The following is a 72,089-nucleotide window of genomic DNA, read 5'->3' as shown; positions in this document are numbered from 1 at the left end:
GTTTCTCTAATTTTTCTCTTTCGTCCTTTCCCAGATTCTTAGTCATCATTTTTGTCTTTAGTTTATTCAGTTTGAAACCGGATAGTTTACCGTATTCTTCTAATATTTCCAGCGCCTTGCTAACACTTTTTTGCGGCTCTTCTACAGATAGCATCAAATCGTCTGCGTAAGCTTTTAATTTATATTCTTTCGTTCCTACTTTAATCCCTCGAATCTCTGGTGTTGCTCTTATTTTACTCGCGATGACCTCTAATACTATAATAAACAAAAGCGGGGAAAGAGGGCAACCCTGTCTTGTTCCTTTTTCTATTCTAAATGGATTTGTTAAGTTGTTATTTATAATCAATTTGGCAAACTGACTCGAATATACTGCCTTTATTCCTTTCATGAATTCGCCCTCTATCCCTGCTTTTTCCATACTTTTTAATAGGAACGACCATGAGACATTATCGAATGCCTTCTCCGCATCAATAAAAATCAGCGCCGCAGGTATCTCGTTCTTACACTCCAAATATTCAATAATGTTTATAGTATGCCTTACATTATCTTTAAGAAACCTGTTTGGGAGGAATCCTGCTTGATCTTTGTGAATTAGATTTACTAAACACTTTTTAAGTCTATTTGCCATTACCTCTGCAAAAATTTTGTAGTCATTATTTAGTAGTGATATAGGCCTATAATTTTTGATGTTTAATTTATCCGTGTCCGGTTTGGGGATCATCGTGATATGGGCCTCTTTCCATGACTCTGGTATCTTTCCTCCCGCTAATATTTTATTCATAGTATCACATAGCACTGGCGTTAGTTGGTCTTCTAATACTTTATAGTATTTTGCAGACAGTCCATCCGGGCCCGGGGCCTTCCCTAATTTCATTTTTCTTATTGCGTTCTGGATCTCTTCTATTTTTATAGGTTTGTTTAATTGTAATCTTTCTTCCTCTGTAATAGTTTTTCCGCTGCAGTCTTCTAGATATTTTTCTATTTGTTTTGAGTCTTCTTCTTCCTTTTTGTACAATTTCTCATAAAATTTGAGGAAATTTTCCTTTATTCCCTTTGGATCTTCTATCAATTGCTCCCCTATTTTTATCTTATTTATCACATTTTGTTTTTGCCTTCTTCGCAATTGCCAAGCTAGTAGTTTACCTGTTTTATTAGCTGATTCGAAATATTTTTGCTTCATTAACTTAATTTTCCATTCGATTTCTTGATTTGTCAGCATTGAGTATTGTGTTTGTAATATTTTTATTATTTGTATGTTTTGTTCATCTTTTGGATTTTTTGTTAGTTTTTTCTCACATTCTCTTAGTTGGTTGAGAATTTCTTCTTTCTTTTGTTCCCTTATTTTCCTCTTGTAACTATTTTGCTGGATAAAGAAACCTCTTAAGACTGCCTTGCTAGCATCCCAGACTATCTCTATACTTGATTCTGTATTAAGGTTCAAATCGAAATAGTCTTTTAAAGTGACTTTAGCCTTTTCAATAATTTCCTCACTCTCCAATAAATATTCATTCATTCTCCATCTGAACCCCCCCTGTGATACACCTTTTATTTCCAACATTATCGAATTATGATCAGAGAGGGTTCTCGGTTGGATTTCACATTTTGAGGTTCTTAAGGTGAGTTCTCTTGAGATCCAGATTTGATCAATTCTACCCCAGCTTTTGTACACTTCTGAAAAAAAGGTATATTGCTTCTCTATTGGATGTTTGTGTCTCCAAATGTCTATTAAGTCTAGATTTTCTTCTAAATTGTTAAATGATCTTGGCAGCTTCCCTTGATTACGCTTTTTCTTTTCTGTTTGTCTGTCAATTTCTGGTACCGGTACTCCGTTGAAGTCTCCCAATAATATCGTCTTGTTATCCTCTAACTCTAATAATACTTGCTCCAATTTCTTAAAGAATTCCAATTTATCCGAATTCGGTGCATATATGTTTATCACATTAAGTTTTTCACCCTGGAAATTAATTTGCACCCCTAATATCCTTCCTTCATCATCTTTGTAAATCAGTTTAGGTTCCCATTTTTCGTTAACATATGTTACTACTCCTCTTTTTTTTCTGTAATGGAGTTTATGAATTCAACTCCCAATTTTTTATTTATCAAGATATGTTTATGCTTTTTGGTCACATGTGTCTCCTGCATACAGATTAAATCAAGGTTCTTTCTTTTCAAAACATTCACTATTTTATTCCTCTTGGTTTTCTCGTTCACACCGTTCACATTCCATGACAGAATTTTCAGATTCATTGTTATGTTTACTTGCCGATATCCAAATACTTAATTTATATCCGAGTGGTTTTGTTTTCTATTCCCTCTTCCTCTTTTTCCACTTCCTCTTCCCCTACTCCTTCTTCCCCTTCCTCCTCCTCTTCTCCTCCTTCCCCTCCCCTTTCCTCCTGTTCTCCACCCTTCTCTCTTCTTCTACTTCTCTCTTGTAAATCACCCTTTCTCCCTCCAAATCTCTCCTCCACTTTCCCAAGGTCTTTTTCATATCTGCGTAGAAATTTACCCACTTCCTGACTTTCAGTAATCTTAAATCTTTTATCTTTATAGAAAAAGGAAATCCCTTCAGGGAATTCCCATCTGTGTTGTATCCCGTTCTTTTTTAGAACGCTTGTTAACTGTTTGTACCCCTCTCTTTTGCGTAGGAGTCTGGTTGGTATTTCTTTAAAGATAATAATTGGTCTGCCTTCGATTATTAGTTTCTTTTGGTAGCTTTCTCTTAGGATTAGATTTCTCATCTCTATCGAATTAAATATAACTAAACAGTCTCCCAGTGCTTTTTTAGATTTTATTTGTTTAGACCTTATTTTTATTCTGAAAGCATTTTCTATCGTATATGCAATCTCTTCTTCCTTCAATTCTAACCACTTCGCTAGTTCTTTAGTCAGTTTCTCTTTAATATTCTCATTAGATTCTTCTCCTACTCCTCTAAACTTTAAATTTAGCTGTTTTTGTTTCATTTCCATCATCGCTAAATTGTCCAGAACTTGATCTTGATTCCTGTTCAGTTCTCGAAGTTCCTCTTTTATCCTATCTGTCTCCTTCCTTTGTTCCTTTATCTCTTTCTGTGCTCTTTTATTCGATTCTTCTAAAATCTTTGATCGAACCGTTAAGTCTTTTACTTTACTTGACAGTTCCCCTACTGCACCTTCTATCTTCTTATCAATCAACTCATGTATCTCTCCTAGCTTTTTCTCCATGTGAGTTTCGTTCTGTTTAAATTCCTCCTTTATTTTTAACCATAGAATGTCTAAGTCTTTAATTTCTTCTTGTCGAGATGCTTTCCTGTCTGATGGGGTCCCTCCTATCTTTTTTCCATTTTTCCCCGACATTTTCTCCGTTTCCACTCTTTCTCCTTCCCCCCCCCTCTTCAAAATATATATATACTATAAATTTCTTGTAATATTTATTCTCTCCCCTAGAGGGCGCACAGTCTTAACAAGTTTTAGTTAGTATCAAAAAAAAAAAGTAATTGCAACGACGTTCCCTTAAACAATCTAATTCCAGTTTTTACCAATTGCAATCAGGCGAAGAGAAATGGAGTAGTTCTTTAAACTTAGCCAATCAAGTTATTCCCTGACCCTTTAATTTTCTCCTAATGCACCAGAATGTTATTTATAATTTATATTTCTGGATTTTCCAAATCAAGATCTGTAATTCCAAATATTCTCAAATCCTGTACCTACTCAATTCATTTGCCGTCCATATATTTCGTACCCTCTAAATGTGGATAAGTCCAAACTAAATTCCTAATCAAACAATTTTGTCTGGGACTTATCAACTATGTAAGGATAAGGGCCCTCTGATAAGGCCCTTAAAGAAATATCAACCTTAAAGGGGACCCTTATGATAGGTGTACAAAGACAGAAGAAACGAAAGTTTAACCTGTAGCCAACTTTTGTTTTAAATAGGAGCAGTTTGTTCTTTCCTTTGTTCGGTCTTCAGCCACTTGGTTGGCTTAATCCAGATCAAAGGAGGATAGGCAGTATTTGTGAAACTGTCTTCGTAGAATCCCGTGAAGGAAAGTGGGTTCTAAGTTCTAGGCTTTTCGTCCACTTGCTGGGTTATTCCAACATAAAACTGTGATTGGGAAAAGATCCAGGAGTCCAACATTAACTCCAGTCCATTAAGTAAAAAGGGGGTATATGCCTCTTAGCTCACCCCTCTTTAACTCAGTTCGCAAGTGATTCAAATCCAGGGGGGGGGGGAAAAGACATTCCAAGTCTTTAAATATTCGAAATATTCCAAAAATTAATCAGGAAAAAACAAAACAGGAAAAAGGAAAGAAGGTAAATGTCCTACTGGGGATATATATATATAAGACCCTATAAGCTCAGTTCGTATGGAATCCCCAACCATTCAACAAGAGGGGGTAAGGGGAAAATCCAAAAATCCAAAAATCCAAGTTCTTTTAAGAGGGGGGGAAGGTAAAGTCCAAAGTTAAAGGTTTGAGGAAAAAAAGAAGGGAACATTTACTTGCCCGGAATATAATATAAGCAATCCAAAATTTGAGGCAGACAAAGTAATAAGTGGAGCGCCTTAGTCTCTTTAAAGCCTTTGAGTTTATTCTGTCTTTTCCTCCTCTCCCTTCTCCTTTAAAGTTCCGCCTTAAAGTTTAAGTCTTCAACGTGTTCTTTTTCTTTATCACCACTCTGTTTAGTTCTTCCCTTTATTCTTTCGTACTTTCCCCAAAAGAAATACAAAGTCTCTAAGTATCTTTTCTTTCTGCTACTTTTATTTTATTTTGTTTCCTTTGCCTCGCTTAATTGCTGCTGAGGACTTTCACTTTTCTGGTTCTACAGCGGGTGCCTGGTCATTTCCTTTTTTCACTCTTATGACTTTATATCCTGCGCCATTTTGACTCCGAAAAAGCAGGTCGGGCTCCTCATTTAAATTCTTTTACATTCAGAGCTCACTTAGTGCATAGTCCAACTTTTTAGCTCAAGATTATTCCCAAAACACTAAGGGTTCCGCTCTTAAAGTTACGGAGGTTTGTCGCCTTTCCAGTGAGAGCTAGAGGCATTGCCACACGGGGTCCGCAGAGCTTACCATTTGCGTTTCTCAGTCCCGTCGTTCCCGAGTCTCTCAGAAAAAAAACCCGAAAAAACAACGGAGCTACTCCAACGCTGCTGGTTAGCTTTTCCCTCAGGGGTACCCCTCCTGAGATTTTTGGGGGTCGCAGTGCCTTTGCGTTGCCCCCAAGCCCCCGTATGGCTCGGAAAAGCCCTTCAGCGGCTTTTCCGCGCTCCCTGCTGCTTGCAGGGAAGGGGAATCTTGAGCCCTCCAGATGTTTTGGGGCTTTAACTTCCATCAGCCCTGACATTAGTTGGGCTAGCCGGGGTGGACAGAAAGAGTCTAAGTACCTCTAAGGCCACAAGTTCCCTATTCCTTGATTTTTGAAAAATACTAAATGGGAAATTGGGAGGGGGGAGTCTCTCTCTTGGCCTCCTTTTTGCTATATCTTCATGCCTGCAACAACTCAGTCGACATTTTGTAAAAAAAATAAAAAATACCGTATTTTTCGCCCTATAGGAAGCACTTTTTCCCCTCCACCGCGCACCGACCCCTCTCGCTCTCCAGGCTTCAGGAGAGCCGCAGCGCCAGCCCCACAAGGTCAGGGGACAGCGGGGAGGCGGAACGCCGCCATCCCGCTGTCTCCCGATGTGGTTTGGAGGCTGATGGCGGTTTGGAGGCTGAAGGCGCAGCGCATCTTCCCGCTGTCCCCAGACCTGGTCTGCAGGCGGACGGCAGGGAGAAGAGCGCTTCTCCCCGCTGCCTGCCCCGCAAGCTCCAGGGACAGCTGGGAGGCGCAGCGCGTCTTCCCGCTGTCCCTGGACCTGGTCTGCAGGTGGGTGGCAGGGAGAAGAGTGCTTCTCCCCGCTGCCTGCCCCGCAAGCTCCGGGGACAGCTGGGAGGCGCAGCGCGTCTTCCCGCTGTCCCCGGACCTGGTCTGCAGGCGGGCGGTAGGGAGAAGAGCGCTTCTCCCTGCTGCCTTCCCCGCAAGCGCCTGGGGGGGTGGGGAATAATTTTTTTTCTTTATTTCCCCCCCAAAAAACTTGGTGCGTCCTATGGGGCGAAAAATACGGTAGTTTTTCACATTTTTACACATATAATCTCTGAGATAGCTTTTATATCCAATTACAAGGTTCTTTGAACCTTCCGACTTCCTCCCACGGGTTCTTATTTTTTAAAAAAAAAAATTGCATCTTATACTTTTTCCAACTATTATGTAAAGTTAAAGGACCCCTGGACGGTTAAAAGGTAAAGGTACCCCTTGCCAGACTCTAGGGTTGTGCGCTCATCTCACTCTATAGGCCAGAAGCCAGTGCTGTCCACAGACACTTCCGGGTCACTTGGCCAGCGTGACAAGCTGCATCTGGCGAGCACACGGAATGCCGTTTACCTTCCCGCTGGTAAGCGGTCCCTATTTATCTACTTGCACCCGAGGGTGCTTTCGAACTGCTAGGTTGGCAGGCGCTGGGACCGAACAATGGGAGCGCACCCCGCCGCGGGGATTCGAACCACCGACCATGTGATCGGCAAGTCCTAGGCGCTGAGGTTTTACCCACAGCGCCACCCGCATCCCTTCCCTGGACGGTTAAGTCCAGTCAAAGGCGACTACGGGATTGCGGCACTCATCTCGCTTTCAGGCCAAGGGAGCCAGTGTTTGTCCACAGACAGCTTTCCAGGTCTTGTGGCCAGCACGACTAAACTGCTACTGGTGCACAGAGGACCATGACGAGTGCCAGCGTGCATGGAAACACCATTTACCTTCCAGCCACAGCAGTACCTATTTATCTACTTGCATTGGCATGCTTTCGAACTGCTAGGTTGGCAGGAGCTGGGACAGAGCAAAGGGAGCTCACCCCATCACGGGGATTTGAACCACTGACCTTCCGATCAGCAAGCCCAAGAGGCATTACAAATGTCATTACAACACTACCAATTGTTTTAACTGTTTGCAGTGGTTTTTAAAATAAACTACAAATTTACTCCAATATCTAACAAATACTTGGTCTTCTTGGTTTCTTATCTACTCCATCAGTTTCTCATTTCTGCATGGTCCATCAGTTTCATCTGCCATTAACTCAGTCAACATTTTGTTGAGGAGAGATTTTTTCACTTCTTCCAAAAGCTTTTGTGGTCATTATATTGCACCCGCTGTAATTTTTCACTTAGAAAAATTAGTATGTGGTAAGCATTCAAGCTCAACCCTTCATTTCACATTTCATCTGATGAGCATATTAGGAGCCCCATGGCATGCAAAATCTGAGGATCAAACCTACTGCCTGCAGTAGCAATTTTGTGGAAGATGCATTGAGTTGATGCACTATTTTTCCTCAATGCAAGAAAAAAGAGGAGACTGGGAGGAGATATGATAACCAAATATCACTAGGGCTGTCACATGGAAAAGGGAACAAGCTTGTTTTCTCCTGCTCTGGAGGGCAGGACTCGAACCAATGGCTTCAAGTTACAAAGCAGATTCCAACTAAACATCAGGAACAACTTTCTGACAATGAAAGCAGTTTGTGGTGGAATGGTCTCCTTCAGTAGGTTGTTGACTCTCCTTCCTTGGAGGTTTATAAGCAGAGGTTGGATGGCCATCTGTCACGAATGCCTTAGCTGAGATTCCTGCATTGCAGGGGGTTGGACTAGATGACCCCTGGGGTCCCTTCCAACACTACAACTCTATGTTTCTATTATTCCAGACTAAACATACCCATCTCCTTCAACCGTTCCTCATAAGGCTTGGTTTCCATACCCTGGATCATATTGGTTCCCCTCCTTTGCACATGGTTCCAGCTTGTCAATATCCTTCTGGAAATATTACTTCCCTGAAAGATAATATAAGAAACATAATTAATATAATCGAATATCTAACTGCCAGAAATGAAAAACAAGCGATGTTGATTTTTGTAGATGCGGAAAAGGCTTTTGATAATATAGCTTGGGAATTTATGTTGAAAAATTTAGAATTAATGAATATCGGACAACCCTTCCTAAAAGGAATTGAAGCAATATATTCAGAACAAAGAGCAAAATTGATTGTGAATAATATAGTAACAGAAAATATGGAGTTTAGGAAAGGTATAAGACAAGGGTGTCCATTATCACCGCTGTTATTCATATCGGTACTGGAGGTTTTTCTAAGGACAATAAGGAAAAATGAGATAATAAAGGGAATCTCAATTGGTCAGAATGAATATAAAGTAAAAGCGTTTGCCGATGACTTGGTACTGACAATAGAAAATCCAGTTATAAGTGCTAAAGAAATATTAGAAGAAATAGAACAGTTTGGGCAGGTAGCTGGTTTTAAATTAAACAAAAAGAAAACTAAGATGATTGTGAAAAATATGAAACAAGATCTGGTGGAAGTGTTACAGCAACAAAATGGTATAGAAGCAGTTTAAAAAGTTAAATATTAAATATTTAGGAATTTGGTTAACTTCTAAAAATATAGATCTTTTTCAAAACAACTATATTCCAGTTTGGAATGGAATTAAAAGAGATCTGGATATATGGGGAAGAATGAAATTGTCATTTTGGGGAAGGATTGCTGCTATTAAAATGAACGTGCTACCAAAGATGTTATTTTTGTTTCAGTCAATTCCAATAACCAAGGGGGCATCAATTTTTTAAAACTGGCAAAAAACAATTTCAAGATATATCTGGCAGGGGAAGAAGCCGAGAATACAGTATAAATTATTAACAGATGAGAAAGAAAGAGGAGGCTTCGCCCTGCCAGATTTGAAATTGTACTATGAAGCATCGTGTCTCTGTTGGTTAAAGGAATGGATGGTATTAGAAGATACAGAATTGTTAGACTTAGAAGGTTATGATAATAGATTTGGTTGGCACGCATATCTATGGTATAACAAAGCAAAAATTCATAAAGGATTTGGAAACCATATATTTTGAAGATCTCTAATAGAAGTATGGGATAGGTATAAAAACCTATTGGAAAGAAAAATATCACACTGGTTATGCCCATTAGAAGTGATCAGTGTGAAAAAGATCAATATGCAGAAGAACTGGGTAACTTATGAAAGGTTACTACAGAAAGAAGGAAGTAAATGGAAGTTGAAACCATTTGAGGAAGTCAAACAATATGTTAGAGATTGGTTACACTATCACCAGGTAAGTGAAATGTTTAAAAAGGATTATAAAGAAAAAGGATTTTATGAAAATAAGTCTAAGTTTGAAGTTGAGATATTAAGTAATAAATGTAAAATTTTGTCAAAAATGCATAAATTACTGCTGGAATGGCATTTAAAGGATGAAGAGGTAAAGTCAGTTATGATTAATTGGGCTAAAGACTTTGGGTACAATATACAACTGAATGATTGGGGGAAATTATGGAAAGAAGGTTTAAAATTTACGGCATGCAATGCCTTAAAAGAAAATGTGATGAAAATGTTTTATAGATGGTATATTACACCCGTTAAACTTGCAAAAATGTATACGGTAAGCAGTAAATGTTGGAAATGTAAAGAAAAAGAAGGAACATATGTGGTGGGAATGTAAAAAGGTTAAAAACTTCTGGGAAATGATATATAATGAAATGAAGAAAATGTTGAAATATACATTTATTAAAAAACCAGAAGCATTTTTATTAGGCATTGTAGGAACTGATATAAATAGAAGTGATTGTAAGTTGTTTTTGTATGCAATGACGGCAGCACAAACTTTATTGGCACAAAACTGGAAGCAAGAAGAATTACCAACGAAAGAAGAGTGGAGGATGAAATTGATGGACTATGCAGAACTGGACAAATTAACGGGAAGAATCCAAAACCGGCGGGACCAGAGATTCATAGAAGATTGGCGTAAATTTATGGACTATATGAAAAGTAATTGTAATGATTTGATTACATTTGTAGGTTTGAAGGAAGGTTTGTAAGGGGAATAATTCGAATTATTGCCTTATTGAATGAAAGGGATGATATCGGTTATGAGGTTAAAGGTAATATAAATTTAAGAAATGCAGGAGAAATCTTAAAGATGGGAGATCATCAGAGGAGCTGACGGAAGTCCAAAAGATTGTATAAGAGCTGGAAATTTGTAAAATGTATGACAATATAAATGTTTTTAAAACGAATAAAAAATTATATATATGAGAACTGAAAACAGCCATCCCTTGAAATGTGCATGCCTCTGAATTTTTAAATGTGGTTTTCCAGCCAATTAATGGATATTTAGGTGAAGTGTGCATTAAAAATTACTATATTAATGAAAATAACAAAAAGAAAAGGGGAAGATGCTTTCCAAAAATGTGTATATTGAGAGAAAAAGCACTAAAATAATGATCAATTTTCATGAGGACTTCCTATTTTTTTAAAAAAAAAACACCCCACAAATGATCCAGGGGTCTTAGCAGACCCCCGATTAACATGAGTCAACAGAGTGATGCAGCAGCAAAAAATGCTATCATCCTGATCAAGGGAAGGAATAGTCCCACTCTATTCTGCCTTGGTCTGACCACACCTGGTATACTGTGTCCTGTTCTGTGCACCGCAATTTAAGGAGGATGTTGACAAGTTGGAACATCTGCAGAGGAGGGTGACCAAGATGATGAAGGGTCTGAAAAGCAAGTCTTATGAGGAACAGTTGAGGTTTGTTTAGCCTGGATAATGGCAATCTTCAAATATCTAAAGGAAAGATGAAAGATGGAGCAAGCTTGTTTTCTCCTGCTCTGGAGGATTGAACCAATGGATTCAAGTTGCAAGAAAGGAGATTCCAACTATACATCAGGAAGAACTTTATGGTGGTAATAGGCATTTTATAGTGGAATGGACTCCCTTGGAATGCGGTGGACTCTCTCTCACTGGAGGTTGTTAAGCCAAGTTTGGATGGGCATCTCTCATGGATGCTATAGTTGAGATTTTCTGCATTGCAGGGCTTGGACTAGACAACCAGTTTCTGATTTTATTTAATATGATTAGTGTTACCATATTATGATTAACTAGTGTTGTTGTCCTTTTACAGGCTTAAGAATAAAAGGGTTGCTGTTTTTTTGTTTGTTCTTTTAAAGATTTGAGTTTAGGAGCTCCAGAATGGTGGGACCATCACAAAGAAGACTGACTTATTTTTCTTTGATGTTTTTTAAAGTAAATGGTAATTGCTTAACTGTTGGAACTGTGGTGATCTTAATTAGGCTGTTGGAACTTCTTGTAAACAGTTTTGAGCGAAGATATTTGGAAAATGTGGTATAGAAAAAATGGACTATATCTATGATGCCAAACATGGATTAGCCATCAGTGCTGGAATGGCTCAATGGCCACTCTAGTTGTGTGTGTGCGCACGCACACACACCAGTATAAATGCCTAGCAACATTTACAAGTGTTCTTTTTGTTTTCCAGCCTAATGTTCAGATCAAATAAAGAACGCTTGCTCAATTTTCTCTGTATCATTTAGCTGACAGTGAAACTCAATATTTCCCCTTCTTCTGAAATGCTTCAGGAAAGAAATCTTAGAAGCATTGCAGTTGGGCGACTATTACCACTGTTCAGCAAGCTACTCTCTGTATAGAACCGTAACTTCCAGTCAAATTGGATTACCTGCAGCTGCTGCTCTGGACAAGAACCACTTTCAGATAAGGACATAAGACAGATAGCTTCAGAGGACCTTGATCTCCCTTCATAGACAACCCTGACTCAAATTCTCTATCATCAAAATACTTTAAAGTGTGCTTACTTGAGAATAAAATGATTCCACTCTGAAGACAACATTCAGCCAGGGCTGCTGACAGCTACAAGTTTAAAAAGGTATTTGTGTGTCTGTCTGTCTAGAATTAATTTGGATTTTACTCTTTGGGTGCACTGTAGGATGGTCCTCGCAAAGATAGTTGCTTTGCTACTGAAGGACGACTTAATCGGTGACTTGAACTCATAAAGAAGATATGTTGCTTCTGGGCTTCTCTGATATATATAGACGTGTGTGTGTGCATTGGTGGTGTTACAAGTGTGTACCTGCAGCCAGCACTCATGTATGTTCATATACACACTGCTTTAAAAAATATATATACTTTATTTAGAGTTTGACAATAACAAAAAAAATGGCAATAACTACTACATCAGTTCATTACAACTATCTTTAACAATAATTGAAAAATTACAGAACATCACTTTAACTTACTCGAATTTTCATATTTAACTTTTTTTATCTCTTTCTTAGCAGATCAAAGAGAAAAGGACCAAAGAAAGAGGTACAAAGACAGAAAGAAAAAAGAGAGAGAGAAGGGAGGGGGGAATCAAAGAAAATCAAAGAAAAAAAGAAAAAAGAAAACAAAGAAAAAGAAAACGAAGCAAAACAAAATAAACACATTTGACTTCCTATTAGACTCATTGTGTTGTTATTTCTACTATTTTTTCACACACAGTTCAAAATTGTATTACTTTCTTTGTTTTCCTCAGATACCAAAAAACCCCTTATATTTCTTGTTTTTCAAGGATCATTCTATTTCTGCCAAGGGATGTTTATTATTATACTTTTCCAGATACCCTTTAAAGATTTTCCATTCTTTCTGTACTTTCTGTTTTGGATAACCTCTAATTCTCCCTGTCAACATGGCCATTTGCAGATATTCTATCATTTGGACCTGCCACTCATTTATCGTAGGTGTTTTGTCACTTTTCCAGTTTCTTGCAATTAAGATCCTGGCTGCTACTGTTGTATACATAAAAAGTGGTCTAATTTCATTTTTGATTTCTGGTGACATTATACCTATGAGGAAGGTTTCAGGTTTTTTCTTAAATGAGAACTTAAATAATTTTTTAAATTCATTATAGATGTTATTCCAAAATTCCTTAATGGTTGTGCATTCCCACCACATGTGCATATATGTCCCTATACCATCTTTACACCTCCAGCAAGTTGGTGATCTATTTTTATACATCTTTGTGAGTTTTGCTGGTGTGTGGTGCCATCTGTATTGCATTTTCATAATACTTTATCTCAGATTATAGCACGCCGTAAATTTAATGTTCTCCCTCCACAATTTCTCCCATTGATCCCTATAGATATTATACCCTAGGTCTTCCGCCCATTTCACCATTGATCCTTTCACCAATTCTTCTTTCACCTCCCATTCTAGGAGATGTCAAGTCGTCCTTTGGATACAAATTGATAGTTGGACAGAATTTGACAGGTTGATACTTTGGCAGAGTAGAAAGTAAAAAGACTTGGATAAAAGTGTTGTGGAAATACAAGTCCCAATCTTAAACCCTGGCACAAAGCCGAAGCTAAGCAGGGGAACTCTCCATCATACTGGGGGATAAATTTCCCAAGAAGGAAGGGTAATCTGGAATAGTTTTGGAATTAATATTTAGTGCTTACTGAAGACCAGGGGATTTATGCAATACTACCTGAAAGATTGGAGACTGTTCATTGACAGCAGCAAGTGATCACTGAAATGTGTTCTGCTACACAACGGCAACCAGTTTGCCTCTATACCCCTGGCTCACTCGACTACACTGAAGGAGAACTATGAAGCGGTGAAGTATGTGCTGGAGAAAATTGGTTATGATCAGCATAAGTGGTTTATTTGGGTTGACCTGAAGGTGGTGAACTTTTTGTTGGGACAACAGTCTGGCTTCACCAAGTACCCATGTTTTCTGTGCATGTGGGATAGTAGGAACCGTGCTCAGCATTACACAAAGAAGGACTGGCCTGTGCGGGAGGAATTGGTGCCTTGCAAAGAAAGGAACGTCATCAACGACCCTCTGGTGGACAGAGACAGAATACTCTTCCCACCGCTGCACATCAAGCTCGGCTTAATCAAGCAGTTCACCAAGGCTCTGGACAAGGATGGTGATTGCTTCACTTACTTGTGCCAGGCTTTTCCAGGATTGACCATGGAGAAGTTGAAAGCTGGCATCTTTGACAGTCCTCAGATCCGTCAGCTCATCAGAGATCCAGAGTTCGGAAACTCAATGAACGAAGTGGAACTGGAAGAGTGGAAGGCATTTGTTCTGGTAGTGAAGAACTTTCTTGGCAACAATAAGGCCAGAAACTACGCAGAACTTGTCAACAACATGCTGACTGCTTTCAGAAACCTGGGCTGCAACATGAGTGTCAAGATGCACTACCTATTTTCACATATGGACCGGTTTCCTGAGAACCTGGGTTCAATGAGTGACGAGCAGGGGGAGAGATTCCATCACGACATGAAAGAGATGGAGACCAGGTATCAGGGTCGCTGGGACGCAGTCATGCTGGCTGACTACTGTTGGACTCTGAAGAAAGACCTCCCTGCGGCTGAGCATTCCAGGAGTTCCAAGAAATGGAAGTTCAAGCCCTGAAGTTTGAAAAATGGTGAAGCAGACTTCCGGAGGCGGTGCCAACGGCAATGGCGGTCTCCTTCTAACTACGAGGGAGAGGCTCCACAGAAATCGGGTCTATCCGCTACGGCGCAGCGGAGACCCTTTAAAAAACCGCAGGCGGGGGAAGCCTGCAGCCGTGGGACTCGGCGGGTGCCAAAAGCGCCCCCCCAATTGGCAAAGGGACCCCGCAAGGGGCTCCGGAGCGGAACGGGGGTGGCGCGGCACTGAGAGTCGATCGCTACTTCTGTGGAGTGAAGCCGCTGCAGCTGTTGCCGGAGAGCGCTGTCCTTTCTTCTTTGAAATTCGGCTTTTAAACTACAACCCGTGAGTAAGACTTTTTAAAGTTGGAAAGATCAAAGGACTTGTTTCTTTGATCGGAATAAAGAACTTGAATCTGGCTCTGAAGCGGGGAAGACGTAAAAGGAAGTCCGTCTTCCGGTTTTGTAGACAGTATTAAAGCAAAGACTATTGGAACTAAGAACCGTGAAAGCTGAATTAAAAAGACTTAATTTTAACGTCAGATCTAAGAACCCCCCTTCAGAGTGGGGGGGGGGAGAAGAAAGTATTTTTTGAAGGGAAAAGTGGGAGGAAAGAAGAGACCACCACTCAATCCCTGATATTGGTCTGCCAGGAAAGTGGAAAGTATTGCACCGTTTAGAGACATTGTAATTTTATGTGTTTAACCTGCATTTGAACTGTATTGAAGGACCCCCTTTGCAACTGTTGCCACCCTATGGGAAAATTGGAAAGTTAAAAAGAGATACTGCTGCCTTTAGACAAAAGTGGCTTTGAAAAGAACATTGTTGCCATTGTGCTCCCCTAGAGGAGGATTGGGATACAACTGGGGAATTTCCACTGCAGCTGGCTTGGAGATTTTTTTATAACAAAACAAGTCAAGTCGTGAGAACAACCTTGGGATTTTAAGATAAAGTTATGGATCAGGATAAACCCCAGGAAAAATCTACAAGAATAAAAACTAGGCAGCAGCAACGAAGACAGTCGATAGTAGTTCCATCTCTCCCAGAAAAAGAGGATACTGGGCAGACAGGAACAAAGGGAGTAGGCCCTGATGAGACATTAAATGCATCACTTGACAGAATATTTGGAGCTTTGGAAAAATTGTCAGCTAAAATTGATGTAAACACTACAACCATTAGCTCCAATACACAGGCTATTGACCTGCTGCTCCAGGAATCTAAAGAGACAATGAAAATTGCTGAAGAAGCGAAAGAGAAGGTGACGGAGATAGAGGAAAAGATACCTCCAATTAATAAGCAATTGGATGACCACAAGGCCCAACTATCTCTAACTGAACTTAGAGACAAACAGAATAATCTAAGAATCAGGGCAGTACCGGACGGGGAAGGAGGTAATTTGTGTGATTTTCTTACTCAGGAGTTTGAGGAATTTTGGGGCCTTGAGTCAGATAAAGATTTCAAAATAGTGAGCGCCTTCAGAATTGGCAAAGGGGGAAGAAAGAACAAAGTGAGAGACTGCTTGATTTCACTTAGATCTAAAGAAGAGAGAGACAAAATATTGAGCTTCCATTATAAGAATCCATTGGAGATAGGAGATTCGAGAGCAGAAATCTTCAAAGACATACCAAAGTACATACTGGATTTGAGAGCTAGCTAACTACGGTGACTTAGTTCAACTGTTAAGAAGAAAAACATTATTTTTAGGTGGGAGTTCCCCCAGGGTTTGTCCTTCAATTATAAAGGGAAAAAAGTGAAGATAAGAACAGAGGAAGATAAGGTGAGATTTTTGAACTATCACGAGGAAGACCTACAGAAAGAGGTGGAAAAAGAGCAGAAGATATTAAGACCAGGAGTCCTGGATATAGGGAACCCACCATCAGGCTTGGAAAAAACAGAGAAAGCAACACCACCCACTGATCAAGAACAACTGACGGGAGCAGTCGGAGGGACTACAGAATAACAACACAATGTCTCTGCAAGCATTAAGTTGGAACATTCGGGGTCTGAACTCCCCTGACAAGAGGAAAAGAATTTTTCATTTGTTGAAAAAAGAAAATTTGGACTTGATTTGCTTGCAAGAAACCCACGTGATTAGAACACATAGGAAAGTATTGACTAACAAAAGATTGGGCCAAGAATTTATCTCATCAGACAAAGTTAAGAAGAGAGGAGTGGTGATCTATGCGAAAGAAAGTTTATCCCCAAAATTTGTTTTTAAAGATGAACAAGGAAGATTTGTGGCAATTGAAATACAGGCCCAAGGAGAGAAATTCTTGATAGTAGGTGTTTACGCACCAAACGAGGGGAAATCAGAATTCTTCAAGAAACTGCATGAGACGTTGTTGGACTTTATGGACTATAATATCATTATGCTTGGAGATATGAATGGTGTGGTATCGACAAATATGGACAAATCAGATAGACAAATAATTACAAAAGATGGAAGACTACCGAAATCTTTTTTTGAAATGATAGACAATATGGACTTAATTGATACTTGGAGAACTAAGAACCCCCTAAGTAAAGAAGGGACTTTCTTTTCTGAAGCCAAAAAGACCTGGACAAGAATTGACCAAATCTGGATAACCAGAGGAATGGCTCCAAAGATTTGAAAGGTGGAAATCTGCCCTAAAACTTGCTCTGACCATAATCCTGTGAAACTGGAAATGAAACTAACACTGACTGGCTCCTTCAGATGGAGGATGAATGACACCTTGTTTAGAGATCCAGAAATTATCAAGAAGGCCCAAAAAAGGGTGAAAGACTATTTTGAGATAAATTTGAAGACATCAGTGGAAAAAAGGGTAATCTGGGACGCAAGTAAAGCCGTTATGAGAGGATTCTTGATTCAACAGAATGCAATAAAAAAGAGAACTCAAGAAGAGAAAAAGGGAAAGATCTTGGAAAAAATAAAAGAAGGAGAGAAGAAGCTTAGAGTTAAACCAAAGTCGCAGGAAATCTTGAGGGAGATTAAATTTTACCAAGCACAATATATGAAAATGACAAATCAGGAGATAGAATGGAAAATTAAACAGATGAGACAGAAGACTTTTGAATCTGCTAATAAATGTGGGAAATTGTTAGCATGGCAATTGAAGAAAAGACATAAGTTAAATACCGTGACTGATCTTGAAGTGAATGGAAAGAACATACAAAACCCACAGGAGATTAGAAATTGCTTCCAGAGTTATTTCAAACAACTTTACACACAAGGGCCACAGACAGAGACTAAAATTTTGCTGATATCTTGGCTAGAAGACTTAAAAAAGTTTTAGCAGAAATGATACATTAAAGACCAGGCCGGCTTTCTCCCTGGTAGACATTTATCGGATAATATGAGAAATGTAATCAACATTTTGGAAACGTTACAAGTCAATATTAATACAAAAGCGGTGTTGATATTCGTAGATGCAGAGAAAGCCTTTGACAACATCTCTTGGATTTTTATGAAGAAAAATTTGCAGGGGATGGGGGTTGGACAAAATTTTGAAAATGGTATAGGTGCAATTTATTCTGAACAAAAGGCTAAACTTATAGTTAATAATATAGTGACAGAAGAATTCAAAATTGAGAAAGGGACACGACAAGGCTGCCCAATTTCCCCACTGCTTTTTATTTCGGTCCTGGAGATTTTGCTAACTATGATAAGAAGGGACCAGCTGATTCATGGTATTCAGGTCGGAGCAAAACAATATAAACTTAAAGCCTTTGCAGATGACCTTGTATTGACATTACAAGAGCCAGTACCTAGTACCAAGAGGGCTTTAGAATTAATCCAGGAGTTTGGTCACGTGGCAGGCTTTAAGTTAAATAAGTTAAAAACTAAAGTTTTGGAGAAAAATTTGACGCCGATGGAGAGAGAAAGGTTTCAGAAAGAGACAGATCTGACATTAGTAAAGAAGGTAAAATACTTGGGGGTGAATATGACTGCTAAGAATGCAAATTTATTTAAAGATAATTATGAGAAATGTTGGTCAGAAGTGAAGAAAGATTTAGAGATTTGGTCGAATTTGAAGCTTTCCTTGCTGGGTCGGATTGCTGTCATTAAGATGAATGTATTGCCGAGAATGTTGTTTTTGTTTCAATCACTACAAATCATTGACAAGATGGACTGTTTCAAGAGGTGGCAAAGAGATATTTCTAGATTTGTCTGGCAGGGCAAAAAGCCCAGAATAAAATTTAAGATACTTACTGATGCTAAAAACAGAGGGGGGTTCGCCCTGCCGGACTTCAAACTTTATTATGAATCAGCAGCTTTCTGCTGGTTGAAGGAATGGCTACTTCTTGAGAACACTGACATCTTAGATCTTGAAGGCTATGATAATGTATTTGGGTGGCATGCATATTTGTGGTATGGCAAGGTTAAAGCGCATAAAGCATTTAAAAACCATATTGTCAGGAAAGCACTATTTAATGTCTGGGCAAGATATAAAGATTTTTTAGAGAACATATTTGTGGTATGGCAAGGTTAAAGCGCATAAAGCATTTAAAAACCATATTGTCAGGAAAGCACTATTTAATGTCTGGACAAGATATAAAGATTTTTTAGAGAACAAAACCCCAAGGTGGTTATCACCTATGGAAGCGAAAGCTATGAAAAAACTTAATATGGAGGCAAAATGGCCAAAGTATTGTGAAATTTTGGAACAGGAAGGTGACAAGTTGAAATTGCAGAGTTATGACAAGCTCAAAGGGAAGGTGCGAGACTGGTTACATTATTTTCAAATAAGAGAGGTTTATAATCAAGATAAAAAAAATGGTTTTCAGGTGGAAAAATCAAAGTTGGAAACAGAACTGTTAGAACCCAATGCTAAGATATTATCAAGAATGTATAATCTGCTGTTGAAATGGAGTACTGAGGAAGAAATGGTAAAATCTGCTATGATTAAATGGGCACAAGATATAGGACATAATATTATGTTTGCTGATTGGGAGCAGTTGTGGACCACTGGGATTAAATTTACGGCATGTAATGCCCTAAGAGAGAATATTATGAAAATGATGTACAGGTGGTACATGACCCCAGTCAAGCTTGCAAAAATCTACCATTTGCCCGAGAATAAATGTTGGAAATGTAATGAAATTGAAGGTACATTCTTTCACCTTTGGTGGACATGCCCGAGGATTAAGGCTTTCTGGGAAATGATTTATAATGAAATGAAAAAGGTGCTTAAATGCACTTTCGTGAAGAAACCAGAGGCCTTTCTCCTAGGCATAGTTGGCCAATTGGTGCCAAAGAAGGATAGAACTTTCTTTATGTATGCTACAGCAGCAGCAAGAATACTCATTGCGAAGCATTGGAAGACGCAAGATCTACCCACCTTGGAAGAATGGCAGACGCAAGTAATTGACTATATGGAAATGGCTGAGATGACCGGCAGAATCCGAGACCAGGGAGAAGAGTTGGTGGAAGAAGATTGGAGGAAATTTAAATTTTATTTACAGAAGTATTGTAAAATGTATGAATGTGGATGACATTGAAATAAAATGAAGGGGTTCTAGTAACAAGAGATAAAAATTTGAAACTATAAATTTGGGAGGTAAAATATTTAAGGACAAAGTAGTAGGATATGAATTTGCTGAACTAATTGTTAAAGAGAGATACAAAAAAGGGAGGTGTGAGGAAGTCAGGAAAATAAGTTAATCAAAGATGAATAACTAGAAAAGAGCGATTTGTGTTTGCCCTATTTTATTTGTTGTGTGTTGATTGTTTTGTTTCCCCCCCCCCTTGTTAGGTTAAATGTTTGTATTTTATGTATTGTGAAAGATTGTATTGTTGTGTCTTATATTTTCTTTTGTGTTTTTATTGATGTATGTTTGGTTGTATCTTTTTATTGTTAAACCTAATAAAATATTATTATAAAAAAAAATTTAAAAAAATAGTGAAGCAACATGCAATTTACGTGTACTTACCTTTATCAATGCCCACCATTCAGTTTACAGTAATCGATGTTTCTATCAGGTAATCAATATATGTTGTTGGAAAAACATTTTTTCTTTTTTTAAAAAAAATAATTTTTTTTTATTAAAGGTTTTTATAACAACAACAAACATATAACAAATACATAAACAGACAAAAATAAAAACAAAACAAAAAACATGTACCATTTCATATCTTAATTTCTTATTCCTTTCTTCCCCGACTTCCTCATGCCTCCCTTTTCTGTATTCCAAATTCTTATCAATTACTCAGCAAATCTTCCCTTATTTTAATTTGAATTTAATCTAATCTTCCTTATTCTCCTTGTCTTAACCCTTGCTAATAGTAACCATTTACTTTCCAGTCCAACATCATTCTAACTTTCGTTAATTTTATAATATTTCTTTAAATAGTCCTTGAACTTTTTCCATTCTTCTTGCGCTGCTTCTCTTCCCTGATTTCGGATTCTGCTCGTCATTTCTGCCAGGCCCATGTAGTCTATCACCTTCATCTGCCATTCTTCCAGTGTGGGTAGTTCTTGTGTCTTCCAGTACTTCGCAATAAGTATTCTAGCTGCTGTTGTAGCGTACAAAAAGAAAGTTATATCCATCTTTAACACCCCCTGTCTGACAATACCCAAGAGAAAAACATTTTTTTCTCTTAAAAACATATTTAGGATGATATGTGTTGACAAAAATCAGCTGATAATGCCACAAAAATGTAATCGATTTTGTCACAAGATCTGATTTTTTTCAAATCAACATAGCACAAAAACCTGACCTGCTGGAGAGAAACGGATGCCATTTCCTGATTCAGCAGTGCAAAAATACCCTAAATCAATTGTAGAAATCTAGACAACATTCAAAAAGTAAAAAATTGTTGCCCAGTGTAATGATTTGCAGCTGAGGATATTTCTATTCTCAAAATGTGTTTTTGTTTTATTTATTTATTGCATTAATATCCCACCTTTCCCTCCCAAGGAGCTCAAGGTTCTCCCCGCTCTTTATTGAATCTCCATAACAACCGTGTTCGGTAGGTAAAGCTGAGAGACTGTGTCTGGCCCAGGGTCACCTGGTGAGCTTCATGGCTGAGTGGGGATTTGAGCCCTGTTCTCTCAGGTCCTAGTCCAACACAGTTCTACCACACTAGCTCACTCAAGGACCAAAAGCCCATCTAGTCCAGAATCCTGTTTGTGCTCCAGCCCACTGCATAAATGGAAGGAAGAGCCATTGCTTCATTTAATACATCCGTAATAAGAAAATAAAATGCATTTAAACCAGTGAGGGAAGGCAAGGCTTTAAAGAGGCCTTTGCCCATTTAGTTATCAACAGATTATAGTCACTCACTGACTGGAACTACCCCAAGTCACAATGCAGCTTTAGAGCTCAGACGCCAACAGTCAACATGATCCTCCAGATAAAAACCTGGCAAACCAAAGGCTTATATTGCCTAACAGACTTCTATGAAAACAACAAACCCTTGTCAACACAAGAAATACAAGACAAACTAGAAGACACCCAAATGCCCTGGTTAACACACCACCAATTACATGTCCTCGTAAACAATCCAGTAGTAAAATCAGCAGCAACTAGGCCTCTGACAACCTTCGAAAACCTCCTCCTAACAACAAAGGGACACTATGAAATTAACCCCACTCAATGGACCAGAATGTGGTCTAACACCCCCCCCCCCTTTAAATCCATATCAACGAAAAGGAAAGAACTCACTCTGAAACTCACCTACAGGTGGTACCTAACACCAATAAATTAGTGCTAAGGAACCTCACCAAAATGCCCAGGAACCTCACCAAAATGCTGGAGAGGGTGCACCTCCACAGGCACATACCTCCACATGTGGTGGGAATGCCCCCAACTCCAACTACTCTGGACAACAGCCATACGAGAAATATGTAAAATAACTAAGCAAGTATTAGAAATCACCCCAGAAATGGCCCTTCCAAGACAATAATGCCCACTCACATCACAAAGAATTCATAACCCACCTACTCGCAGCAGCCAGAAACATCATAACCAGATACTGGAGAGACCTATCAGGAGTAAGCATGGACCAATGGTACCAAATAGTATGGGAAACAGCCTTACTAGAAAATTTAACCAATAAACTGAAACTGACACAGGGACAAATAGAAGAAGATGCCTTCACCCTGGTATGGCTCCCCTTTATCACATACACAGCCAACAAGAAAATGACAAGAATCCACCAACAGCATAGGAATCAATATGGCTAACCTGATTCAAAAACACCCACCCATCCCACTCACACACAAAAACAAAGTTCACCACAGCCAATCACAAACAAGCAACCTCACCCTAGGCCAACCCCAATTTCTCTCACCACCAAAGGAACACTAGCGAATAGCAAAGAGAACTCGCAAAAGCGATGCTGACACAAAACCCCACACATACTCTAAGTAAAATAGAAACATTGCCACCCCAGCCCACCCCCACCCACCATGGCCCCCTCCACCTCTTCCCCCCTTTTCTTCCTAATGTAACACTAATGTCTCAACAAATGAAACTGACCTGTAGAAAATGTAACTTGAAAAAAGAGACATTGCACATACTTTTGTAAAAAAAAGAAATCTTTAATAAAAAATACAGTGATACCTCGGGTTACATACTTTTCAGGTTACATATGCTTCAGGTTACATACTCCACTAACCCAGAAATAGTACCTCGGGTTAAGAACTTTGCTTCAGGATGAGAACAGAAGTGGTGCAGCGGCGGCGCAGCGGCAGCGGGAGGCCCCATTAGCTAAAGTGGTGCTTCAGGTTAAGAACTGACTTCTAGAACGAATTAAGTTCTTAACCCAAGGTACCACTGTATATTTAAAAAAAAACAACCGCTCATAATGATTTTCTCACTGCACCAGGTGCCGGAGAAATGCTGAGAGCAGAGATGCCCCTTCATAGACCTGACAAAGGCCTTTGACCTCATCAGTCGAAAAGGACTCTTCACGCTGCTGAACAAGATGGGATGCCCACCTAAGCTTCACAAAATGATTATGTCCTTCCATGAGAACATGTGCAGCACCATCCAATATGTTGACTCATCCTCAGACACCTTCCCTATAAAGAGCAGCATGAAACAGGGCATGTTGGCATATGCTTCTCCCTGTTGCTCTTATATGCCTTCAGCTCAACTGAGGATAGTGAATACATCCCTACAAGGAGCAACAGGGCACGTCTCCATGGCAAAACAAAAGTGTGGTGGACCCTTATCCAAGAGAAATTGTTTGCAGACAGCACAGAGACTCATTTACCACTTTTCCCAAGCCAGCAGAGAATTCAGCATTTCCATCAGCCTGACGAAGACTAACATATTGGGTCAGGACGTCATCAGCATTGGTGACCACACACTTCAGGTGGTAGACATAAGCAGCAATCTCTCCACTGACACCGAGTTGGACAAGCATATTGGCAACGCAGCTATTGTCAATGGCTCGTGTCTCCAAAAGGGTCTGGGAGAATGGGATACTAATGGTCAATGCCAAGATGAAGATTTCCCAGGCTTGCATGTTGAGCACACTCCTTCATGGAAGTGAGTAGTGGGCGACTTACAACCATCAGGAGTGACACCTCAATGACTTCCACATGTGCTGCATCAGGATTTTAGGTATCACATGGTAGCACAGAATTCCAAAGAAAGATTGTGCTCTCCCAAGTCCACACTCCTGTCCCAGTGACGTCTACACTGGCTTGGTCATGGTCACAGAATGGAAGATAGCAGGATCCCCAGTGATGTGCTCCGTTGGGTGCTGGCTTCTGGCACCAGGCCAATTGGCAGACCAACTCTGTGCTACAAAGATGTCTGCTAATGTGACATGAAGGCTGGTAACATCAAGCCTGTCATGTGGGAATCCCTTGCAGACAACCACAGTGCCTGGAGACAGGCAGTCAAGTCATGTATCCATAGCAGTGACCAGAGAAGGAATGACTGCTGGGAGGAGCGCAAGAAAGAAGAAGCATCATGGTGCATCTGCAGCAGCACAACTGGATCTCTTCATCTGCCCCAGCTGCAACAAGACATGTCTCTCCATTGTCGGTCTCTATGGCCACAACAGGCACTGCGACTTTACAACAGCTTGACCTCATCCCCAAATGCACACTTCTCCATTGTCTCCTGAGACAGGCAGATGCCAACAAAAACAATCTCAGCTGGCAGTGGAGTCATTCATTTTAGTCATTATAACACAAGAATAGCCTTCTGGATCAGGCCAATGGCCCATAAAGGCCAGCATCCCGTTCTCATAGTGGCCAACCAGATTGCTGTGGGACACCCTTAAGCAGGACCTGAGGGCAAGAGTGAATATCCCCTCCTGTGGTTTCCAGTAATTTGTTTTCAGAAGCACTGCTGTCTCCAACTGTGGAGGCAGAGCAGAGCCACCATGACTAGTAAAGGTAAAGGTAAAGGGACCCCTGACCATTATTTTTTTATAATATTTTTATTAAGATTTTTACATTACAAAAAATAAAAACAAACAGAAAAAGAAAAAAGAGAAGAAAAAAAAAAAGATCTTTCCATCACATTATTTTTCATTTACTTGTTTCTTGGACCTCCTCATACCTCTCTTTTTTGTATTCCAATTCACTTTATTAACTCAGCAATTTGTTTCCCTCTTTATTCTACCCATATCCTTATTCTTAAATTACGTTCTTAATATTTTACTTTAATAAACCCATTATTTTTTTTCCATATTCTTTTAACTCATTACAGCTAGAAATCTCTTAATTTTAATCCAACATTATTCTAAAATTCATTAATTTTACAATATTTCTGTAAATACTCTTTAAATTTCTTCCAATCTTCTTCCACTGACTCTTCCCTCTGGTCTCGGATCCTGCCGGTCATTTCCGCCAATTCCATATAGTCCAGGGACCCCTGACCATTAGGTCCAGTCGCGACCGACTCTGGGGTTGCGATGCTCATCTCGCTTTATTGGCCGAGGGAGCTGGCGTACAGCTTCCGGGTCATGTGGCCAGCATGACTAAGCCGCTTCTGGCGAACCAGAGCAGCACACGGAAACGCCGTTTACCTTCCCACTGGAGCGATACCTATTTATCTACTTGCACTGGCATGCTTTCAAACTGCTAGGTTGGCAGGAGCTGGGACCGAGCAACAGGAGCTCACCCTGTCGTGGGAATTCGAACAGCCAACCTTCTGATCGGCAAGTCCTAGGCTCTGTGGTTTAACCCACAGCGCCACCAGTAGCCTTTGATAACTCTTATCCTCCATGAATTTGTCCAAATCCTCTTATGAAGACATCCAAATTGGTGGCAGAAGACCATCCAACCTCTGCTTAAAATCTTCCAAGGAAGGAGAACCCACAACCTCTTGAGGGAGACCATTCCAATTATATTTAGTTTCTTGAAAGCTTTTCTTAGAGGGGAAATTTAATTTTTACTTGTTCTGGAATTTCAAACATTAAGATTCTTGTTGTTTTGTAAAAATACTAAGATATGGTGGGGGAAGGACATCCTGAGTGAGGAACTAAGGTGTTGTTTTTTAACAAAATGATGGAAATCCATCTCATTTAACACTGAGAGAGAGCCTCTTCTCCTAAAACAAAAGCACTTGTTAGTGCCTGCTTAGAAAGATATAAAATGTGTCTATTAGAAACTCCAAGCTGAAGAGGTTATGCTCAGAAAAGTAGCCAAGCTTTTTATTTCACAATCCCAGCATGTCTTAATTCCATTTTCTCTCATTGTTCTCTCAAATCATTTCCATGACCCTGCCTGAATGAAACTCAGCCACACACCTCAGGAGTATGTTGTGGCTGCTGAGGATTCCAATACAAAAGAACGGTGGAAAGCAGGTTGTTAATTCATTTTGTTGCCTCCCCCCACCCTTTCTCTTTTCATAATGCTTTATTCAGGTCTTTAAAAGGTGAAAAAATGGGAAGGAATGATGTGGCCCAACTAGGCTTATGTAAAGGCCCAAATTGAGTCCGTATGCCATTCTCCAAGGGAAAGGGCTAGTGTCACTCTTAATTACAGTAGGACAAGGGATGGCTGTGGAGGGGTTTCTATGGCAACAGCAGGGAAGGCAGCACAATGCAATGCATGAGGGGATGGTGGCTCAAGAAGAATCAGGTCAGAAAATAACTTCATGCACAAACATATCCAAGAATGCGCCGCAGAAGAGGCTCTGGAGGCCACAGAATTCCCCTCCCCATCATATTTCTATGGAAACTACCTGCATACACAGAATTGATCCTGGCTTCCAAAACTGAATGTGATGCATTCAGCTGGGATGGACCAGCCCTGTTCCTAAGATGCAAGCAAGGAGCTTCAGAAGACCAGGCCTGCAGGGGGTGGGGGCAATAATTCAGACTATGACTGTGGGTAAGGATTCACTGTGATCTCTTGACCTTAAAGAATGTGTTTGTGTTATGGCTGGACATTCCACCTGCAGGACTGGATGTTCTTCCCCACAAAAGGTCTATCTACATCAGTGTGGGGACCTCAGGCCCAGAGATGAAATGCATTCTTCTGGGTCTCTTCATCTGGTCCTTCACACCCTCCCATGGGCATAGCCAAAGGTGGAAGCGGGGCAGCTGCTCCCCCAATCAATAAAAATTAATAAAAATATTTAGCTGAGGTTCTGCCCCCCGCCATAAATCCTAGCTACGCCCATGACAGCTTGTAAGGTAGCTGGCATTCATTTTTCCAGGTTCATACCTGGTGAAGGAGTTGAAGCAACTGTTGAACCATTTCCTCCACTTCCAACATGTCCTGTGCCCCTTCCTCAGTCTCTGACTGCTCAGCCCCTTCCCTTTCCTCCTGGCTCCTCATGGATGGCACCAAACCAGGGGCGCAGGAAGGGGGGCAGTGGGGGCGGACCACCCCGGGTGTCACCCCCTTCTGGAATGACACCCGGGGCGGCTGCTGCACCAATTGCCCCCCCCCGGGCGGATCGCTGCTGTGCCGATACCCCCCCCCCAAGCGGATCACCTGGCTCCCATGGAGGGAGGGAAGGAAGGAAGGAAGGAAAGGAGGAAAACACATTTGGCCCTCACCTGCTGCCTTCTGGGTCAACGCACTGGATCAATGTGACAACTGATCCATGCCTGTCAGAGCCTGCATCACTGCAATGGGGACCCTTCCTGGCTCTGCCATTGAGTGAAACACATCAACTAGCCAACTCAAATTAACCACTACCCCCGATCCTACAGTGTGGAGTACATGAAAAAGGAAGCAGCCCAAATGCTGAAATAAATAAATAAATAAACCACTACTTTATAAATGGTGACCAGCTGTTCCCACATTGCTAGTGAGAGATGGGGGGTGGGACAGAAATTCATGCAAACTTCTGAAGAGCTCAGGGGACGAGCAGCCCTGGACTTAATTGTCCAGGGATCCTTTACAGCCAAACCTCGTTTCTCAAACGGCTCCATTTTCGAAGTTTTTGATTCCCTAACACCAAAATCCCTGAAATAAATGCTCCAGCTTTTGAACATTTTTTGGAACTCGAACGTCCGACATGGCTTCTGCTTGAGTGCAAGAAGCTCTTGCAACCAATTGGAAGCAATGCCTCAGTTGTCGAACATTTTGGAAGTTGAACAGTCTTCCAGAACAGATTATGTTCAAAAACCAAGGTTTGACTGTACCTTTTAACTTTACCACAGTAAAATAACTCCAGGAGTGGAAACAGCCAGTGCTCAATTATTTGTCCCAAATCCAGAATGGAAATCAGACTTCAAACCATATGTTGTCAATTATACTTCCTCACTTGTATTGCCTTTTTAAAAAAGAAGTAATGGAACAGAGTAACATAATGACAGTGCAATAATGTCAGTTCCACAATCAGCATAGCTGTCAAGTGTCCCTTATTTGAAGGGACAGCCCCTTATTCCAGTGCCATGTCCCGCTGCTGTCCCTTATTGATGGATGTCCCTTAAATGTCCCTTAAATGATGTCCCTTAAATTTCAAAGGAAGCAGCTCCTCTCCTTCCCTCCCTGCCGGCCAGGGAGGAGGGAGGCTCCAACTGTGTTGCTTGGCTATGTTGCTCACCCAATAAGAAGTCTAAGAACGACTGGGGGGGTGGAGCTTGCATGCCTTGTGTGTGGCTAGTTAATGCAAGCTGAGGGGGTTTTTGAATTCTGGACGCCATTTTGTTGCACGTGCTGCTGCAAACTTTGCAGTGCAAAGCCAGGCCGGGGAGCCATCTTAAGTTGAGGCTGCATAGGCCTTGTGGTGCATGTAATTCAGATTCTATTCAGTTGAACCTTTGGTTACAAAGTTGGTTGGACAGTGTTCTCGAAGCTACCCAGCATGAGTTTGACTAGACTGCAGGAGGACAGGAAGACTGGAGTGCCTGGAACAGGTGAGGCTGCAGGTCCCTTATTTTGGCTGCTGGTCCCTTATTTTCAAGGCTGCTGGTCCCTTATTTTCAAATCTGTAAGTTGACAGCTATGACAATCAGTTGCCTAAGTTCCATAATTTCACCAGCAGCAGGCAGTGGGACAAATAACATACTTATTGGTGGAATATGAACTGTAGCAGAACAGAAATGGTGCTGCATGCAACAAATAAGTGGGTGGGATAGAATATGATGCCTTCTTACAATGCCCAAGCAGCCCAGTCTCACTCTCTCTGGGTGTGGAGGGGAAAGGGATGCACAGAGCTCATGAACATAATCCATGTGGCCTACATTATAAATCAAACGCCTAATGAAGGTGGCTGATGAAGGCTCAGTAGGTGCATTAGTCATCTCAAGTTGACAAAATCCAAAATTGCAGTCTAAATTGGATTTATTTATTTACTTACAGTATTTGCATTGACTGTCCTATACATTCACTCTCTGGAAGGCTCTCCAAGATACACTGGTAAAACACAATATTAAAAACAGGTCCCTCATTATGCAGACATTTGATTCTCAGTGTAAATAGAACAGTAGCAAGAAATATAAATATTTATACAGTTTTGTAAAGAAAGGGGGTATTACTTATAAAATTATAAAACTATTTATTATATGAGCAAAAACAGCATCTTAGTCTTCTTCCCAAGAATCTACTCTAACAGAAAATGAATGAAGAGGTGGGGGTAGAAACTCTTTGCCCTGTGCTAGCCAGTTCCTGGGGGAAAAACAAGTTAATGCACACTGGAAGGAGGCAGAACAACAGAGAAAGGATTTTGCTAACAACCAAGTCAGCCTCCCTGTCTTGAAAAGGAGGGCTTTCCTAAGCCAAGAGCTGCCTAGCCCCACCCCCAATTACCTGACCCTGGCATAGCCCAAACGTGTTCAAAGTTCATTGGAATCTCGCCAGCTGTTTACACCTGCTTGCTGACAGTGTCACAATGAGATATTCTGGAGGTGCATCTCCCCAAAGGAGTAAGTCACCTCTGTGGCCTGTGAGTTCATCCTCACTCTTTGAGTAAACTGGAGGCATGCCATGAGAATACTCGGAGTAACAAATCCCAAGACTGAACCGTGGGGCTCTGGGTTTGTTGGTGGTGACCAGCTCCGCATTGTAGTCAGGGGGTTCTGGTGTATAGCACTTGCTGGAGGAAGCAAACCTTTGGGAGGTGCTGTTGGTGGTGCAGGTAAACATCTGGATTGGGTATGGTATACATTGCTGGGCCAGACCCTCTCACCAGGTCTTTAGCCTATGCACAGAGGCACTGGATGCCATTGAGAGGCAGGGAGCCACTGGTTTGCCAGGTAACTGAGAAATGTAGATCAGTTTTTACTCCTTCCTTCTTTGGTTCACAAGAACAAATGAAGCCCCTGTGGATTAGGCCAGTGACCCAGGAAGTCCAGCATCCTGTTCTCAAAGGGGCTAACCAGATGCCTGTGAAAGAAAGCAAATGACTGAATACAAGCCTAGCCTTCAATACAATATTGTACCATGGAGCATTTCAGCTCAAGGTTCCAGCCACTCTGTTCCACCACCACCCCAAATAGTCAATTCAGTATGCAATTTTCACTAAGTATGCTAAATTCTCATTGGGCTATTGGGGGTGAGGGGAGTGTTCTCCTCTGAGAGATTTTTTTATTTTATTTTATTTCATTATTTTCAAACCTTGCAGTTTTTCCCAGGCTTGCTGAGCCCCCGCTTCTTGCACACAGATGGTGCTGTTTATGTGATTTAAGGGTGTGTCCCCAGGCCAGGGTAGTCAACATCATGACCTTAAGATGTTGTTGGACTCCAACTCCCAACACCATGGTTAGTGGCTAGGGATGATGGGAGTTTTAGTCCAACACACAGAAAGCAGCCCCTTTATAGCCCCTGCCCTTTGCACTGTAAGGCCTGAGGGAATGAGGGTAAATTCAGGGGTCTGGATGCCTTTGTTTATTTAAAACAGGAATGGGAGGATCAGCCCAGGGGACACATGTGACCCACCACACCTCTCTGTCTCTGACCATTAGGACTCTCCCCAAGCCACAAGCCTCACTGCCATGGGCATAGCCGGGGGGGGGGGCAGCTGCCCTTCCTAAATCAAGTAAATCAATGAAAATCAATTAAATCAATGACAATACAAATGAAAAACTAATGGAGGTTCTGCCCCCCCCCCCAACTTGAAGCCTGCCCCCTAAAATAAATCCTGGCTACACCCATGCTCACTGCCCCTGCTTTGTGCCCTCAAGTGCATTTGCCAGGCTAGAATGTAAGATTGAAGAGAGATGATGCCTCTTGCTTACCTGGATGAATGTGTGTGTATGTGTGTGTGTGTGTGTGTGTGTGTGTGTGTGTGTGTGGAGCTGGATTGTAGCCAGTGCCAGATTTACATATAAGCTAAACAAGCTATATAAACTCTCTTGATGGCCCCAAAGAAATTTAAAGGAAAAAACACCTGGATGTACATTACCAAAATATAAGATAAAAAACAAATAAAATAAAACCTACATACAGCAACAGTGTTTTGCATTATTTGGGCTCCTATTTGTTATGTGCAAATGGCTTTAGATAACTATTAGGTCCATAAATTACCATATAGCATCTATTCAACACAAAAAACAGTGACAATTTGTCGTTGACAAAGGACGGCTGGACATATAAAGGGCCCCATTACCTTCAGTAGCTTAGGTAAATCCGGCCCTGATTGTAGCCTAATGCACAGAGTCCCATCTGCCGCTCCACCCAGTTTTTGCCTCTAACTCAACTCAACACTGGCACATGGCCCTCAGAAGGTTATCACAAGGGCTCAAAAAAGGTCCCCCACCCCTGATTTAACTGGGTCCTCCCGCTTGCCTTTCAAAAAACAAGGCCCCCAAGGCAGCTCAGAACAATTTAAAATGAACAACATGGAATGAAATTGCAGCCATAAAATACAATTACAAGCAGCTCAAGCCTGAAGCAACAGTAGCATGATCCCAAACAGCTGAAGGAAAACAATAGAGAGGATTAAACAGCCCAAATTCCCAACTATAGCAAAGCAGCCATGTAGAAAACACACCAAAAGAAACATGCAAGAGGAACCAGCAGGAGCTAGGGAAACAGATTCATGTGTGTTGATAGCAGGGCTTTTTTCCTAGAAAAAGAAGTGCCAGAATTTACCAAAGTTTGGTAACCAAAGTTTGGTTTGGTAACCAAAGTTACCAAAGTTACTGAGTTACGGCTGAAAAAGCCTGCTTGATAGCATAAAGCAAAGTCCCAATTTACTTATTCACTCTGCGCATAGTTGAACTATGGAACTCCCTTCCACAGGAGGCAGTGATGACCACCAACTTGGAAGCTTTAAAAGAGAACTGGACAGATCCACAGAGGAGGAGAAGGCTTTCAATGGCAACTAATCAGGATGAATCTGTCCAGTGGTGGAGCAAGCCGATCGGGCACCTGGGGCGGCACGCATGCCCTGCGCCCAGGGGCGGGGCCAGCCACCCATGGGGTGGGGTGAGCTGGGGCAGGACGCTTCACAGGGCCTCCAAGGAGTCTGCCTGCCTCTTCCCACTCAGCCACCCTGAGAGACGCATGGCTTGGGCGTGCTGCAGGTCTTGCGGTAAGTGCCACCAGGCATTTTGTCACCCCCCTCAGTGGTGACACCCAGGGCAACTTGCCCCTACTGTACCCCTTCCTCTGCCCCTGACTCTATCCTGCTTCTGTAGTTGAATGCAATGATGCTTCTGAATACTAGTTGCTGGAAACATGGGAGGAGAGAGGGCTCTAGTGCTCAGATCCTGCTTTCCAGCAATTTTCTTACACTTACAATTGCCAGTAGCATTCCCCCTCCACCCTGGTTTTGGTTAAATAAAGCAATTTTTAAAATGTATATTTATCTATTAAGGGTTCCCCTCCCAAACTAGGTACAACAAAATAAAATAGATACAGAAGCATGCAAAGGAACACAAATGAAACACAAACATTTTTTTGCTTGGGGCAGCATGGAAGAAAAGAAAAGTTGATGTTCACAGAAAGCATTTATTTCATGTAAAAGGTGAGTTCAAGTAAGTGCATCAATTAGACAAGCCCTGGTGACTATTTTAAGCAACGAGAATGGTATGAAACTCTCCAAATAATAAATTAATAAATAAAAGCTGAGCAAAATTGGCCATGGAAGATTCGGACCATGGTACTTGGAGAGGATGCTGAGCAGAAGCCAAATGGAAACCTGCTTCAACTTAGCGCACTCCAGATGTTGTGAACTACAGTTCTTATCAGCCCCAGTCGGTGTAGCCAAGGATCAGCAATGATAGGAGCTGACATCCAACATTTGCAGGGCCCCATCACAGGAAAGGCTGAGCCAGAGGAATGCCTCCTCAGGAGCAAGAGGCCTACTCATGAGCAAGGCAGTTTTGCTAGTCATGACTTGCTAGTCTGACATGACTTGTTTTTGATAAACCCATGCTGGGTTTTCTAAGTGCTCACAGACCACCTGTGGAATTATCTGTTCTAGAACCAAGCTCACTGGTTGATAGTTACCTGGGTCTTCTCTCCCCTCTTTTGAAGATTGGAGCAACATTTGGCAACCTCCAGTCTGCAGGGACCTCATCTGTTCTCCAATAATTCTCAAAGATTATAGACAGAGGCTCTGAGATTATATCCGCAAGCTCCTTTAGTTCCCTGTTCTACATCTTCTCCAGTCTATGTCATGTTCCAGGGAATTAGGCCCCCTTCAATCAGGATGAGGGTCCAAGAATGCCAAGGAGGATGAGTGCTGCATGCAAGAAAGCACCTGCCCCAAGGGAAAACTCTGGAAGACATCATCCAAGTGGACACCTCAGTGTAAGAGGAACCCCCGGAGCTTGCCTAGCCATCATGCCTGCAGCCTAAGGACACTCTGCCCTTCTTCTTGGATTCCACAGACACATCCTCCAACCCTTAGCAGAGCTGGAGGCCTCCCATACTGCTGGATTGAGCAGGAGCAGCAGAATTGATCAGTGTTTCATGGGTAACATGGAACATGCATGTGCACACATGGGCACATATCTCTTGAAAGATGTTTCCTAGAGAGATGATTCCTTTGTGTGTGTATCTTCAAAGATGTGTGTAACAATGCCTTTCCACCCAAGAAAAACGCATCTCGAAAGATCAGTTTATTACAAGAAAGAAAACTGTGCAAACCCAAATACACAGCAACTGTTGTGAATTCATCTTTACTGAGATGCGTTGGTCAGCACTATCATTTAAGAATAAGAACACAGTCTAATCTAACAGAGCAAAGCAGTTGAATTATGACACTCCTACAAAATGAAGGAAGATTGCACTTCTCCTTTGCCGGAAGGGGCTCCTGCAGCATTAATGTGCAGCAGTCAAAAGAACCAGTGGCTGAGGCTAAGACCACTGTGCCGAGAGTTTCCTTAAGGGACCCATGAGCCTTGCAATAGGGTTAGGCTCTGGATTAGGCTCACAAGGAGGAAAAAAAGGCTGCAAATTCCTCCAGGCTTCCTGGTTTCTTGTTTTGCTAAGAAGTCCTTACAGGCTTAAGTACAGGGTAGAGTGAAGGGTGAGTGTATACCTGCTGATTCTGCCTGACAAGAATTTTCTTCCAGTATTTGTTCTCCTTGTCAATGATCATGACAGCCAGGCTTGCCTTTTCCGTGGGTCTAGGCACTGCATTTATGTAACCTCATCTCTTCTATTAGTTTCTACTAGGTGATATTATTTTAATAGACTAGCATAACAGAACTGTAGAGTTGGAAGGAAACCTAGGGGTCATCTGGTTCAGCAATGCAGAAAATCTCAACTAAAGCATCCATGAGGGATGCCCATCCAACCTCTGCTCAACAGCCTCCAGTGAAAGAGAGTCCACCACTTTCCACGGTAGTCTGTTCCATTGTCAAACAACCCTTATCACCAGAAAGTTCTTCCTGATGGGATCTCCTTTTGTGTTATTTGGATCCATTGGTTCAGGTCTCCTGGAGCAGCAGGAATCCCACCCCCTATGTTCCATGTGACAGCTCTTCAGATATTTGAAGGTGGCTTTATCAGTCCAGAAGAACTGCCCCCCGCCCCGATCCAACACACTCTGCCTCTGTTCATGTCATTCAGCAATGGAAAGGTGGATCTTTCAGATTTTCCCCCATTTCAAGCTGCAAAAAACGTCCACAAGTTTCAGTGTTTAAAAATGCAAAGAGACTCATGCCCAGCCCACAGTTACCAGGAGCTAGATGTAGAGCAGAAAGAAATAGCCTGCTGTCTGCTTCCTGCTAAAACGCTTTTTGATCAATCACAATCCAGATGGCTAATCTGGTTTCAAGATGGAAAATGTGTACGTATCTATCCTTAGGAATACTGAGTCAGTATAAATCAAATAAACTGGGCTCTTGTTGCCTACTGCAAGGCTATAAAAGCCTGTCATCTATTAGAAACGGTTGGTCTCTGCTACCCAAAGCTTTGGAGAAATATTATTGAGTTTATTCTGTAGCATTTATCTCTGTGTCTGTTTGGCATCAGGAAATACATTCTTCTTCAGAGTTCAATGCTGGTGTGGAAGCAGCTTACCAAGAGGCTGTTTTCTGGGACACTGCTGACACCCACCAATAGCATCCCCAGTGAAAACATGGCACTGGTGAAATTTACAATGCTGAGCGTATCTTAAGGAAAGCCTAATGTGATGGGCCCCACCAGCAGAGAGGGGTTATTTCATGCTGTCAGGAACTGCTGGAATCTATATGTGGCTGCCCCGTGAGATGAGTTGGGATGGACTAATCTGTCAAATTCCATTTCTCTAAGTTCATTTTTCTGAATCCTATATTTAGTTCTCTACATTTCTGCAGCAATCTGCTTTTTTAAAAAATCCTAATGGAAATTCAGCAGCAATGTAATGCAAATGTCTCCTTACAAACACATTTTTGTACAAAGTATTGACTATTATATATGCATGTGTAAGCAATTTCCCCATGTCAAGTACTTTATTACGGTCATAGAGCAGCATAAGCAAAACATCTAAATAAATAGCGTAACAGTATGAATCTTCTGGTTGGTCGCCCGGTAATGGCAGTCAGGAGCTCTTTCGGCTGAAAGAGCCCCAGCGCTTTGAAGTTGAGGGAGACCACGAGAGCGCCGTGGTTCCCCACAAAAAAACTTCAGATTGGGTGTTCTGAGGACCTGGTGTTCAGGCGGGTGCCTCTACATGACTCCCCCGCTGCCCGGTAAGCTTGTAAGAGCCCCGAGAGTGAGCGGGGTTGGAGATGTGGCACAGCGGAAATGACTGCTTCCTTCAAAGCACGAAGCTCCGAGACTGGCAATCGTGAGCGGCCAACTCCTCCTTGAAAAAAGACTTAAAATTTGGAACTGTAAGTAGTAAGAAAATTCAATTTGAAAAAAGATCAGCGAACAAAAAAGGGATTTAAAAACGAACCTTGGCCCCTTTCGTTGGAGAAAGTTAAAATCGGTGAGCAAAGACCGAAGCCTTAAAAGGAAAAAAAAGTTTGGAAATTTTGCAGGCAAAGTTCTACCCCTCTTCTCTAGAGGGAAGAAGGGGAAATTGTTTTAAACAAAATTCACTTTGGGAGACACCAGTATAGTGTAAAGAGACTCCTTCATTTTGCAGTGGACCACCCGGGAGGGAAGACTAGTCTCCATTGTGACGTCACAATGGAAGAGGTAACATTTAATCTCCGTTCCCACTGCCTTTGTTACAATCTATCCTGCGGCTGTCTGGTTACAATTTAAAGTGGTTAAAAGTGTCTTCTACCTTCAGGACTTTCTATAAATATTAAGGGGAGATTTGGAGAACTTTATTTTTTCTCTTCTAGCCTGCCTTTAAAGAACATGGGGGCTGCTTCTGAGCCGGCTTTTGTGGGGCTGGTGGAGGACACTTGTTTTTCTCCTTCACTGTGCCAGACTGTGGGACTGACCTTGAAATTCATAAGCCACTATGTGTGCGGAAAAAACAAGACTTGGCTCCAAAAATCAACCTTTTGAGGAATTGGTAATGTCAATGCTGAATGACATTAGAGATGGTTTAAATCGTAATACGGTAAGCATCGATAAGTTGGATAAAAGGATTGAACTTACTAGAGGGATTAATTACAAGACAGGAAGTAGAACATGCAATAAATTCAATGCAACTTGGCAAGGCACCGGGACCAGACGGTCTGTCAGTGAAATATTATAAGACATTGAAAGATTGGCTCATTCAACCTCTGGTAGAAGTATGTAATTTGATTTTAAGAGGGGGCAAAGCACCTGAAACCTGGAAGGAAGCTTATATTACTCTGATTCCTAAACAGGGCCAAGATAGATCTAATGTGAAGAACTATAGACCAATCTCCTTACTTAATGTGGATTATAAAATTTTTGCAAATATATTGGCTAACAGGCTTTGTCTGAGCATATACATAAGGACCAGGCAGGATTTCTGCCAGGAAGACATATGAAGGATAATATTAGGAACGTCGTTGATATTTTAGAAAAGCTGGAAGCAAGAAAGAACTGCAAAGCAGTGTTAATTGATGCAGAGAAAGCCTTTGACACTGTATCTTGGAGTTTTATGTTATATAACTTTGAAAGTATGGGGGTTGTTCAAGACTTTTTAAATGGTATCAAAGAGAGCTATCAAGAAAAAAAAGCTAAAATTATTGTAAATAATGTGGTATTGGAGGAAATTAGAATTGAGAAAGAAGCCCACTTTCCCCTCTGCTGTTTATTGCAGTCCTAGAGCTCTTGCTAAGTATGATTAGAAAAGATGAACAAATTAAAGGATCCAGTAGGATCCAAGCAATATAAATTAAAAGCCTTTGCTGACGATTTAGTATTGACACTACAAGAACCAGACTCCAGTGCAGTAAAAGCACTGGAGCTGATACAGGAATTTGGACAGGTAGCAGGATTTAAGTTAAATAAGAACAAAACCAAAGTAATAGAGAAATATCTGGATAATGATGAAAGGAAACTATTACAAAAGACGGGCCTGGATTTTGTGAAAAAAGTTAAATATTTGGGGGTGAATCTGTCTGGGAAAAATCTGAATTTGTACAAATAACTATGAAAAATTGTGGAATGAAATCAAGAGAGATTTAGAGATTAGGGTCAAATTTAAAATTGTCATTAATGGGCCGGATTGCAGTGGTAAAGATGAATGTATTGCCAAAGGTGCTCTTTTTGTTTCAAGCCCTCCCAATTATAGACAATGTGAAATGTTTTAAAGAATGGCAAAAAGCGCTATCTAGATTTATCTGGCAGGGGAAAATACCCAGAATTAAATATAAACTACTTATGGATTCTAAAGAAAGAGGGGGATTTTCCCTGCCAGATTTGAAAATCTATTTTGAAGCAGCAGCGCTTTGCTGGATTAAAGAGTGGATACAACTAGAAGACACTGATGTTTTAGATTTGGAGGGATTTGCCATTGTGTTTGGATGGCATACATATTTATGGTATGATAAAGTAAAGGCCCATATGCATTTAAAAATCATGTAATTAGGAAATCGTTGTACAATGTTTGGATAAAATATAAAGATCTTTTAGAAAGCCCAGATGGCTTTCACCAAAGGAGGCGAAGGCCCAGAAAAAGTTAAATATGGATATCAAATGGTTGAGATACTCAGATCTATTATTGGAGGATAAAGAAAGATACAAACTAAAACCATTTGATCAAGTTAAAGATAAGTTAAATTGGCTACATTATCACCAGATTAATGAATTATATAAATTAGATAAGAAAAATGGTTTCGCTTCTGAAAAATCTAAGTTGGAAACGGTTTTGTTGGATTCTAAAGTTAAAAATCTGTCTAAAATGTATAATTTATTGTTGGAGTAGCATACAAAGGATGAACAAGTTAAATCAGTGATGATAGATTGGGCAAGAGATGTAGGACATAACATAATGTTTGAGGATTGGGAAAGACTGTGGAAGAAGGGAGTCAAGTTCACTGCATGTACAATGTTAAAGGAAAACATGATGAAAATGATGTATAGATGGTATTTGACTCCTGTTAAATTTACAAAGATTTATCATAATTGTGATAATCTATGTTGGAAATGTAAAGAAAAAGAAGGTACTTTCTATCATATGTGGTGGACCTGCCCCAAGGTGAAAGACTTCTGGGAAAAGATTTATAATGAATTGAAAAAAATGTTGAAATATACATTTATAAAGAAACCAGAGGGCTTTCTTCTTGGAATAACAGGTTTGGAATTGCCCAAGAAAGATGTAAAATTATTTTTGTATGCCACAACTGCTGCTCGAATTTTATTAGCTAAGAACTGGAAAAAGCAAGAAGTACCAACTGTGGAAGAATGGCAGATGAAGATGATGGATTTTTCAGAGCTAGCCGATCTGACTGGAAGAGTCCGTGACCAGAAGGAGGAGGAGTACCAGGAAGAATGGACGAAATTTAATGATTATTTAGTTAAATATGTTAAGTTAAATTAATTAGAAAAAGCTTGCAAATACCAGATAGGCTTAGGATTTAATTAAGTAATGTGATGAATTAATATGTTTAATGCTGAATTGGAAAGAAAGAAAGATGTTAAGTGATTAAGTTAATTTTATAAGACTATTGATTTGGAAAACCGTTATAATGAGATGCAATGAAATCTAACCAGGGGGATACGAGGAAGTCACTTAACAATGTTAATTAGATTAGCTTTAATAAGGTTATGATTTATGTTTGTTTGTCTATTTGTTTGTGTGTCTAAATTTTTGTAAAAAAAACCAATAAAACTTTTTGAAAAAACAACAACAGTATGAATCTAAGTGAATAATTATAGAAGAACCAAACGTAGATTTAAATGTATACATAGAATACTTAATTAAGCATAGATAATGGGTGAGTAAAAATCTGTAAGAAAAATTAAAAGATTGGTTAACACAGCTATATGGGGTGGGCTTGAGAAGTGCAGATCTAACAATATGGGCCTTCAGTTTAGGATTGAAATGTAGCATAGACCATTCTTTGTCAAATATCTATCATGGCAGCGCAAAATCTGGCGACTGAATATGTGACTTCTGGGCTCTGTCCTGTAGTAACAGGGAGATGTTATGTTATTCTGAACACCCAGGAAACTTATATAAAATGGGTTGGATAAACCTAGTTCGAATGTCTATGTAATACTGGCAATGAAGAAGGGCACGCTCCGTTGTTTCCTGCTGCCCAGAGCCACATGGGCATTTCCTCTCCTCATTAAGGTATCTTCCTATAATGGCTTTCCTGAATTTCTGATGGGAGGGCCTGGCAGCTGGCCAAAGTGAAAGCCCTTCATTGTTTTGGTATTTCGAGATTAGCTATGTATGGCATTTGGGAAGTCAAGTATCTTCCAGTTTTGCTAATTAAAAGTTTTGGGGACCTGGCTAAGTCGTTCTATATCTACCACATGCTGTTTAATGCTTGTTGAGGAGGATCTGTGGATTGAATCCTAAAGTTGTTATTATATTTTCCACTGCCCGTTTCCATGTGGACTGAAATTCGTCTGTAATAGTCAGGGAAGCAAGGCCACTTGGAAGAAAGGCTAGTCTCAGCTAGTAATTAAGAGTGGCAAGCCACACTTTGGCCTCAATTCTTATGAATCCAGTTTCGAGGCGTATGGTTGCATTGGAGACATATTTAGGTACTTGTAGAACAGATCTTAGGAATTTAGATTGCACCAATTCTAATGGAGCACAGTTGCCGAAGGGGCCTAATTGGGCACCGTATAACAATTTTGCAACTGATTTGGCATCAAACAGTATGTAGGCAGTGGTGGAGCTCCATGCTACGGCACCAGGGGTTAGAGAGCAGGCGGGGGCATGGCTGGCGTGTGTCCTGGGGGTGTGGTGCGCCGTCCGCAGGGGTGTGGTGCGTGTCCTGGGGGCATGGCATGCCACCTGCAGGGGCGTGGTGCCCAGCGTGGGCAGGGGAGCAGCTGCGATGGCATCCCACTGGGATTGCGCTGCTAGGGGCGGTGTGCTCCCCCCCCACACTCCTTTTCCTCCACCAGTTTTGGAGGATGGAAGTTTATATTGCGTAGGTAAGGGATCATATCATTTATATAATAATTGAACAAGGATGGGGCCAGTATGCATCCTTGTTTGACTCCTTTCTCTTTTTTTATATAAATTTTTATTAGATTTTCTTTTACAAATTATTCAGCACATCCTAATCTCATGTTTCACATTTTTTGTACTTCCACCAGCTCCTCCACCAATCATCCATATTATCTATTCATTACACATTTTCCATTTCTCATATTGCCGATTGGTACTCACTTATCAGATTATTTTTCTTTTACAATACGTCTTTAACATTCACAAGGCTTCTTTAAAACCCACTAACGTTGTCTGTACATCACATATATTTTTCAGATAGTCCGTAAACTTTCCCCAGTCCTCAATGAATTTGTGATCCTTTTGATATCTAATTTTCCCAGTCATTTTGTCCAATTCTGCGTAATCCATAAGTTTCATTCTCCACTCCTCAAGTGTCGGTAGTTCTTGTTGTTTCCATTTTTGGGCCATTAATATTCTTGCCGCTGTTACTGCGTATTGAAAAAGTTTATAGTCCCTTCTGTTGATCTCTCTTCCTGTTATCCCTAACAAAAAGGCTTCTGGTTTCTTTGCAAATGTGTATTTAAACATCTTTTTCAACTCATTATATATCATTTCCCAGAAACCCTTAACCTTCTTACATTCCCACCACATGTGAAAGAAAGATCCTTCTTTTTCTTTACATTTCCAGCACTTATTACATGTTTTATACATTTTTGCTAGCTTGACCGGTGTAATGTACCATCTATATACCATTTTCATAATATTTTCCTTTATCGCCAAACATGCAGTAAATTTCATATTTTCATTCCAGACTTTTTCCCAATCAGCTAGTTGTATATTATAACCAAAATCTCTGGCCCAATGTATCATAACCGACTTAATCTCCTCATCCTTCGTTTGCCATTCCAATAAAATTTTATACATTTTTGACATTATCTTCACATATGTTTGACTCCTTTCTCAGTTTCTATTGCGTTGGATAAGTGGCCCTGGGAGGTACAACACACTTTTAGTGAGGTCCCTTCATGTAACATGCATATTAGGTATAGCAAGCATTTATCTAGTGTGGAGGTCTCCAGTTTTTCCCATAGTTTTTTTCTGGAAATAGAGTCAAAGACTGCTCTGAAGTCCATGAAGGCCAAATAAAGAGAAGCGATATTGCTGGATGTGTACTTCTCTATTAGATGTTGAAGAACTAAACATTGGTCGATGGTCGAACGGCCTTCTCAAAATCCCGCTTGCTCATCTGAAAGGATGTTTTCTTGTAGCCAGTCTTTGAATTTCCACTGCAAGTGTCTTGCGTACAATTTGCTTATTACGTTTAGAAGACTGATTGGTCTATAGTTGGCAGGATCATCTTTTTTGCCTTTTTTATATATTGGGACAATGATTGAAAGTCCCCAGTCTTCAGGAATATATCCGTAGGTGTCTATGCTGGTGAAAAGTGAGGCTAAAAGTGGGCCCCAAAAGTCTAAATTATTTTTTATAGCTTGTACTGGTATTAAATCAGTCCCTGGGGCTTCCCCCTGTTTCAGTTGGGCTACCAGACTCTAATCTCTGACGTTGTTACTGGGGCACATTTTGGGAGATCCACAATACTTTCAGGGCTTTGGCCTTTCTCCACTGCTTTGTCCTTATAAAGTTCTCTAAAATGTGACCCCCAAGCCCTTGGCATTATATAGGGTTCTTCCATTAGCGATTTGTTTGGTTGGGAAAGCTTTATAACATTCCAGAAGAGGGCTAAGTTATTGGATTTAGCTGCCTGAATAACCTTTGTCCAATTATTTCTTTATGTTTATGTTCTTATGCTCTTTATGTTCCTTCTGTATAATTTCGGTTAGATGTACAGTAGTAGGACTGGGAAGTGGTCACTCTCAAATCTCGGTATGACCTCTATATTACTTGCGTATTGGAGAAGGTCCTCAGAGACAATTATATAATCTATGGCACTCATCCTAATTCTGTACAGGAAAGTGAACTTGGCTGGATGGTCCTTTCCAAGGGCACCATTTAGAATATAGAGACCTAGTTTAAATGACATTTGTGCCAGGCAAATACCTGCAAAGTTTGACATTTGGTCTTTTGAGGCTTCTGTTGTTAGCGGTCCTGCAACCTCCAGCTCTGGTAGGGTATGGCTGAACCATGCATATAGGGTTTGATCATTCGGTCCTAGTTTAGTGTTTAGGTCCCCTCCCAGTATCACCATTGCTTCAGGATTTTGTAGAATAAGGTCTGCAACATATTCTTCCAGCTCACTCAGTTGGGCTCTAACATCAGATTTCTGGCACATTAGGGGCATGTAGGCATTTATAATTAGTAGAGCCTTCTCGTTGAGGTAGAGCAGGGTGGCCATGGCAAGTGTCTTAAGAGCAGGAAGGGGCCTTGGTGTGGATCAGAGGCTGGTGGAAATAAGGGTCCCCAGTGCCCCCTTTACTCTGCCATGCCTCTTCCCTGGTTCTGCTCCAATTGTAAAGGAGTGGTCATATCCCTTGCCGTGGTGAAAAGATCCCTCCCCCCCCCGTTGTTGGGAGTTTTCAATCTTTTTTGGGGGGGTGGAACCACTGGACTTACTCCCAAGTAAGCAGGTGTAAGATTGCAGCCTCACGTGCTTAATCTACTGCATTCTCCCTGTTTCTTCTCCTCACTTTCCTCAAAATGTGAAATCCTTGCATCTAATCAAAAAAAAATCTACTGGCAGCGTTGGGGTTAGGGAGTCCACCTAACCCCAATGCATGGGGATTTGAACCGCTGACCTTCCAATCGGCAAGCCCAAGAGACTCAGTGGTTTAGACCACAGTGCCACCCATGTCCCAGCCTCTTTCTGTGTTAATTCTTATTTTCTCTTCCCTCTTTCAATTCCTTTCATTCATTTTGGGGATGGGCAGTATGCTGGTTGCTTGTGGGGTGTGTGTCAGAGCTTAGAATAAACCCCACTTACACTCCCATATTTTATCCCCCCAATGTACCCATAAGGGTGTAAAAAGATGGAGACTTACAGTGCCATCCTATGCTTGTCTACTCAGAAGCAAATCCCATTCAGTTCAATGGGACCTAGATAAGTTGATACAGGATTTCACAGGATTCAGTCCCACGGACATGATTAATTGGGACTGAGCTCAATGGGGCTTCTGAGCAATCCTCCACACACTTTGAAAAAGAGTTTGGATTTGATATCCCGCCTTTCACTCCCTTTAAGGAGTCTCAAAGCGGCTAACATTCTCCTTTCCCTTCCTCCCCCACTACAAACACTCTGTGAGGTGAGTGGGGCTGAGAGACTTCAGAGAAGTGTGACTGGCCCAAGGTCACCCAGCAGCTGCATGTGGAGGAGCGGGTAATCGAACCCAGTTCCCCAGATTACGAGACTACCGCTCTTAACCACTACACCACACTGGCTGAACCACTGAATTTAATGGATCAGACTCCTAAATATATATTGAAATTGAAATACTTTATTGTCACTTGTACAACTTATGGTGGTGTCATCAGCAAACTTAATAATTGCAGTAGATGGGTCAGATGATACACAATTGTATGTATACAATGAATACAGGTAGGGACTTAGCACATAATTATATATGCATAATTAACCAAGTAATTTGTTTGAACTCTCTAACCCCTACACTAGCTGTCCACAGAAAGTTATTTACACTCTCAACCATTTATTTGGAAACCTGAAAGTTTAACTTAACTGGGAAGCTTAACTGGGACTGACTGAGCTCAATGGGACTTATTTTTGAGCAACTCTCTGCACACCATGCAGTAAGAATCACTGACTTTCATGGATTTAGCTCCTAAATATATGTGCGTAGTCCTGAGTAATTGACCAAGTAATGTAGAGAGGCAGGATCTGAAGTCTCCCCTAGCTAACCGCTACAACTCCATTGAAAGATATCCACTCCTTCAACAATTTATCTCAAAACTTAAAAGTTTTGCTTTTAAGGATGCCTAGAAAGAGGGACACCTACACTTCCATTTTGTTTTTTCTGCATCTCCCCATCCCAGCCGCTCTAGGGAAGTATTGCAGGAAAGGAGAGAGGGGGCTGCCACAAACCAGCTGCGCACGCCCTGATCTTCCAGGTAGAGGTGTTTCGCTTTTTATGTATGTGCACTTGGGGAGGCAGGGAGAGACAGAGAGAGGAAAGGGGGGGCCCACAAACCCACACCACCCAACTCCAAAAAAGGGAGGGGCGGTGGAAAATGTCCTCTGCCTCCCCCACTGCCCTGATCCCTAGTGTGGTGGCGGTGGTGATCAAGCAGGAAAACATGCTGGTGGACATGCTCTCCAGCGTCAGGGTGCCCGAGAAGGCAGCCTGGGAAGGCTGCGTGCCGCCTTTTGCCAGGGAGCAGGAGGAGGACGAGGACGGGGAACAGGGCTGTCTTTAGCAGATGCAGAGGCTTGGGAGGGAAGCTGCACGCCTGCTGGTAGGCCTGCAGGGAAAGGGGAGGCCGCTGGCAAAGCCGCACAGCTCCCCCACTCATTGGGGTGCCCCTGAGAGGCTGGCGCCCTGGCGCAATGAACCACTAAGCCCTAAGGGAAAGACGGCTCTGGGAGCGGTATCCATTTAATGATGAAACCTTTAGACCAGGTTTCCTGAATCAGTAGGATGTGATGTTGGGACATACAAGGCAGTGAAACAGGTTTCCCTTATTGATGCAGCCCATCCGGCTACACTCCAGGTTAGTAGGGTGACGTTATGCTGGCCTGATGACGGTCAATCCCTCTTTCCCTCATGGGGTAATTGAGGGGTTGTAAATTCCTTCTATATGGGGACGCGGGTGGCGCTGTGGGTAAAACCTCAGCGCCTAGGACTTGCCGATCGTCAGGTCGGCAGTTCGAATCCCCGTGGCGGGGTGCGCTCCCGTTGCTCGGTCCCAGCGCCTACCAACCTAGCAGTTCGAAAGCACCCCCGGGTGCAAGTAGATAAATAGGGACCGCTTACTAGCGGGAAGGTAAACGGCGTTTCCGTGTGCTGCACTGGCTCGCCAGATGCAGCTTGTCACGTTGGCCACGTGACCCGGAAGTGTCTGCGGACAGCGCTGGCCCCCGGCCTCTTAAGTGAGATGGGCGCACAACCCTAGAGTCAGACACGACTGGCCCGTACGGGCAGGGATACCTTTACCTTTACCTTTAAATTCCTTCTATGCATTTGGATATATTAAAGAGGCATGTGCTGCAAAGTAGGGGTCGTTAACTTGCAAGGAGCCACCTTCCTGAGGAGGTGCTTCATTTGTCCTGTTCAACCAAGGATGTTGTAAGGGATGTTGATCCTCCTGTGAGAGGATGAGTGTCTGGGCACCCGTTGGGTCAAGAGTTTTGGAAGGGTTAGGCAAGAGTGCAATTGTAGCCTCAAGGCTGTTATGTAGTTTAAGCTGTCTGTTGTTGCCCTGAGGTTCCTTGAAAGGTTTTGTGTGTTTTTTTAAGTGCTTTGGAATTTTTATTATCAGAATCTAAAGACTTGTGTGTTTTGAACTGTCTCTTGTCCTCTTTTTAAAATATATTTTTTATTAAATTTTTCACTTTAAACAGTAATTTCAAACATTCACCTACAACTCTCATTCCCTACTGCTCTGCCAAGCTTATGACTTCCCTCCATCCCGCCTGTTAAGTTGTGGGTGAACATATCAGACGACACAGCAATTCTTCCAAAGCAGCTCTTTATTTGTAAGCTGGAACAGAACTGAACTGAAGGCCTCAGTCAGCCTGCTTATATAGAGCTCCAGTACCTTGTTACTGTAACAACTTTCTAAAACTATCCAATCACTGAACGTCACTTTTGATCCTTCATTTGCATACAAACTATCCAATCACTGAACGTCACTTTAGATCCTTCATTTGCATAACTATCTACAGTATCCCCCTGCTGGGCCAGGGTGAGAACTTCAGTATATAACACCGCCAACAAGCTTTCCCTTTTCAAATCTAAATCTCACAGTTTAATCTTATATTTTAAAGTCCACGTCATAGGATTTATTTCAATTCTGCTAGTGTCTTCAAACTTCTACAGTTATTATTTATGTAGTCAATGAATTTACTCCAGTCTCTTTGCAATTTTAAATCATCCTGGTTTCAAACCTTGCAGGTCAGTTCTGCCAATTCCGCATAATCCATCGTCTTCGTCTGCCACTCCTCCATCGTTGGTAATTCCTGTAACTTCCACTTTGGGGCTAATAGAGTTCTCACGGCAGTTGTTGCGTACATAGTCTTTGATCTACCTTTGCAATTTCCTCTCCCATCAGGCCTAGCAAAAACTCTTCTGGCTTTTTGGGAAAGGTGTATTTAAACATCTTTTTCAGTTCATTATAAATCAATTCTCAAAATAATTTTACCTTGTCACATGTTCACCACGTATGATAAAAGTCTCCATCTTTTTCCTTACACTTCCAACACAATTTGTTACTCATCCTATACATTTTAGCCAGCTTTTCTGGTGTTATGTACCATCTGTACATCATTTTCATTACATTTTCCTTCAAGGTGACACATGCTGTAAACTTTAAACTTTCATTCCATAATCTTAACCATGCATCATATTCAATATTGTGCCCAGTCTTTTGCCCATTTTATCATTATTTCTTTTGTCTGTTCATCCTTTGTATATAATTCTAATAAAAAATTGTACATTTTGGATAACAATTTACTTCTGCATTCCAACAGTTTGATTTGAAATCTAGATTTTTTAATCTTCATATCCTACTTTCTTATCACACAAAAAAACATCATTTACTTGATGATACTGCAACCTATCTGTAAAGGCATCTTCAATTTGTTCATATGGCTTTAATTTCCAACCTCTATCGGTTTTCATTAAAATCTCTTCATAGGTGGCCCACCTCCCCTCTATATTCAATCGCTTTACAGTTAATACCTCCACAGGTGATATCCACCATGGTGTTTTCCTTTCAAACAGGTTTTTATTCCTTTCCCAAACCTCATATATAGATCTTCTTATCACGTGATTTGTAAAACCTCTATGTACTTTGACTTTATCATACCAAAGATAAGAACGCCAACCAAATCTGTTGTCGTATCCTTCCAAATCTAATAAATCTGTATTTTCCATTCCTTCAACCAACAAACACAGGACACCTCGTAGTAAAGTTTCAAGTCTGGCACAGAGAATCCACCTCTTTCTTTCTTATCTATTAATAGTTTAAATTTTATCCTTGGTTTTTTCCCTTGCCAGATGAATCTTGAAATTACCTTTTGCCATTCTTTGAATTGTCCTGTTCCCTTAATTACCGGAATTGTTTGAAATAAAAATAACATCTTAGGTAATACATTCATTTTAACCACAGTTATTCTACCACAGAATAACAACTTTAATCTATTCCAAACTTCCAAATCTCTCTTAATCTCTTTCCACACCAGTTGGTAATTATCATTAAATAAATTAATATTTTTTTGCGGTCAATCAAATTTTTTTGTTGCAATTCCTCTATTTTTTCTTTAGTCATATTTTTGACCACCATTTTAGTCTTAATTTTGTTCAGTTTAAACCCTGCTAATTGCCCAAATTATTCAATTTTCTCCAATGCTTCTGGTACACTGTAATGAGGCTCTTCTAATGTTAAGCCCAAATCATCTGCAAAGGCTTTTAACTTAAATTCCTTTACACCAATTTTTATACCTTTCATTTCTGAGGCTTCTCTTAACCTAGTTGTCAATACCTCCAAGAACTGCAATAAACAATAATGGAGACAATGGACACCGCTGTCTAGTACCTTTTGTTATATCAAAATATTCTGTCAATACATTATTCACGATCAATTTTGCCTTTTGTTCAGCATATATTGCATCTATTCCTCTCAGAAAAGCTCCTCCTACTCCCATCATTTCCAAACTTTTCTTCATAAAATGCCAAGAAATATTATCAAAAGCTTTTTCCGCATCTATGAACATTAATGCTGCTGGTTTGTCATTCCTGATCTCCAAATATTCTATTATATCCACAATATGTCTTACATTCTCTTTTAGTTGTCGACCAGGAAGAAAACCTGCTTGATCTTTATGAATCAACTCATTAAGAGTTTCTTTTAGTCTATTTGCCATAATGTCTGAGAAAAGCTTATAATCATTATTTAACAACGATATTGGTCTAAAGTTCTTGACATTCAAGCGATGTGTATCTTGCCTGGGGATTAGTGTTATATATGCCTCTTTCCATGTATTCAGGATCTTCCCTCCTTTCAAAATATTATTCATCACCTCCCAAAGAACAGGTGCCAATTGTTCATGAAGTATCTTATAATATTTTGCTGTGAAACCATCCAGTCCTGGAGCTTTACCTTATTTCATATGCTTTATTGCTGTTTGAATCTCCTGCATTGTTTTTTGTGTATTTAATTGTTTCATTTTTTCTAATAGAATTTGTTTTATTTTATGAATTTCCAGATATCTATTTTTTCATATCTTCTTTCTCCTTCCTATATAGATCTTTATAAATTTTTTGAAAGGCTTTTCTTATTTCTTTTGGATCTTCTGTCACCTTATCTCCTATTTTAATCTTATAAATTGTATTTTGACTTTGACGTTTCCTTAATTGCCAAGCTAATAATTTCCCAGTTTTATTCGCAGATTCAAAATTCTTTTGTCTCATTAATTTTATCTTCCATTCTACCTCCTGATTCACCAGCATGGAGAACTGAGTTTGCAACATTTTAATATTTTATTTTATTTGTTCATCTTTAGGTTTCAATGTTAGCTTTTTCTCATTCTCCATGAGGCGATTCAGGATTTCTTCTTTCTTTTCCTCTCTTTCTCTCTTTTGGAAGCTATTTTTCTGTATCAAGAAGCCTCTCATTACAGCTTTATTTGCATCCCAAACCATGTCAAGTCCAGTTTCTTTATGTAAGTTCCACTTAAAATAATCTGTTATTACCTCCTTTGTTTTTTCCACTATTGTTCGGTCCTCAAATAAACTTTCATTCATTCTCCATCTGAAGGAGGACTGATCTTTTCCTTTCAGTTCCAGAAATATTGAATTATGAGCTGATAATGTTCTTGGTGTGATCTCATTTTTAATTACTTTTGGGAATAGTTCCTTGGATGTCCATATGTAATCCATTCTTCCTGAGCTTTGGTTCGGTTCAGAAAAGAATGTAAACTATTTTGTAGTTGGATGTTTCAATCTCCAAATATCAACTAGTGCAAGATTTTCAGTCAAATCAAAAAATGCCTTTGGTAACTTGCCTTCTCTCGTTGCTTTCCTGTTTACTGATCTATCTAGTTCTGGCATTACCACTCTATTGAGATCTCCCATTAAAATTATCTTCTGATCCATAAATTCCAGCAGTCTCTCCAATATTTTTATAAAATTCGGCCTTATTTTCATTTGGTGCATAAACTCCAACAATGATCAGTTTTCCCCCTTGCAGCATCATTTGGGCTATAATCACTCTCCCTTCTTCATCCTTAGAAATCAACTTAGGATCATATTTCTTCTTTATATACAAAACTACTCTTTTTTATTTACATCTGAAGTTATAAAGTCTCTCCCCAACCTTTTATTAATCAAAACATGTCTATGTTTCTTTGCCACATCTGTTTCTTGTAAACAAATTATATTTTTAATATGTGTTCAATTTTATTTCTTTTGGATTTATTATTAAGTCCATTCACATTCCAAGTAATAAATTTCAGTGCCATTTCTCTAGTCACTACAATCAAAAAAGAAATTTAACTTAAGGTTGGGTAGCTTTATCCTTATCAATATCTTCTTCTTCTTCTTCTTCTTCTTCTTCTTCTTCTTCTTCTTCTTCCTCCTCCTCCTCCTCCTCCTCCTCCTCTCCCTCCTCTTCTTCTTCTCCCTCTTCTTATTCTTCCTCCTCCTCTTTTCCTCCTTTTTCTTCTTCTTCTTCTTTACCTCCATTGAGTCCAGAGTGGGTCCAGTAGGTCCAGCAAGGCTAGCATCCACCTTTCCTAATTCTTTCTCATATCTTCTGACAATTTTCTTAACTTCCTGAGCATCAGTTAATTGAAATCTTTTATCTTTATAATTAAAGGAGACACCTTCTGGGAATTCCCGTCTGTGTTGTATTCCATTTTTCTTCAACAATCCTACTAATTGTTTATATCCATCTCTCTTTTGCAAAAATCTGGTAGGGATCTCCTTAAAAATTATGATTGGTTTCCCATCAATGAATAATTTCTTTTTACAGAATTATCCTTAAGATTGCAATTCTCATGTCCAATGAATTAAATATCACCAAACAATCTCCAGGAAAAATTTTTGCTTTAGCTTTCACCGACCTCACTTTTATTCTAAAGGCACTCACAATTGTATATTCTATTTCATCTTCTTTTAGGTCCATCCATCTTGCCAATTCCTTGTTCATTTTTAATTTTATATCCTCATTCGCCTCTTCAGATATTCCTCTAAATTTCAAATTCATCTGTTTTTGCCGCATCTCCATCATAACCATATTGTCCCACATTTGTTCCTGTGCTTTATTTAAATCCGCTACTTCATCTTTTACCCACTCTGTCTCCTTTCTTGTCTCCTTTGCTTCTTTCTGAGTCCTCTTCATCGATTCTTCCATTGTCTTAGATCACACAGTCAAATCTTTTATTTTGCTTGAGAGTTCTCCCACAACTCCATCATTTTTTTAATCTAATGTATCTTGGACCTTTACTAATTTTCTCTCCATATGTTGTTCATTCTGTTTAAATTCTTCTTTTATCTTTAAGCATAAGTTATCCAAATCCTTAATTTTTTCTTGTTTTGATGGTCTTCTATCTCCTGGAGTTCCCACCCCCTTTTTCCCATTCTTCCCAGTCATTTTAAAATTTAAATATCACATTATATTAGTTTGTCCACAAGGGGATCACACATTCCTATGATAAAGAGAAGTTTCTATTATTGCAGTTCAGATATGCGCCCCTAAGTAAAGGTAAAGGGACCCCTGACCATTAGGCCCAGTCATGACTGGGGTTGTGGCACTCATCTCGCTTTATTGGCCGAGGGAGCCGGCATACAGCTCATGTGGCCAGCATGACTAAGCCGCTTCTGGCGAACCAGAGCAGTGCACGGAAACACCGTTTACCTTCCCACTGGAGCGGTACCTATTTATCTACTTGCACTTTGACGTGCTTTTGAACTGCTAGGTTGGCAGGAGCAGAGACCGAGCAACGGGAGCTCACCCCGTCGCGGGGATTTGAACCACCAACCTTCTGATCGGCAAGTCCTAGTCTCTGTGGTTTAACCCACAGCGCCACCCACGTCCCTAGATAGCACCTAATAAATCTTCCTTTCCTCACACAGTCACTTTTGATTTCTTTGTCTATACAGCTAAAAGGGAATAGGAGGAGAATGGGGGGGCAGTTCCAACTTATTGTCTAAATTAAGCTTATAATCCAAAAAGTTTACTCCACAATAGGGCCAAGGATTTCAGTCAAAATATTATAAAAATAAAAGCCAAGATATAAATAAAAGCCACTCTTCAGCCACTTGCTGGCTTAATCCACATAAAGAAAATTGAACTGTAATCCACTTGTATAAAGTGTTGAGGCAAGGATTAACTTTATTGCAAATTCTTGTTTTTTGTGGGAGTTAAAGAGGAGTTTTCTTTGTCCTGGTGAAGACTTTGTGGTTTGGTTGGGTGAACTCTAACGTGCTGAGCTCCAGCCCTGGGGAAGAAATATATTCTGCGAACAACAGTTTGAAAGCTAGGATTGTTATTAGAGCTACAGCCCAATTGTTTTATTTTATGGCGTGAATATTTTTATATGAAGTCATCCGCACAAGATGTGAAGAAAAGCAGAGATTCCCAGTCATAAAAAGTACAGAAAAGTACAGAACAATGTCTACAGCAGAAAAAGGGGGAAATACGATCCCATACAAATCCCCAAAAAATCAAAGCTTGAATGTATTTAAGGGGGGTACTTAAAACTTCACCCCCCAAAAAACGCCATAAAATAAAACAATTGGGCTGTAGCTCTAATAATAACCTCACAGTGTTTGTTGTGGGGAAGGAAGGGAAAGGAGAATGTTAGCCGCTTTGAGACTCCTTCGGGTAGTGATAAAGCGGGATATCAAATCCAAACTCTTCTTCTTCATCTGGGACTTGGGTTGGTGCGTCATTGATGCAACTATGCCGTGTCATCCTTTTAACCCCTTGTGAGTTTATAAGGGAAGTGTCCATATCCAATTTTTCCTCCATGTTAACAAGTTTGGTCAGAATCTCATTCAATCTTTGGAGAACTAGGACCATAGTTTCTGCAGACATTATGCAGATTTCTTGGTAGGGATGCAAATTAGACATTTGTTGAGTGCATGCTTCCCTATTATGCTGTTCTGAGGAGATGAATGGACCAGAGTTTGGAATAGGGGGAGCCCCTCTTATTCCCAGCCTCTGTGTCGGCTCATCTCCTTTCCTTCCTGTAGTGTCATTACTTACAGTTTGATCACTTTCCAAGCTGGGAATGAAGGTGTTGATTTTAATCTGCTTCTCTGCCTTAAGAGATTTATTTGTCCCAATTATGCTGTTTGGGTTATTCCTGTCTCTCCCCACCCCCCCACCCCGGCAGTCATTCTGGTAGAGTTAGCCGAGTTTTGGCTTCAACTTTCAGTTTGAACTAGTGCCAGATCTCCCTGACCCGATGTTAGTCTAAGTTTTTAGCCAGGAATCAAAGCAGGCAATCAATCACAGGAGCCGCTTCTTTAGGCATTTGTTGATGGGGAAGGGCAGCTTGGTCAGTAGCACAGCAACAAGCCAGTAAAACAATAAAACGTTAACTAAGAAAAACAGGGGCAGTGGTGAGGTGATAAGGCAGCCAATAAATCATTAGTAAAATTAGAGTCCAGGAAGGCTAAAAAAAACTACTTAAAATCTTAATTGAAGGCAGGCGAACCTGACTATGCTGCTATCTCCATCGCCATCTTACCGGAAGTCCTCGCCATTTCTCCTAGTATGATACATTTTTTGTTTTCCCTAGTATGTATATTTTTGTGCCCATTTGGTTGCAGGATTGCATAGCAAAATTTGTACAAGTGTTCTGCTTTGCTTATTGGTTTGAGAAGTATGAATTAAGTAGTTTCTCATTAAAATGCAAACAAAATCAAATCTCCCCCTCCAATAATTCCTAACTCATTGGTTCTACTTTGATGGTGGGGAGGCCAATAACCCCTTGTGAAGTTCAGCTGAAGAGAATAGGGTTGCTTCTGCTTCCAGCCACTGGTCCTGATCTCCACACTGTATAGTGTTCAGTTGAAACACAGAAGTTTACACATGCAGGGTTTGTCAACATGGAATCTTGAACGTGTCTATGAGTGCAGGGTCTTTCATGCAGCACTTCAGAAGGCAAGGGACCCTGCACCTATTATTATTATTATTATTATTATTATTATTATTATTATTAACCTTTTGAGACATTCCCTATGACATTTGTTTTACTTTTAGAAAGCTACAGTAAGCATAGATTTGTTTCAAATGGAATGAGGAGAGTGCTTTCAGCTGAGAGTATGTCTGGGGGGGGATGGGGCCCACAGCTGCAACCCTGCCCCCCACCCTGATGTGAGGGTTCAGTGGGTGAGTGCATGGCAGGGGGTTGGACCAAATGACCCTGTGAGTCCCTTTTCAACTGTACAATTCTATGATGCACAAAAAGGGCTCTAGTAATTCAAAACTCTGATATCTAGGGAGAAAGTTAGATGAAGGGAATTTCAGGAGCATTTTCTGTCCTCAGCTGGCACCCTATTTGTCTAGCAGAGAAATGCCCACCACTGTTGTGGTGCAAGCCAGCTCTAGGTGACTCCACCATTTATGGTAGCACTAGGTCATCAGCACCCAGTCTCTGGATTCTCCCTAGCTCTCCTTAGTGTGACTTATGAAAGTGCCCTGTCACAATGCCCCATCCTGATTAATGTTAATTTATTATCATTAGTAATGTATATGCGTTGTGGTTTGCTGTTATAGTGCCCTTTCTTAAGAATGCTGGTGTGTATGTTTGTGCATGTGCATATTTGTGTCCAGAAGCAGAGTCTATGTATAATGTCTGGGATATGGTAGCAATCAGCAAGAGAGAGTGATGGATCAGATCTGCTCGAGGTCTCAACAAGGCAACGCATTTCTGAAATATCAAACACTTCTGGTTCTGACACCAGTCGACATGAATTAGAAAATCATCTGTAAGGCACTTTGGAAGGTCAGACTCTGGAATTAAACCGAGAACAGCGATGTTTGCAACAAATTGAAAATTGGCTGAACAGTAGATACTTCATTCATTCCTGATCACTTTGGCTTGATAAAGCTCATAGGTAGAACTTTCTTCCTTAAATGAGGCACTTTCTAATGATAACTCAGGTATTGTGTTGTTTGACATACACTTGTGACTGCTGGATTTTCTGGCTCCAGGACATGTTGGTGATTATGTGATTATGTTAAAATTTGTTGTAAAACCTAATAAATATATATATATATATATATATATATATATATATATATATATATATATTAGGTTTTACAACAAATTTTAACATAATCACTACCAGTAAGATAGTCACAAAATAGATTTCCAATTACACCCCCACCCCACGACTTCTCCCAACTTCCCTTTCTGGTTTATAACATATTCACTTCTCCTGCATATTATCTTACTCCCTAATATAGTAAAATTAAGGTTATGATTATTATTATGTTCTATTTGTTGATTATAAGTGTTTAATCAAACCCTGCAAGTGAGTCCATTTCCTTATGTTGCTTCTGTATGTACTTGCAAAACAACATCAAACCTAGCGTTATGTGAAATACATACAGAAGCAAACACACGAAATGTAACCGGCTGTGTATTCACATAAACAATTCTCTTCTGTATTTTTATCACAGTATCAAATATTTCTGCTTCTGCATGTACATCATAAAAGGTTTCCAGTCTTTTTTAAAATCTCTATTGCCCTTATCTTTAAGTCTTTCAGTCAACTTCGCCATTTCAGCATATTCCATCAGTTTTTCTTGCCATTGTTCTTTCACTGGCATTTCATCGCTTTTCCACCTTTGAGCTAGTAAAATTCTAGCCACTGTTGTAGCATACATAAGTTTTTGGTGTGTTTTTTTTTGTCTTTTGTCAAGCCTTGGCCAAAAATGCCTAATGAAAGCTTCTGGTCTTTTAACAAAGGTTATCTTAAACATTCATTTCATTTCATTATAAATCATTTCCCAATAGTTTTTAATCATTTTACAATTCCACCACATGTGATAAAACGTTTCTTCTTTTTCTTTACATTTCCAACACTTATTGGAGCTTATTCTATACATTTTGGCCATTTTTGCTGGTGTTATATACCATCGGTACATCATTTTCATATTTCTTTTAACAATATACAATCAGTAAATTTTAAATTAACTTCCCATAACTTTTCCCAATCTTCCATTTGTACATTATGTCCTATATATCTTGTGCCCATTTAATCATTACCGATTTGACTTCTTCATCTTTCATCTCCCAATCTTACAATAAATTACACATTTTATTTAAAAGTTTATTATTATCCTCTATAATTTCTTTTTGGAATCTAGATATGGTATAACCGAATCTTTTCTTGTTATCTTTAAAAACCTCATTTAGTTGGCGATGTTGCAGCCAATGAGCAAAGTCTCTTATCTCCTATCAACAGATCTCTGTATGTCAGGCATTTAATTTCCATATTTATCCTTTGGATAAACAAACCAGGACATTTTTTGTTCTAATAAATCTTTATATTTTTCCCATACTTCTATTAATGATTTCCTAATTACATGATTATGGAAGCCTTTATATACCTTCTCTTTACTGTACCATAAATACACATGCCATCCAAATCTATTATCATGTCCTTCAAGGTCTAATAAATCAGTATTTTCCAATTTGATCCAAGTAACACAGCTCGCTTCATAATACAATTTAAAATCTGCTATATTGCTCTTGACCCACGAGCAGACAGGAGCTTGGACACACCCACAAATTGTGGTGTATATATTAGGGATGGACCAAGAAGTTGTAATACATCACATGTAAGTTTTGCTGGTTCTCAGTCATAGATCTGTTCCATCCCATTTTGTGTATATTGTTAAAGAATGAGTGAAATGCCTTCATTTAAATTATACACATTTTATATGCACTTTTTATGTAAACTACACATTTTTCAGTGCATTTCCCCGTAGAACACAATATAGGCACATTTTGCACAGAGGAAATGCATTGTAAAATCCAGAGTAATATATAATCTGACTGGGAGTTTCCTCCCAACTGGCAAGAAAGTTCAGGAGCATCCAGTGGTGCACAGTATTATTATTTTTTGAAGGGGAACAGTTAGGGCCAGAGGGGCCAGCTTGCGAGGGTGATGGTGTGTGTGTGATGTTGCGCACGTGTTGTTGTGACGTCCCAAAACCATGGGTGTGAGCAACACGCCTCCCTCCCTAAGGAAGAGAGGGACCAGACTTTAATACTTTAATACCCTAATTTACCAGGAACATTTAGAGAACTAACCTCATCCCCCTAGTCCACTGACTACACGCCACTGGGAACATCACATTGGGGCAGTCCGTGGTGAAAAGCAGACTGGATCTCTCCTCTGTCCCTAGGGCACTCTGCCCTAGCCACCTGTGGTGTCTCTGGAATCTTCCTCAGCATATGGCAAGTATGCAGGCAGCAGAGGGCACAGGAAATGTGAACCATCTGATACATCTGTGGCCTTCTTTGCTGATGTACTATGGAGACAATAAATACTTTGACATCCTCAGATTTGGCTTCATTTATCCATCTTTAATTAATAGCCCCCTGCTTGGATTTCTGGGGAGACTCGGGTTTTCTTTCACTGAAATTGACCAGGGAGGCCTCTGTGTTCCAATATGGCCCATGAATACAAAGTGGAGATCGAAGATAAAGCAAGAATATGAGATGCCCACCAGAGGTAAGTTGTAAATTGTACCACCATAAGGTGGTAGCCAGGAGAAAAGAACCAAGTAAGACTACCTCTGTTCAGGAATAATAATAATAATACTAATAATTTATTATTTATACCCCGCCCATCTGGCTGAGTTTCCCCAGCTACTCTGGGGAAAGAGTCACAGCCTGTAAAGAGCCTTTAGTCAAATATTATTTGTGTTCCAGAACTGTATGCAATATTCCAAATGAACCATTGATTTCTGAAACTGGCAGCTTTAGTTTCAATTCCTTTCCTAATTCTAGCACAGAATTTGCCTTTTTCATGTCCAACATCTTCTTCAGGATATCTATTATGACTCCAATGTCTCATTCTTGGTCTGTTTAGACTCCATAAGTGTTTACGTGAAATTAAATTTTTTTGCCCTAATATGCACAGCGCAGTGCATGCATAAAGTAAAGGTAAAGGTCTCCTGGATGGTTTGTTGTTGTTTAGTCATTTAGTCGTGTCTGACTCTTTGTGACCCCATGGACCAGAGCACGCCAGGCACTCCTGTCTTCCACTGCCTCGCGCAGTTTGGTCAAACTCATGTTAATAGCTTCAAGAACACTGTCCAACCATCTCATCCTCTGTCGTCCCCTTCTCCTTGTGCCCTCCATCTTTCCCAACATCAGGGTCTTTTCCAGGGAGTCTTCTCTTCTCATGAGGTGGCCAAAGTATTGGAGCCTCAGCTTCAGGATCTGTCCTTCCAGTGAGCACTCAGAGCTGATTTCCTTAAGAATGGATAGGTTTGATCTTCTTGCAGTCCATGGGACTCTCAAGAGTCTCTTCCAGCCCCATAATTCAAAAGCATCAATTCTTCGGCGATCAGCCTTCTTTATGGTCCAGCTTTCACTTCCATACATCACTACTGGGAAAACCATAGCTTTAACTATACGGACCTTTGTTGGCAAGGTGATGCCTCTGCTTTTTAAGATGCTGTCTAGTTTTGTCATCGCTTTTCTCCCAAGAAGCAGGCATCTTTTAATTTCGTGACTGCTGTCACCATCTGCAGTGATCATAGAGCCCAAGAAAGTAAAATCTCTCACTGCCTCCATTTCTTCCCCTTCTATTTGCCAGGAGGTGATGGGACCAGTGGCCATGATCTTAAGTCCAGTCAAATTTGACTATGGGGTGTGGCACTCATCTCTGTTTTCAGGCTGAGGGAGATGGTGTTTGTCTGCAGACAGCTTTTCTGGGTCACATGACCAGCCTGACTAAACCACTTTTGGTGCAACGGAACACCATGATGGAAGCCAGAGTGCAGGGAAACACCATTTACTTTCCCGCTGCAGTGGTACTTATCTACTCATGCTGGTATGCTTTTAAACTGCCAGGTTGGCAGGAGCTGGGACAGAGCAACAGGAGCATCACAAAGATTCAAACCACCAACCTTCCAATCAGCAAGCCCAAGACCACATCGCCACCCACGTGCTGCATGCACAACATCAGTGCACAGAACTGTGGATTCTTGCTTCCAGCTCCAACAGCTCCTGGCAATTCATAGCAATTTTTTACTGGCTGTTGCTATCACAACACCACATGTAGTTAGAACACTTTTTGCTGTACTGGCATTTAAATTTGGGTAATTACATGAAATGCAGTTCAACCTTATTTAGCTGAATGACCATTTCCATTTTAGAGTTGGAATGGAATAGAAAATCTTGACTGATTTTCTGCCCTGGTAATCTGTAAATTAAAATACGTGCAAATGACCATGAGTCCTACCAAAACAACAACAACAACAACAAAGAGATATAAGTCCAGAAGCACAGCATTTGACTTCATAAATTGTGACTTTCTCCTCCCACTAAAACACCCCCAACAATATCCCAGAAGCCTAGCATGAAATTTGTATTTCATACATTCAAATCTCTCAAAACTGCTTCCCATCCCTGTTCTACAAGGAAGCAATCCCTTTGCCTCAGGATACATCACCTGGTCAAAGAATTTGTGAATTGAAACATGTCTCTTTCTTTTCGCTGGGTGGGAAAATGACAATTTCAGCTAAAGGAGAGAAAGCTCTGTTTGTTTGTTTTTGGCAGAACAAGGTAGAGTTACATGCAGAACTTACTGTATCTTTGAATGAATACGATCATCACACCTAAAGTGCTTGGCCATTGAACAGTGCAATATTTCAGCTTAACGCTTACCTTTTCAAATTCAGGTGTGGTGGGGCCCAGTGTCTCAAGACCATATTTGAGAAGAAGCTGTTGCTTTGACCAGGTGATGTATCTTGCGGGGAAGGGATTACTTCATTGTAAAGGAGGGATGGGGAGCCTGTGGCCCTCCAAATGTGTATGTGGCTGGAACAACTTCTTCTTCTTCTTCTTCTTCTTCTTCTTCTTCTTCTTCTTCTTCTTCTTCGTCTCCTCCTCCTCCCTAAGGTAAAAAAAGGTCAAGGACCCATGGACGATTAAGCGGTACCTATTTATCTACTTGCACTGGTGTTCTTTCGAACTGCTAGGTTAGCAGGAGCTGGGACAGAGCAACGGGAGTTCACTCTGTCGCGGGGATTCGAACCACCAGCCTTCCAATCAGCAAGCCCAAGAGGCCACAGCACCACCTGAGTCCCTTCTACCTGCTTCCTACTACTACTCTCCTTATCTCTCTCGCCCTGACCTAGCCACTGTGATCCACGCGACGGTCACCTCCAGACTGGATTATTGTAACTCGCTCTACGTGGGGCTGCCCTTGAGACTGACCCAGAAACTCCAGCGGGTGCAGAATGCTGCGGCGAGACTCCTTATAGGGTCTTCGCTGTGAGATCATATTCATCCGGTACTATACCAGCTGCACTGGCTCCCGGTGGAGTACAGGATCAGGTTTAAGGTGCTGGTTTTAACCTTTAAAGCCCTATACGGCCTAGGACCCTTGTACCTACGGGACCGCCTCTCCTGGTATGTCCCACAGAGAAATTTACGGTCTGCAAATAAAAACATCCTGAAGATCCCAGGCCACAGAGAGGTTAGGCTGGCCTCAACTAGAGCCAGGGCTTTCTCGGCCGCGGCTCCAATCTGGTGGAACGCTCTGTCACAAGAGACTAGGGCCCTGCGGGACCTGACATCTTTCCGCAGGGCCTGCAAGACAGAGCTGTTCCACCAGGACTTTGGTCAGGGCGCAGCCTGACCCCCTCCTCTGGCAATCTGCACAGAATTTTGCTTAATGGTTGCCATCAATTTGATTTTAATTTGATTTCAATTAATTTTATAATGAATGTTTTTAGAATGTTGGATTATTTTGATTGTTGTTAGCCACCCTGAGCCCAGCTTCGGCTGGGGAGGGCGGGATATAAATAAAATTTATTATTATTATTATTATTATTATTATTATTATTATTATTATTACTACTACTACTACTTTATTAGAAGAATTTTATTCCTAAAGAATTAAAGTGATAAAGAAAAAGAGAAATAAAGGGTGTGGAAAAGAAAAGCACAGAAAGCACTGTTTAATACAATTATTATGTAGAGATAAGCGGAAGAAACAGCTGATTGAGCCCCCACACCACTCTGTCTTGTACCAGCTGGAGGGGTGCAGGGGCTTCTTTAAACTGCTCAGCTGGGAGGGGGGCAGGAAGCCTCCCTCACCCTCACCCAGATGAGTGAGCCCCCACACCCCTCTGGCTGACGTGAGCCAGAGTAGCATGGAGGCTTCCTTAAATAGTTCAACTGGGAGGTGGGAAGCCTCCTGCCCTCCTGCTGAGCAAGCCCCCATACCGTTCTGGCTTGCACCAATTGGAGGGGCGTAGGGGTTCCTCAAAGGTTCAGGCAGGCAGGCAGAGCCCAAGAGAGGGCTTGCCCTGAACCTTCTCAGGCTCTGTCCACATGCCTGCTTCTGCCTTTGCCCAGGTGGGCAGGCTGCCTCTTCCAGTCAATGACCGGGAGTGACTGAATGGGAGGAATTTCTAACTGATGTATCGTGATGTATTGCCAGCTGGAAAAGTCTGAAATCGGTATTGCAATCTGAAGACCATACCAGTTTCAGACAATTTCCCTATATCCCCAGCTCTAGTCACATGTACTCATTGGCCCATAAGGTGATCTACATGGGGGGGCACCAGGGGGCACATTGGAAGATGGCTGACAATAACATCTCTCTGACCCACACGAGGTAATTAAGAGGCTGCTATGGGAAGTATGCAGCCTTCCCAGCCCCCCCCAAGGGGATGGGGGGGACTGCCTTGCCAGCAGTGTCCATAATTCACCCCCGGATTCAAAAGAAGGGGGTGCGGACACTTGGCACAAGCCCTCGTGTGAAGTCGGCTCTTCCTGGTGCTGTCTCCAATCAGCGCACTGGTTCGCTTTAGCTCGAAATATATAATTGGAAATATATAATTGGAAAGAAGCTAAAGCACATACATCAAGCGAAGACCGGGAGTAAAGACTGCTGATTAATGGATCTCTGTGAGCGGAGAGACGGGCAGGACAAATAAATCAAGTGATGAATCACCTTTAAAAGACTGGTATGTTTGGAGTGAAACGGAAAGGGGGTGGAGGAAAAAACTTTTCCTTTTTTTGCCTTATGTGAGTATTAATAACCCTCCACCCCAGAGATAAGATACGTTGCAATTTATTAATCACAGGCAGGAATTTAAGAACTGTGTGGAGTGAATTATTGATCAAAGAGAGGATTGGTAAACATCAGAGAACGGAGGAAAGTTTTATGACGCAGTTTCAAATGGCGTCTCGCCAAGACAGGCTTGCCTAAGAAGGACGGGGGGAAGAGTACCAGGGTCATCGGAATGTGAATGGTTATCGGAATGTGATCTAGACCTGGCAGAGCCCTCTGAGATATGTTTGGCAAGCCTGGGGAAATCAACGGACAGACTGAGGGAAAGTTCTTTACGGAGGTGTGGAAATGGCATCTGTCCTTATGTGATATGATTTTTGGAGAGTGTAAAACCCACACAGAGGATGTTTGTTTTCAACCCGCTTGTGAAGATTATCAGAGATCGCAAAGAAAGGAATATATGATAACAACAAGAAGATGAGGAAAGTAACAGAGAGACTATCTGGACAGAACTGGATAGAACTGTCTAATTAAAGCAGCAATATAAGTGATGTTTGGACCCCTTTTCGGAGCTTGAAGTATGGGTACCCCCAACAAAAATTTAAAAATCTGGCTGTATAATTTGGAACTAATGTGATTATGAAATAATGTGATTTGATTAGCCTGTTAATAAAAATTATTTTTTTTTAAAAAAAAAGGTGATCTACATGGACACAGATGCAGAGCTGGAATGTAGCTGTCAGGGGCTGGACTCAGGAGGAATGATGGGGTTTGCCTCCCCCTTCTTCTGAACCTTCCTAAGAACAGTAGGACAGTATAGATTTAGAACAGTGGTTTGCAGAAGGTCATAGTTCAGAGGCTGCAGAGGGGAGAAGCTGGGAAATATTGGGAGAGCAATAACTTTTTCTTTTTTTCAGATTTTTCCTTTTGCAAAGTTCTTTTCAACAGTGATTTAATCTGCGCTGGGGGTAGACATTCCTCTTCCCCTCGTATCTTTGTTTAAACTCCAAAATTATTGCTTTTCCTTTCCCATACCTTCATTTTGTTTAATCCATCCTGGTTTTTTTTTAATAAATTTTTATTGGAGTTTTACAAAAGAGAAAAATAAAGATTCACAGAATAAAAAAGAGACCACAGATAAAAATAGACATTACAAAAAAGAAAACACACAAAATACACAAAAAACAACTAATTAAGAAAAAAAAAGAAATTTGAAAAAAGAGATAAAACAAGTCCATTTTTCTCAATATCCTCAAATTCATATGCTTGTATCCTTGACCTCCTCACACCTCCCCCCTTTTGTGTTCCCATTTACATACTTAATTCAGCAAATTCTTACCCTTTTTCAAATATCTTAACTTTGTGCCATAACATATTATACCTCAATATTTTCAACCATTTATCAATACATTTTTTTACATAATCTTATTAGCTTTTGTCACTAGTTACCACTTATTACCAATCCAAGCATAATTTTAACATTCATTAATTTTACAGTATTTCTGAAGATAGTCTTTAAATTTCTTCCAGTCTTCTTCCACCAACTCTTCTCCCAGGTCTCGAATTCTGCCAGTCATTTCCGCCAATTCCATATAGTCCATCAGCTTCATCTGCCACTCTTCCAGGGTGGGTAGCTCTTGTGTCTTCCAATACTTTGCGATGAGAATTCTTGCTGCTGTTGTTGCATACATAAAGAAAGTTCTGTCCTTCTTTGGCACCAATTGGCCGACCATGCCCAAGAGAAAGGCCTCTGGCTTCTTAAGGAATGTATATTTAAATATTTTTTTCATTTCGTTATAAATCATCTCCCAGAAAGCCTTAATCTTTGGGCACGTCCACCAAAGGTGAAAGAATGTTCCTTCATTTTCTTTACACTTCCAACATTTATTATCGGGCAAATGATAGATTTTTGCAAGCTTGACTGGTGTCATGTACCACCTGTATATCATTTTCATAATATTCTCTCTTAGGGCATTACATGCCGTAAATTTCATACCTGTGGTCCACAACTGTTCCCAGTCAGCAAACATGATGTTATGACCAACATCTTGTGCCCATTTAATCATAGCAGATTTAACTGTTTCATCCTGCGTGTTCCATTTTAGCAGCAAGTTATACATTCTTGAAAGTGTTTTAGTTTTGGGTTCTAACAATTCAGTTTCCAATTTTGATTTTTCCACCTGGAAGCCTATTTTTTTATCCGAATTATAGGCCTCTCTTATTTGAAAATAATGAAGCCAATCTCGCACCTTGTCTTTTAATTTCTCGAAACTCTGCAATTTCAGTTTGTCTCCTTCTTGTTCCAATATTTCCCAATATTTCGGCCATTTGGCCTCCATATTGGACTTTTTCAGTGCCTTTGCTTCCATTGGTGACAACCACCTTGGGGTTTTATTCTCCAGTAAGTCTTTATATCTTATCCAAACATTAAACAATGCTTTCCTGACAATATGGTTTTTGAATGCTTTGTGAGCTTTAACCTTGTCATACCACAAATATGCATGCCACCCAAAAACATTATTAAAACCTTCTAGATCCAAAATGTCTGTGTTTTCAAGAAGCAGCCATTCTTTCAGCCAACAAAATGCGGCCGATTCATAATAAAGTTTCAGGTCTGGCAGGGCGAATCCACCTCTTTCTTTTACGTCAGTTAGTATTTTAAATTTTATTCTGGGCTTCTTGCCCTGCCAGACAAATCTAGAAATATCTCTCTGCCACTTCTTGAAACAGTCCATCTTGTCCAAAATTTGCAAAGATTGAAACAAAAATAACATCTTAGGCAATACATTCATCTTAATAGCCGCAATTCTACCCAACAAGGAAAGCTTCAGATTTGACCAAATCTCTAAGTCTTTCTTCACTTCTAACCAACATTTCTCATAGTTATCTTTAAATAGGTTTAAATTCTTAGCAGTCATGTTAACCCCCAAATATTTAACTTTCTTTACTATTGTTAGGCCTGTCTCCTTCTGAAACCTATCTTTCTCAATCGGTGTTAAGTTTTTCTCAAGAACTTTAGTTTTTGACTTGTTCAACTTAAAACCTGCCACCTGACCAAATTCTTGAATCAATTCCAAAACCCTTTTCGAACTAGATTCTGGCTCCTGTAATGTTAATACTAGGTCATCTGCAAAAGCTTTCAATTTATATTGCTTGGCTCCGACCTGAATACCTTTAATCAGACGGTCCCTTCTAATCATGTTCAATAATACCTCCAGGACTGAAATAAAAAGCAGTGGGGAAATTGGGCAGCCTTGTCGTGTACCTTTCTCTATCTTGAATTCCTCTGTCACCACATTGTTTACAATTAGTTTAGCCTTTTGTTCTGAGTAAATTGCACTTATACCATTTTCAAACCCTTGGCCCACCCCCATCCCCTGAAGATTTTTCTTCATAAAACTCCAAGAAATGTTGTCAAAGGCTTTCTCCGCATCTATAAAAATTAAAACTGCTTTGGTATTTATGTTCACTTGCAGCTTCTCCAAAATGTTAATTATATTCCTCGTATTGTCCGACAGGTGTCTACCCGGGAGAAAGCCAGCTTGGTCCTTATGGATCTCTTCCAATAATACTTTTTTTAACCTATTAGCCAAAATATCAGCAAATATTTTGTAATCCACATTAAGCAGGGATATGGGGCGGTAGTTCTTAAGTTGCGTCTTTTCAGACTCAGTTTTCGGTATAAGTGTAATGTAGGCTTCCTGCCACGACTCCGGCGCCTTTTTCCCCTCTAGGATCTCATTGCAGACCTCCTTTAGTGGCCGAATTAACCAATCTTTCAAAACTCTATAATATTTGGAGGTTAAGCCATCTGGTCCTGGAGATTTGCCCAACTGCATATTCTGAATGGCACCCTCCACTTCCTGTTCTGTAACTTTATCACTCAACATTGTCTTTTTTTCTTGAGAGATTTTTTGTAGTCCATTTTTCCTCAGGAATTGGTCTAACTCAGCCTCTTTCTGTGGCCCTTGTATATATAGTTGTTTAAAGTATCTCTGGAAACAGTTTCTAATTTCCAATGGATTCTGTATGATCTTTCCATTTACCTCCAAATTTGTAATAGTATTTAGTTTCTGTCTTTTCTTCATCTGCCATGCTAGCAGTTTCCCACATTTGTTAGCCGATTCAAATGACTTTTGTCTCATCTGCTTAATTTTCCATTCCACTTCCTGGTTTATCATTTTCATGTATTGTGCTTGATATAACTTAATTTCTCTCAGAATCTCTTGCGATTTTGGTTTCGCTCTTAATTTCTTCTCTCCTTCTTTTATTTTTTCCAGGATTTTATCTTTTTTCTCATTTTGGGTTCTCTTCTTTATTACATTCTGTTGGATCAATAACCCTCTCATAACCGCTTTGCCTGCGTCCCAGATTGTCCTTTTTTCCACCGTAGTGTTCAGATTTATCTCAAAGTAGTCTCTCAAAGTTTTTTGGGCCTTCTTAATCACTTCTTGGTCTCTAAACAGGGCGTCATTCATCCTCCATCTATAGGAACCGATTGGCGTTAGTTTCATCTCCATCTTCACTGCATTATGGTCGGAGCAAGTTTTTGGGCAAATTTCCACTTTTCGTGTCTTAGGTGTCAGTCCTCTAGTTATCCATATTTGGTCAATTCTTGTCCAGGTCATATTGGCTTCAGAAAAGAATGTTCCCTCTCTTCCTAGGGGGTTCTTGGTTCTCCAAATGTCAATCAAGTCCATATTGTCAGTCAATTCAAAAAAAGTTTTTGGTAGTCTGCCATCTTTAGTTACCACCTGTCTCTGCGACTTATCCATGTTTGTAGATACCACTCCATTCATATCTCCCATCAAAATGATGTTATAATCCATATAGTCCAATAATGTCTCATGCAATTTCTTAAAAAATTCAGACTTCCCCTCATTTGGTGCATACACTCCTACGATCAAATATTTTTCCCCTTGTGCTTGAATCTCAATTGCAACAATTCTTCCTTGTTCATCTTTAAAAACAAATTTCGGTGATAGGCTCTCTTTGGCATAAATGACCACTCCTCTCTTTTTAACCTTGTCCGATGAAATAAATTCTTGGCCCAATCTTTTATTGATGAGAACTTTCCTGTGGAGCCTCACCACATGAGTTTCTTGTAAACAAATTAAGTCCAATTGTTCCTTTTTCAATAAATGAAATACTTTCCTCCTCTTCTCCGGAGAATTAAAACCGTGAATATTCCAGCTTAATAATTGCAGAGACATGATGTGTTTATTTTAATTTCCTCCAGCTGCTCCCAAGAGCTCGTCAAGTTCTTGCAGTGGTATCTTTTTTCCCGATTTGTCAGGTCCCAAAGGTGGTGGTGCTGTGTCTAAAACTCCTGGTCTCTGGGCTCTTAGCACTTCTGTCGCTTCTTTTTGTAAGTCTTCTTCAAAGTCTCTCAAGAATTTTTCCTTGTCTTCCACTGATCTGATTCTGAACTTTTTCCCTTTAAAAGTAAAAGAAAGTCCCTGGGGGAATTCCCATCTAAAGGCAATGCAATTCCTTCTCAATAAAGTCACCAAATCTCCGTAGTTGGTTCTCAGGTCCAAAAGGTATTTCGGTATATCCTTAAAAATTTCAACTCTGGAATCGTTGATCTCTAAGGTCTTCTGGAAGTGTGCACTCAGTATTTTATCCCTCTCCTCTTTCGTACGGAGGGTCACCAAACACTCTATCACCCTGTTTTTCCTCCCCCCTCTTCCAAGTCTGAAGGCGCTCACTATCTTAAAATCTTTTTCCAGCTCCAAATTCCAAAATTTCACAAATTCCTGTGAAAGATAGTCACTCAAATTATCCCTTTCAAGTTCCGGCACGGCCCTGATCCTCAGGTTTGTCTGTTTCTCTTTCAATTTGATCATAGACAATAAAGCCTGATGGTCCCCAATCTGTTTACGCATAGGTTTAATTTCCTCCTCCACAGCCACCACTTTTTCTTTTGCTTCCTCAGCTATTTTTCTGGTAGATGCAGATTCCTCTAGCAATTTTTCTATAGCTTTTGTATTTGAGTTGATACTGGCTGTGTTCCCTTTAATTTCAGTTGATTGGTCTGAAACCTGTTTGCTTAGGCCTTCCAATTTCTCATAAATTTTGTTCAGTACAGATGTAAATTCCCCTTCTGAGGCCATTCCTTTTATCTCAGTTTGCCCCGAATCTTCCTCCTGAGTCACAGGAAGGCCGGGCACAGATGCTCTACGTTGCTGGGAGACTGTGGTAGACTGTTGCACTCTGCCCTTAGATCTTGTTGCTCTTTGTTCAGTCATCCCCTTTTATCTTTCAGTCAAGGCCAGTCCCACGGTCAAGCCTTGCTGTGGAAATTCCCCAATGTCCGCAATGGAAAATTCCCCCAGCTAGATGCACTCTTCAATAGTCCTCTAGGGGGACACTGTAGCAACCATAAAGTTCACTGTAACAAAGTACTTTCCTAACCTTCCATGTCCCCTCCAGTATAAACAAGCAACAGTTTTCAGTCCAAAGAAGACTCTCAAAATGTATCACTTTGCAGGGTTAAATCTTAAATGTAGCAATGTTCATAAGTAGTGCGAGTCCAAATGTAACAGTCCTCATACCCCTGGCAGTCCGTTCCCAGGGATTCCAAAAGGCAACTTTTTTTCTTTAATTTTACCAGAAGAAATAAAGTCACTTTCCTTGTTTTCCCCCCTCTCCTAATCTGGGGGGGGGGGGGGAATTCTTTCGGTTTAATGCTTGAATTTAAAGTTTTGAAGCTCCACTTTAAAGTACTAGTGTAAAGACGTCTTTGCTTTGATCTGTTACAAAGCGGAAAGGCGGACTTCCTGTTTACACCTTCCCGCTTCAGTGCCAAATTTTCAAGCTTTTTTTCCCTTCGAATCCAGATCTTTTAAAATCACCTACTCACGGATAGTCGTTTAGCAGCCAAATTTTCACAGGAAAAAGGTCAGCGCTCTCCGGCAACAGCTACGCGGCTTCACTCCGCAGAAGCAGCAGTCAACTCATAGCACCGCGCCACTCCCGTTACGCTCCGGAACCCCTCACGGGGCTCCCTCGCTAGATCAGGGGGCGCTGATGGTGCCCGCCGAGTCCCACGCTCGCAGGCTCCTTCTGCCTGCGATTTCCCGCCGGGTCTCCGCTTCGCCGTAGCGGACAGACCCACTTTCTGTGGAGCTTCTCCCTCCTACTCAGGAGGAGACCGCCATTGCCGTTGGCGCTGCCTCCGGAAGTCCTAATCCATCCTTTGTTACTGATCAGCAATGTTTGTAATTTTAGTTTCATTCTTCAGAGAAGTTTAGCGCTAATTTGCTCAGGTCTCGAGGTGTCTCCAAGCGCTGAGGTTCTCCCTTCCTCTGTCACTTTTTATGCTGTGCTGGAGCAATCAGGAAACCCCTTTTCTGCACCGCTTGGTGCTCCCAAAGCTTAAGATCCCCTATTAAGCCTTTTTAGGGGTTTACATCACCTTCGTTTCACCCCTCAATCCCATTCTGCGATCGGCTCTGTCTCAGCTTCTCAGCTGATGAACCCACGACCTGATGCGGAGCGCGCTAAACTGGAAGCCCATAACTTGGCTCCTTAAATTTTCCATTGGTTTCAGCTGGGGTTCCCCCCTGCCCCCGTAAAATCCAGGAATTTCCTGTAAGTCCTCCTTTGTCTGTCCATGTTAACTCTCTTAATTGTAATTGCTTTGATGGGAGATAGTCATACAGGTGTTTTTCTTTCCGACAGATTTTTATATTTCTCCCAAACTCTATACAGATTCTTCCTACGAATGTGGTTCATAAAACTCTTGCAAATTTTTGCCTTCCCATACCAAAGACATGCATGCCCCTCTAAATCTAAGATGTCTGCATTGTCCAATGTGTTTCAGCCAATACATACAAGGGAAACTTAATCCAGACAACAGGGATTCAGCCTAGGCTGGATGGAGCAACCCCCCCCCCCCCGAAGACACAGCTTCGCAGTCCCCAATTCAGCATGGATGCTCAGGTATTTGTGGTGTCCAGGAGTGCATTTGCACAGTTAAAGCACCCATTCCTGGTGATGTCTGATTTGGCCACAGTGACACATGTTTTAGTTACATCTCATTTGGATTACTGTAACATGCTCAATATGGGCCTAACTTCAAAAAGTGCTCAGAAAATTTAGCTGGTTTAAAGAGCTGCAACCAAATTGCTGACCAGGGCTGGTTATTATTAGAAGAGTTCCAATGGCTACTGCTCCATTTGGGGGTACAAGTAGAAGTGCTGGTTAGAATCCCAACATGGCTTAGGTCCAGGCTATCTAAAAGACAGCCTTCCCTCATATGAAGCTGTCCAGGCTCTGAGATCTTCAGAGGGGCCTCCTGCCCTTCTCTTGGTCCCACCACCCTCACGGGCACACTTGGTGGGGCTGCATGAGAGGGCCTTCTTGGTGGCTGCTCCCAGATTTTGGAACTCTCTTCCTAAAGAAATTTGACAGGCTCCCTCCTTGTTGTTCTGCTGGCTGGAGAAAACCTTGTTCCAACAGGCTTTGGGGAAATGACTGCTTTTAATGAAAGGATTGGCACAGTGCTGTTTTTATTTGTATATTTAAAAGAAATTTTATATATGCATATGGTTTTAATTCTATCAATGTTTAATAGTTTTTTAATTATTGTCTTTCCTAATTTTCTTTAGCAATTCTTGTTTTTATCTGTGAGCAAGGTATAAACAAACAAACAAGCAATTCTCTTCCTTCTTACATGGCAATGGTGGTGGGGAGGACTTGCTGGAGGCTTCTTCTCTTTTCCTAGTGCCTTCAATGTAAAGTATTGCACTTGGGCAAAAAAAATGAGAGGCACATATACAAGATGGGTGACACCTGGCTTGAGAGCACTACATGTGAAAAGGATCTAGGAGTCTTGGTTGACCACAAACTTGACATGAGCCAACAGTGTGACGCGGCAGCTAAAAAAGCCAATGCAATTCTGGGCTGCATCAATAGGAGTATAGCATCTAGATCAAGGGAAGTAATAGTGCCACTGTATTCTGCTCTGGTCAGACCTCACCTGGAGTACTGTGTCCAGTTCTGGGCACCACAGTTCAAGAAGGACACTGACAAACTGGAACGTGTCCAGAGGAGGGCAACCAAAATGGTCAAAGGCCTGGAAACGATGCCTTATGAGGAACGGCTAAGGGAGCTGGACATGTTTAGCCTGGAGAAGAGGAGGTTAAGGGGTGATATGATAGCCATGTTCAAATATATAAAAGGATGTCACATAGAGGAGGGAGAAAGGTTGTTTTCTGCTGCTCCAGAGAAGCGGACACGGAGCAATGGATCCAAACTACAAGAAAGAAGATTCCACCTAAACATTAGGAAGAACTTCCTGACAGTAAGAGCTGTTCAACAGTGGAATTTGCTGCCAAGGAGTGTGGTGGAGTCTCCTTCTTTGGGGGTCTTTAAGCAGAGGCTTGACAACCATATGTCAGGAGTGCTCTGATGGTGTTTCCTGCTTGGCAGGGGGTTGGACTCGATGGCCCTTGTGGTCTCTTCCAACTCTATGATTCTATGATTCTATGATTCTATGCTGCAACAGCCAAATCATAAATGGCAGGGACCCGGGGGCGGGGAGAATGATTTTCCCAGGACATACAAGGCTTTGCATGATCATTAGGTGCCCGGGAAATAGAATGTCTCCCATGGCTCCTTGTGTCTGTGCCACTGATGAGCAAGAATTCTTCCAATCCAGAGGGTGCATTTCCCCCCAGATTTGTCAAATTATAAAGTCGCACAACACCTCAACCCTGAATTTGCAGAATATTCAAATCCACTACACATTAGTGAAGCTGTGAGAGCCAGTTTGCAAGCAAGACACACACGTTTCACTGTGCCAAGAGAAGTGTGACAACTGGTAGGTAAACTCCAGAACTGGGTCCAAATATAGACCATACCACAAAGGGTAACAGAAGTTAGGCCTGTTGTTGGCTGTAAAAGAGGCTGCCAGCATCGTTTTCCACTGGGGATCTTGGGACATTGCAGAAAGAGATGGTACTAGGATCTCTATACTGGCGGGAAGGAGCAGAGATGGGAGAGGTCTCTCTTATCTTCATGCTGCTTCTGACAATTTCTTTCTCATAGGTGAAGTTTCTTAAACCCTGGGGGT

At 40.9% G+C, this 72,089-nt stretch overlaps 1 protein-coding gene across 1 annotated transcript; it reads left to right on the top strand.

Moving 5' to 3' along the window:
• The first annotated feature begins 13,538 nt into the window (after positions 1 to 13,538).
• On the top strand, positions 13,539 to 45,718 carry LOC310770261 (uncharacterized protein). The gene is made up of 3 exons (XM_083630827.1): positions 13,539 to 14,322; positions 20,192 to 20,208; positions 45,475 to 45,718. Exon 1 carries the CDS (start codon positions 13,624 to 13,626, stop codon positions 14,302 to 14,304), a length of 681 nt encoding a protein of 226 aa, XP_083486953.1. The 5' UTR covers positions 13,539 to 13,623; the 3' UTR covers positions 14,305 to 14,322; positions 20,192 to 20,208; positions 45,475 to 45,718.
• The last annotated feature ends 26,371 nt before the right edge of the window (positions 45,719 to 72,089 follow it).

The sequence above is a fragment of the Podarcis filfolensis genome, assembly GCF_964270895.1.
Source record: "Podarcis filfolensis genome assembly, chromosome: 9".
In the NCBI taxonomy this organism is placed as follows: domain Eukaryota; kingdom Metazoa; phylum Chordata; class Lepidosauria; order Squamata; family Lacertidae; genus Podarcis; species Podarcis filfolensis.
Note: the sequence above shows the minus strand (reverse complement) of the source record. Positions and strands in the feature narration are given on the sequence as shown.

What these genes read in the sequence shown, in the direction of transcription:
- LOC310770261 (XM_083630827.1), top strand. Translation starts at nt 13,624, where the DNA reads ATGTGGGATAGTAGGAACCGTGCTCAGCATTACACAAAGAAGGACTGG.